Genomic DNA, 62,485 nt, shown 5'->3' with positions numbered 1-62,485 from the left:
GTGTGAGCTTCAGACAAACAAGGGCTCGTGTTTCAGTGCAGGAGGTGCTGTTCCCCCAGACTGGGATCCTAGCGGTGGTCCCGGGGCCTCTGACCGGGTCTCCCCACCCTGCCCGGCTCAGGCGGCTCCCCCGGCTCTGCCCAGGATACCGGGCAGCCAGGGCCCCGCCCTTTGGACCAGTGCTCCCCCACCCCCGCCCCCACCCTAGTCAAGGCCTCTTTCCTACCCCACTCCTGGCCGGGGCTCCGCCTCCCTGCCCCCCCTGTGTCTGGGCCCCCCTGTATCTGGGCCGCCCTGTGTCTGGGCCCCCTGTGTCTGGGCCCCCCTGTGTCTGAGTCCCCGTATCTGGGAGGTGCGGGTGGGGGTTCAGCAGGAGCCTTCGGGGTGGAATCCTGGGGCAGCCCCTTGCTGCCTGCCGGGGGGTGGTGGGCTCCCTACCTAACGCCCCCGAGGGTGTAACCCCTCCAGCATCTCCCCCGGAGGAGGTGAAGCTGAGCTGTGGGCAGCCCCTGAGGTCACGCCCCGGGGGTGAGGGCCCCTCCAAACCATGTCCGTTTCTCTCGGGGTGTCCCCTCACACCTCCAGCTCTTGCAGGTGAAGCGGGGGGTCCTCAGACCCCAGCCAGGCGCCTCCACGCGCCGCTCCCTCCCTGAACACTTCCCCACCTGCGCTGGCTCCACGGCCATCCGCCCCCCGGTTCCCCCAAACACACACCCCATCTGCTGGGACGCGCCCTGTCCCAGGCCTCGGACACACAGCTCCCCCGCCAGCGCCGAGCTGGGTCCCTGGGAGAGCGGGAGGCCCCGGTTCTGGACTCCAAGGTCCGGTCCCACTTGGGTTTTGCAGAGGGTCCCACTTAATTTAAACAGTGGCTTTCAACGGCAGGGGGTGTCATCTTTTCCAAATGTATGACCCCCCCCTCCGCGCCCCGTCCTCCATCCCACAGCCGGGTCCCCGCGGTGGCAGGAGGCCAGGGTCCCCAGCGCGGACCCGGAGCGGCGCTGGTCCTCCGAAGGGGTCTCTTAGCAGACGGGCGCAGCGGGGACCCCATCGGGCGGGAGGGGGGGACACCGAGAGGGAGCCGGCAAGTATCGCGAGAGACCCCCTCCCCCGCCGCACCCCGCTTCGCCTCCCACCCGGCGCCCCAGCTGGCGGCACGCGGGGCCCAGCCGGGCGGGGCGGACAGGGAAGGGGCGGCGAGGGTGACCTCAGCGGTTCCGCGCTCCGGGAAGTCGCCGCGGCCCGCCCCCTCCAGCCCCCGCCCGAGTTTCGCTCTCTCCGGGGCGGGGCGAGCGGCAGGCGGTGCCGGGCCGGCCAAGTTGGAGGGCGCCCCGCCCGCCCGGCGCCCTCCCCGCCGGGGCGCGCTGCCCCAGCTCCGCGCTCCGGGCCACCCCGGGGAGGGCGCGCGGCGCGGGCGCAGCGGAGGGGAGCTCCGGACAGCGAGGTGAGCGCGGGGGGCGGGCGCCGGCTCTGTCCGCCCCGCCCGCCGGCCCGCTCCCCCGGCCGCGCTGCCTTAAATGGGGCCCGCGGCGGCGGCGGCGGCGGCGGCATCTGGCGGCAGCTGGAGGCGCGGACCGGGGCGGCGACGGCGCGCAGACTCGGCGTCGGGGGAGCGGCGGGCGGCCGCCCCGGAGTGAAGTTCAGGGGCGCCCCGGGCGGGGACGCGTGCGGGTCCGCGCGGCTGTGCCCCCTCCGCCCGCGCCCGGACCCGCCCCCCCGGCGGAGCGGCTTGTGTTGACTTTCGGTCGAGTTTTTCCTGCCGGGCTCGGGGCAGGTGCCAGGGCGGCTCCGGGGGGAGGGCGCGCGCCCCTCTGCCCGCGGCCGGCCCGGGGAGGGAGGGCGCGGCGGGGGGGCGGGGCGGGGGGGCGGGGGGCGGCGGCCCGGCGCGCTCACGGCGTCCGTTTGTCCAGGCGATGCCGGCGGCGGCATGGAGTTCCCGGGCCACGGCGGGCGGCTGCTGGGCCGCCTGAGGCAGCAGCGCGAGCTCGGCTTCCTGTGCGACTGCACCGTCCTGGTGGGCGCCGCGCGCTTCCCCGCGCACCGCGCCGTGCTGGCCGCGTGCAGCGTCTACTTCCACCTCTTCTACCGGGAGCGGCCGGCGGGCGGGCGCCACGCGGTGCGGCTCAACGGCGGCGTCGTCACGGCGCCCGCGTTCGCGCGGCTGCTGGACTTCATGTACGAGGGCCGCCTGGACCTGCGCGGGCTCCCCGTCGAGGACGTGCTGGCCGCCGCCAGCTACCTGCGCATGGACGACGTCGTCGGCGTCTGCAAGGGCCGCCTCCGGGGGCCGGGCCGCGCGCCGCCGCTGGGGACCCCCGCCCCCGGCGCAGAGCCGGCGCGCCCGCCGCCCCGCCCCCTGCCCGCCGGGACCCCCGAGCTGCGCGCCGCTGCCCAGAGGACCAGGCTTCCTGCGACCGGGCTCAAGGCCGCCATCCCCGCAGGGGCGCGGGGGCCCCCTCCCTGGCAGGTCCCGGTGGAGTCGGACCGGGCTCTGGACCTGTCGCTGAAGCCCGGCCGGAGGCGGGAGCCGGGCCGCCCGCCCGCCGTCCTCCAGACCCCGCCCTGCGGTCCGAGGCAGCGAGGCGCCGCGCCTCCGGTGAGGGGCCAGCAGGACTCACCGTCGGGGCCGGACAGCGTGGGCCCCCTGCGCCCCCCCAGCCCCCTGCAGTCCCCCCGCGTCCCTGCAGCCCGGCGCCTGGCGGGGGGCCTGGAGCTGCTGCCCGTGGGGCCGGGCAGCGGGGAGCCGGAGCGGGACGCCGAGCGGGAGGCCGCGGGGGACACGCTGGCGCCCGGCGGCCGCCTCTGCACGTGTCCGCTGTGCAGCCAGCCCTTCCCCAGCGCCCACGCGCTGCAGCGGCACCTCAGCGCCCACTTCCGCGAGCGGGACGGTGCCCGCGCCCGGCTCTCGCCCGACGGCGCCGTGCCCACCTGCCCGCTCTGCGGGAAGACCTTCTCCTGCGCCTACACGCTGAAGCGCCACGAGCGCACCCACTCGGGCGAGAAGCCCTACGCGTGCGTGCAGTGCGGCAAGAGCTTCCAGTACTCGCACAACCTGAGCCGCCACGCCGTGGTGCACACGCGCGAGAAGCCCCACGCCTGCCGCTGGTGCGCGCGCCGCTTCACGCAGTCCGGGGACCTCTACCGCCACGTGCGCAAGTTCCACTGCGGCCTGCTGTGACTCTCGGCCGCCGTGGGGCCCGGGGGTGGCGCCGGGGTGCTGTGTGGAAGCCCCGAGGCTGCCCCTGCTCCCACCTGGTACCCTGTCTGTGACACTGTCTTCCCCTCCTTCCAGTTCTGGGGGTGTCGCAAGGGCCCCCGAACTGGCCCAGGCACCTCGCGTGGGGCAGCCCTTAGGGGACCCTTGTGCATCTGGCCCCACTTGGCGAAGGACGCACATCACAGAAGCTGTCAGCGAGGCCCCTGGGGGCGGGGGGCCATGGGCGCAGCTGGAAGCTGAGGGCTGTGGGGCTCCAGGCGGGGGTGCTGGGAGTGGGGGTGACGTGGCGCAGGCGCAGGAGGCTGGGATTTGGAAAGGGTTCTCTTTAGACGCAGGGCCTCCGAGGCTGCCAGCTGTCTGCCCGGGCCCTGGGCCGTGCCTCTTCCCGCCTGAGCACAGGGTCCAGGGCCTCAGCCTCCCCGGCAGCCGCTACTGGGCCACCTGCTCACCCCCCAGCGGCTGGTCACTTCCAGAGCACAGAGAGGGGGCGAGGCTGCGCCCCACCTGGGGCAGTGCCCGGAGGGGTACGGGCAGGGTGCCCGCCTGGGGCAGGGTCCCAGCCCCCACCCCTGGCCCGTGGACGTTGCTGTGTCTGCGGCTGCCTGAGCCACCCTCCCTGCCCGCCTGCTCGCTGAGCACCTGCTGCTGCTGGATCCCCAGGCTCGGGGTCCTGCGGGCGGTGCAGCCGCCTGGACTCCTGGTCCCCAGGCCGCAGGGCTGTGCTGCTGGGACTGGACGTGGCAGGAGCCGCAGCCCAGCAGCTTTAACTTATTCTCCCTCCTCCTGGCAACACTTGATGTCGTATTTATTGTCTTCCTGGTCTCCACCGAGCCCGGCCCCCTGCCGGCCCCCGGCGCCCGTGTGGCTCCCCGTGTGGCTGGCCTCTGCTGACCCCTAGCGCTGGGGGCCCTGGACCACGCGGGGACCAGGGACTGGGTGAAGGGGGTCCCTGCTTCCGACTGCCCTGCCCCCAGCCCCTCACCTGCGGAAAGGCCAGTGTCACTGCCCACTGGGCGTGAAGTGCTCCGTGACCCAGTTCCCGTGTGTGTGTGTGTGTGGGGGGGTGCGCACATATGGAGTGTACATGTGTGTGTGCGTGTGTGTGTGGTCATGCGAGCCCTGCCAGCAGCGAGGAGTGCTGGGGAGGGGGCGGGGCCTGGTCCCCCCGGGGTTTCCGTGGGAGAAATGTCCTTTCTGGGGCGGGAGGTGGCCCTGAGCGCTCACACTGGCCGCCTGGTCCCCTGCAGCCCTGACTGTGACGTTAACGCGAAGAGCGGTGGCCGTCTTCACCGCTCGCCGACAGTCCGACGAGATGTGTTTATATTTATATGTAAGATGCTAGGTGTGTGGGAGCACGCGGCAGAGGCGTGTGCAGGCGCGTTTGGGGAGGAACCTGCTGTGGGGTCACCCCGGGCCGGCCCGGCCTCCTGCCTCGCCGCTGCGCTGCCCCTGGAGCGGCCGGGCGCCCGCTGGCGGGAGGTTTTGTTGCACACACGCCCGTCTCCGCGTCCGTCCTTGTCTGTGGTGACCGTGTCAATAAAGCCCACCCCGTGGAGACCTCCGATGACCCCTGGGAAGGGGGGGTGTGCGTCTCCAAGTGTGTGGGGAGTGTGGGCACGCTGGGCTGGGCTGGGGGGTGGGGGGTGTACCCCTGGGGGCGTGGGCTCGGGCAGACTGCTGGCCCCTCACGCAGGCTGTCCCACCCACCCTGAGCCTGGGGGAGGGCGCCCCGGGAGCCGCTGGGTCCCGCCTGGAGGCCTGGCAGCTTCCTGTCCTGGGGGAGGGGGCCTGGCGGAGGGGCCACAGGCCCTGGGACCTGGACCTGAGCCCCCCTTCCAGAAGCCCCACACTCCTCCCCTCTGCGCCCCCCCCCCACCTCTGCCTCCCTCCCCCGCACCCTCTACACCTCATCTGTCTCCTGGCTGCCTCGGTGGATGGGTCCTCAGAGGCTTGGGTTTGGGCCCGAGGTGACCAAGGCTGGGAAGGGGGGTGCCTCCTGCCCCTACCCTCGCCCCGTGGGCTGCCCGGACCTGCAGGGCCCCGAGAGGGGCTGGGGGGCAGACCCCTCACGTATGTCCGAGCCCAGGCCTGGAACCAAGAGCAGGGATCCCCGAGGTCGCCAGGCCGAGCTGCGTGGGTCTGGAGGGGCCCTGATTCTTGGACCAGCCTCCGAGGCCTCCCGTCCTGACCCCAAAGGCGGTCCTTCCTCTGGGGGTGGTGCCGGCTCCTCCCTCCCGCGCCCTCCTGCTCCCTCGGAGCCACTGTCCTGCAGGGAGGCCCTGCCCGGTCCCAGTTGGTCCGAACTGGGAGGAGGCTGTTGTCATGCCAACCTGGCAGGAGCGGTGGGCAGGGAAGGGGCCCCTTGAGGGGAGGGGCTGACCCCAAGAGGGGCCTCCGGGGCCCCACCCCCCTGCCCAGCTCTGCCAGGCTGTGCCCACTCAGCTCAGGGCTGGGCCCCGCTCCTGGGCAGGGGAGCCTCTGAGCACCCTCCCTGGAGGACCCCTTGGTTGCCTGGTAAACTGAGGCAGGAAGGGGCTGCTGCCTGGCTGAGCGGGCACGGGCCCTGGCACTCACACCTGGCCCTCCCGGAGCTGGGGCCCTGCAGGGCAGCCAGAAAGAGCCCACAGGGAAAGCAGGGTCGGGCAGAAGGGGTCCCAAAGCCACCCCACCCAGGGGGGCTTGGGAGTGTCCAGGTGGGCACTGGGGTGGCTGCAGGAGCCGGGCAGCTGGCTGGAGGGCAGGGCAGCTGGGGCGGGGGGGGGGCTGGCTGCGGACAGAAGGCAGTGCAGAGGCCAGCCAGGCTGAGGGGGGGCACGCCCGCCCCCCACCTGGTCCCGCAGAGAGGGCGGGGGCGGGGGGCAGGGCTGGGAGGGATCCCCGACTCACCTCCCCGGTTGGACCCACAGGGTTTTCTTTTCTGCAACGTGAACAGAAGTTGGTTGAAGAGAACCCGCTCCCAGGCCTCCGGCAGGCACCCCGGCTGGTGATTCAGGCTCTGGGCCCAGCTCCACCAGGCGCGTGTGTGTGTGTGCGCGTGCAGGCGTGTGCGTGTGTGCGTGCAGGCGTGTGTGTGCGCAGGCATGTGTGTGTGCGCGCATGTGGAGGGGGCGTCCACACACCCAGCGAGCCATTCTGCACCAGCCCGGTGGCCTCCAACTCAGCTCCACTCGGACACGCGCCCAGGGACGGCGCCTGAGCCCACCGGCCGGGGCTCAGCCCGACAGGACCGCCCACCCGGCCCCACGCCAGCCGCACAGCCAGGCCGTCACCGGGCTTCTGACCAGGTGCCCGGCTGAGGGGGGGCGGCTCTGTGACCCCTTCCCGGGTTTGACTGATTTGCCGGAGCAGCTCACAGGACGCGGGGAAAGTCACCTTCCAGACCACAGGTTGGTATGAGAGGATGCGGCCTAGCTGGTTGGCTCAGTGGATAGAGCGTCGGCCTGCGGACCGAAGGGGCCCGGGCCCTGGTCAGGGTGCGTGCAGGAGGCAACCGATCGATCTGTTTCTCACATCGATGTCTCTCTCTGTCTTTCCCCCTCTCTCCCACTCTCTCTGAAAATCAATGGGAAAATGTCCTCGGGTGAGGGTTTAAAAGAGAGAGAAATAGAGAACTGGGAAAGCGGTCCCTTCGGGGGAGGGACGGGGTGCTCGGACCGAGTGGGGGAGTCCTGTTTTATTTTTTTTTTTTAATATATTTTATTGATTTTTTACAGAGAGGAAGAAAGAAGGATAGACAGTTAGAAACATCGATGAGAGAGAAACATCGATCAGCTGCCTCCTGCACACCCCCCCCGGGGATGTGCCCGCAACCAACGCACATGCCCCTGACCGGAATCGAACCTGGGACCCCTGAGTCCGCAGGCCGACGCTCCATCCACTGAGCCAAACCGGTCCCGGCGGGAGACCAGTTTTATTCGGGTCCCGTCACCAGTGGGCTAGCAATCCGGATGATTCCAGCGAATGGAAACCCCTTCCTTTGCCTCCTCACTTTCCCTGCTCCTCCCCGCACTGCTTCTGGTGGGACTGGTTAGTTCACGCACTTTTGCGAATAAATGTGTTTTTATTGATTTCAGAGAGGAAGGGAGAGAGAGGTAGGAACATCCATGATGAGAGAGAATCACTGATTGGCTCGCCCCCTGCTGGGGATCCAGCCCACAACCTGGGCGTGTGCCCTTGACCAGAATCGAACCTGGGACCCTTCAGTCCACAGGCCGGCGCTCTATCCACTGAGCCACACCGGCCAGGGCCCATGCGTGCACATTCTCTGTCTTCCCCCGAGCACTGCGTTTTCTCTTTATTCTTTCCCGTGAAAAGGTGCACGTGGAGCGCGCCCCCTGCCGCTGCGCCCGCCCAGCGCGCCCCTGCCTTCGGTCGCCCCGCTGTGCGTTGCGTGGGCATTTCCCAGCGTCTCCTGCTGTGGATGCAAGCAAACGCCTCCCCCACTACCACCCCTGAAAGGTGGCAGACCGCCCCAGCCGGTGTGGCTCAGTGGATGGAGCGGCCGCCTGTGGACTGCAGGGTCCGGGTTCGATTCCGGTCAAGGGCATGTACCTTGGTGGTAGGCTGGGTCCCCTGCCCTGGTCGGGGGGGGGGGGGCATGCGCAGGAGACAACTAATCAATGTGTCTCTCTCACATCGATCTTTCTCTCTCTCTCACTCTACCCCTCCTTCTATTCTCTCTAAAAAAAAAAAAAGACTGGATCCCGAAACTGGTTTGCCTCAGTGGATAGAGCGTCGGCCTGCGGACTGAAAGGTCCCAGGTTCGATTCCGGTCAAGGGCATGTGCCTTGGTTGCGGGCACATCCCCAGTAGGAGGTGTGCAGGAGGCAGCTGATGGATGTTTCTCTCTCATCGATGTTTCTAACTCTCTATCCCTCTCCCTTCCTCTCTGTAAAAAATCAATAAAATATATTTTAAAATAAAAATAAAAACAAATGACGGGAGAAAGATCCTCGGTGAGGACTAGCAACAAGAAAAGGGGGCATTCCATTCCGTGTGCGCGTTCCGCGGTCACTTTCTTTCACGTAAAAGGAGGTTGAGACCTTCCCGCCCGCACACAGACACCCCGTTCCCAGCCCCGAGGCAGCTGCGCATCTCAGCGCGGCCCCAGCATCGCCGTCTCCGTCTCCGGGGATGGATGGCGGTTCCTAGCTTCTGCCGCCGTCAGCAACGCGACAGCAAATGACCTTGATCCCGCGCCCTTCGGCACAGGGAGGGACGAGACAGACCCCGGGGGGAGCCTGTGTGCGGCGTCTCCGTGCCAAGTGCGGCTCCCCCGCACCTCCCTACACCCGTGCCCGCCGCAGTGCGCCCAGCAGTGGCAGGGAAGGACGCCCACAGGACAGCACTGCCCAGCCTCATTTTTGTTCTAAGCCGTTGCCTGGCGCTCCCAAGGGCACGGACTTGCAAGTATTCTTCAGGGAAAAAATACTTTTCAAGTATCTTTTTTTTAAAATATATTTTTATTGATTCAGAGAGGAAGGGAGGGGGAGAGAGAGATAGAAACATCCATGATGAGAGAGAATCCTGGATCGGCTGCCTCCTGCACGCCCCCCACTGGGGACTGAGCCCACAACCCAGGCCTGTGCCCTTGGCGGGAATGGAACCTGGGACCCTTCAGTCCGCAGGCGGCGGGCGCTCTGTCCACTGAGCCACACCAGCCAGGGCTCCAGTGTCATGTTACTGTGCGTTTCTCTTACTGCGAGGGAAGGTGAGTGGCTTTTCCTGTGCCCACGGGTCACTGGGGCTTTGTCTGGGTTGACTCTTGCTCGTGTCTTTTGCCAACGTTTTCCTGCTGGGCGTTTCCACTCCCAGGTTAAAGGCCGCCTTCCTTTCTAGCATTTTCTAGGGGTTCTGCTTCTCCCCATTTGCATCTCCGAGCTGCTCGCTTACTCTGCCTGTGGTCCCGCTGGGGGCCTAACCTGTTCCTCCTTCCGATGGGCAGCACCCATCTCCCCTCGCTGCTGGAGAGCGGCCCTCGGTCACAGTCCCGTCGTGTGTGGGGGTGACTTCTCCTCCGGGCTCTGTGCCCCCCTCCCTCGGGGCCAGGCCACACCGGCACCGCCTGGTCCCCGCAGGGCTCCCTCGCACCCCCCTCTGTTCGCTTCCTTGGCTGTTTGTGCTTCTCGCATTTTCCAGGTGAACGCGGGAGCCGCTCCTCCAGCTCCAGGGGGAGGGCTGCGCCCAGGCTGGCTCCGTGGCTGAGCCTCTAGGAACCAGGAGGTCACGGGTTCGATTCCCAGCCAGGGCACAGGCCGGGCTCCGGCTGGACCCCCCGTGTGGGGCGCAGGAGGCAGCAGATCCACGATTCTCTGGCATCGCGGATGTCTCTCTGTCCGCGTCCTCTCCGACGTCCATCTCCGCCACAGCTTCCCACCCAACTGCTCCGACGCCAGCCGCCCGCAGGCTGCCCGATCCAAGGGGCTCTCCCGTATTCACCCCCCATTTCTCAGCAGCGCTTTGCTGGGGAGACGACTGCTTCCAGCCAGTGCTCCCCTCCCGGCTTCTCTCCACCTGCACCCCCTCTGCAGGCGCTGCCCTCGGCGCGGGCTCCCCTTTCATGCCCGCCCCCCCCCCGCCCACTCCTGGGGCTCTGGAGCGGCGCCGCCCTCCCCGAGTTTGCACTGCAGCCCCGGGGGGGGGGGGGGGGGCGGCTGCTATGAAAAGTGCCCGCAAGTCCAGCGGCAGGTGAGGCTCAGCGCGCAGGTGAGCCTCGACCTATGAACCCGGAGGTCACAGTTCAATGGGGTGTGGGCTCGATCCCCAGTGGGGCGGGCAGGAGGCAGCCGATCCATGATTCGCTCTCATCATTGATGTTTCTATCTCTCCCTCTCTCCCTTCCTCTCTCAAATCAATGAAAACATTTTATTTATTTTTTTTAAGAAAGAAGGAATGAAAAAGAAAAAAGGGGAGTGCCGCAGGTCCGGCTGTGGGCAGAGGGCGCCCTCTGGCGGCGGGGAGGCCCGCCCTGCTCAGCCCGCAGCTCGCCCGGAAGTCGCCTGCCAGCGGCGCATGCTCACTGCCCCTCCGGCGCGCTCCTCGGTCACGTGGGGCGGAGGCGCGCGGGCCGCCGTGGGAAGTGCCCCCCGGGAACGCGAGCCGGGGCCTCGGGTTCCGCCTGGGTGCGGGGCGGGCGGTCCCCTGCGGAGGCCCCCGCGGCGCTGCTGTGCGGCCGCTGTCCGGTCCGGGGCTGCCCGCCCCGTCCTGCCCGCCCCGTGGGAGCAGCTGGGGGAGCCCAGGTCGCTCCTGACCCGCGGCGCTGACTCCCCCGCTGGGTCACCTGCCCGCCTCCCGCTGGGCGGTGGCGCCGGAGGGCGGGACCTGTCCGTGTCGGCGTGTCCGTCAGTGCCCGGCACGGTCTCTTCGTGTTGGAGGCGGGGACAAGGGGGCGTGGCCGATGAGTTATTTATTTTTAATTGATTTCAGAGGAAGGGGGAGCGAGAGAGACATCCACGCTGAGAGAGAACCCTGGGTCGCCGCCTCCTGCGCGCCCCGCACGGGATGGAGCCCGCGACCCGGCCTGTGCCCTGACCTCAGTGGAACCTGACCTCCTGGGTCATAGGTCGACGCTCAACCCGGAGCCACGCGGTGGGGCGGTGGGTGAGGTGCACTGCGCCACCCAGTGACGGCAGGACCGAGGCGGAGGGACCCCAGCCCTGCGGGAGGTGGGGTTCAGCCTGAAGCCCGCGCACTGACGGGTGTGCTGAGGCCTGGCTTCATGCCCCCCAGCCCTCCTGCTGCCCCGCCAGCCCCGCCCTGCCGGGCCCTGCTCGGACCCCACCCCCACCCCCACCACTGCCCGTGTCTGCACGGCCTGCTGACCGCTCAGGTCCAGGCCTCCGAACAGCCTTGCACGGGCCCAGCTGGGGAGACTCTCTTGGTTTGGTCCCGGCCGGGCGCACCCTGGGCCTGGGCAGGAAGGCAGTGCAGCAGGGCGGGCACGGAGGGGGGCTGGGAGGCAGGGGTGCAGGGCGAGTCTGACCCCTCCCCCCGCTGCCCGACCTCCATCCGCTCTGCCTCCTCCTGCTCCCCATCGGTCCTTCACAACAAGCACAGCCTGCTCCTGAACTTGCTGGAGCAGCTAAAGGCTTCGTTAGCTCTAGTTCGGGTGGACGGATGGACGGACGGATGGACGGATGGGTGGCTGGCTGGTGTATCCGTGAGAAGAACTTTGGCCTGGAGCAGCAGCCGTTCTGGCAGATGCAGTGGTGCGAGTTGATGGGATTTGTTTTTCTCCCCAGAAGGGAGCCTGGAGGCGCATGTCTGTAAGAGCAGCCAGGGTGTGGGGGTGTGGGGGGGGTCAGCACCTCTGCCAGCCACCGGCCACCGGAGGTTGCCACCCCTGCTCCAGGCTGGGGGAAGGGGGAAGGGGAAGGGGGAAGGGTAGTGACAGGTGTCTATTTCTTTAAAATATTTTAAATACATTTTTATTGCTTTCAGAGAGGAAGAAAGAGGGAGAGGAGAGAAACATCAATCATGAGACAGAATCCTGGATCGGCTGCCTCCTGCGCGCCCCTCACTGAGGATGGAGCCCACAACCCAGGCCTGTGCCCTGACGGGGAATCGAACCGTGACCTCCTGGCTCATAGGTCGAGGCTCAGCCACGGAGCCAGCAGGCGGGCCGTCTCTTTCCTCGTGGAGACAAACTTCCCAGAAGCTCCCAGTCGGCTGTGGCTACAGCTCACTGGCCAGAACCACCCCTGTGCCCCGGCAGCAGCGCACTGCGTCCCGGTGTTTGGGGGGGGGGTGGGGGGGGGAGAAGGGAGTGAACCTAAGGACGTGGCCGCCCAGCGTCTCGGCTCTCCTGTCTGCCTCCGATGGCGCCCACACGGGAATCCTGCGTCCCCGCTTGGAATTCAGAAGGGCGGCTTTGGCCTGCACCCCCTCGCCTAGCGCAGCCGTGTGACCTGCTGCGTGCTGGGGCGTGGGATCTGCGCCGCCCCCCTCTCCCCCTCCCCGCCCCGGGCAGCATCCCCCCGGGCAGCTTCCTGCTGCTGCAGAGACAGCTCCGGCTCGGCGGGGCAGCAGCCCGTCCGGCAGGGGGCCTGGCACTGTTCCCGGAAGCTCAGCCTGATCCGGGAGCCGTTCCCCGGCTCCGTGGGAGTCCATAGCTGCTTGAAGGGGCTGGAGGGGGTTCTGTGCTAGATTGCCCCCCCCCCAACCCCCACGCTGCTGCGCCGAGTCCCAGGCCTGGTCCGAGGACGGAGACCTGGTGGAGGTGGCCTCGGTCCGGTTCGCCCGGTGACCTCTGAGGAGCGGGAACCGGGACACACCCCCCTGGGAGGACGCCGTGGGACGCGGACAGAGATGCCGGTGCCGCAGCCGCGGCCCAGGACTGAGGGCGCCACCCGCGGCCGGAGGAGCAGGAAGGTCTCCGGAGCCAGAGGGAGCACCGCCCGGGGCACCTGGGCTTCTGACCTCAGAACGGGAGAGAGCCGGCCCGCGTGGCCCCGTGGGTGAGCCTCGACCTATGGACCAGGAGGTCAGGGTTCGATTCCCGGTCAGGGCACATGCCCAGGTTGGGGGCTAGATCCCCAGTGAGGGGCGTGCAGGAGGCAGCCGATCCATGATTCTCTCTCATCACTGATGTTTCTCTCTCTCTCTCTCCTCTCCCTTCCTCTGAAATCAGTAAAAATATTTTAAAAAAAGGATGGGTGAGAGCAAGCGGCCCACTGTGGTCCTTGCTGCAGACCCCCTCCCCCAGATTAGCCCAGCGGCCAAGGACCAGCCCACGGGGCAGCAGCGTCTGGGTGAGTGAGCGGCCGGCGGGCGGACAGTGACCGGAGGCCCTGGCGCCGGGACCCGCACGGTGAGGCTCCCACATCCTGAAGAGACACGGAACCCCCGGCCCAGACCCCTCCCTGCCCTGGCAGGAGGCATCAGAACTACCTAGCAACCAGGCCACAGTCCCCCCCGCCCCGCCCACCTGCCCACGTTGGGGGGCCTGGGGGGAAGACAGGCAGGGAGAGGCCTGGCCTTGCGGGGCGCAGCGTTGGTGGCCAGAGGACACGGTTTCCGCTCTGCGTCACCCCAGCAGGGAGGGCGCCCCAGAGCCCGTGGGACATGAGTCTGAAGTGCCCAGGGCACTGCGCCGGGCCCTCAGCCGCGCCCGGCCACCTCGGAGCTGTGCCCACTCCCCGGTGTTTCTGAAAGCGGCGGGGGCGGGGGGGGGCGGCTTAGAGTGGGGGGCTCTTAGAGTAGCGGCACCGAGGGGACAGGACAGGCGAGAGCCCAGGGCGGCAGAGAACAGAGGTCACCCTGCGCGGGCGGGCGTGTTTGCAGAGTGCGGGGGGTGTGTGTGTGTGTGTATGTGTGTGTGTGTGTGTGCGGGGCTGAGGATGGGCCTGGGACCCGGGAGGGGGCCGGGGCTCGGGGCTGGGGGCTGCACCGCCCACCTCGCCCTCCGTCCCAAGCCGGCCACGCGGTGCTGGGGCCCAGGGCTGGGGCAGCAAAGTGGCCTAAACGTGGCTCAGCAGAGACACGCCGGGCGGGGGCTCCATTGCCTGAGCGTCGCCCTGGGCGCCAGAAGGTCAGCGGTTTGATGCCCGGTCAGGGCACAGGCCAGGTTGTGGGTTTGGTCCCGGTTGGGGTATGTATGGGAGGCAACCGATTGATGTTTCTGTCTCTCTCTCTCCCCCTCCTCTCTCTAAAATCAATTTAAAAAAATAGAAAACTGAAACAATCCCACAAACTCTTTTGAGCTTCTGGGCCATCCTGATGCCTGCACATCGTGGGCCCTGCCTCGGCCCGAGCTGGGACTACAGGGTGAGGGGGACCCTGCAGAGAGCACAGTTCACACCCCAGAGCGGAGGGGCCTCCAGGGAACAGGCGCCGGTGGAGGCTGGGGGGCTAGAGGCTGCGGGGCTGGAGGCTGGGAGGGAGGGTGGGGGTGGAGGCTGGGGGGGAGGCTGGGGGGGTGGAGGATGGGATAAAGAGATGGGAGGGGGAGGATGGGGAGGTGGAGGGATGGGGGGTGGAGGATGGGGGGAGGGGGGGGTGGAGGTTGGGAGGGTGGAGGATGGGGGGGTGGAGGGATGGGGGGTGGAGGATGGGGGGGTGGAGGATGGGGGGAGGATGGGGGGTGGAGGTTGGGAGGGTGGAGGATGGGGGGTGGAGGTTGGGAGGGTGGAGGTTGGGAGGGGGGAGGATGGGGGGAGGATGGGAGGGTGGAGGGATGGGGGTGGAGGTTGGGAGGGTGGAGGGATGGGGGGTGGAGGGATGGGAGGGTGGAGGGATGGGGGGTGGAGGTTGGGAGGGTGGAGGTTGGGAGGGTGGAGGATGGGGGGGAGGATGGGAGGGTGGAGAGATGGGGGTGGAGGTTGGGAGGGTGGAGGGATGGGGGGTGGAGGTTGGGAGGGTGGAGGTTGGGAGGGTGGAGGATGGGGGGGAGGATGGGAGGGTGGAGAGATGGGGGTGGAGGTTGGGAGGGTGGAGGGATGGGGGGTGGAGGTTGGGAGGGTGGAGGTTGGGAGGGTGGAGGATGGGGGGGAGGATGGGAGGGTGGAGAGATGGGGGTGGAGGTTGGGAGGGTGGAGGGATGGGGGGTGGAGGTTGGGAGGGTGGAGGGATGGGGGGTGGAGGTTGGGAGGGTGGAGGTTGGGAGGGTGGAGGTTGGGAGGGTGGAGGATGGGGTGGAGGATGGGGGGTGGAGGATGGGGGGGTGGAGGCAGCAGCTGAGGTGGGGCCCACGTGGAGCACAGGCAGGGGCGGGGCGCAGGTGCACTGGGCATGCGTGGTCCGGGCCTGCTGCAGAAGCCCCGTGGGGACCCCAGGAGGTGCGAGCGGCCTCCAGGGCCCTCCCTGCTGAGGCCCACGAAGTCCCGGTCCAACCTGCAAACAGAGCGCCCGCTTGGGGTGCAGGTGCTGACGGGGCGGGGGCGTGGCCTGGGGACCTCTGGGCAGAGGCGGGACGATCCCGGCAGCCTCGGGTGTTGGGGCGCAGCGAGGCGGCTGGGGGATTGGCGGGGGGCACACGGCCTCGCAGCCGCCGGGTTTGATGTTCACTCCCAGGCGCCATGGAGGCCCGATTCCAGCCTCGGACCCTCACCCCGGCCCTGGCCGCAGTGTGGACAGCCGCAGGGGAGCTGGGGGCGGGCAGGGCCGGGTTCTGGGGTTCTGCGCTGGGCGGGGGCTGGGGGTGCCCCGACCCCAGGAGGGGGCCGTGGATCGCACCGCCCGGTTCTGCGGAAGAAACCCAGCGCTTTAACGCTCCAGCGGGGGTTCCCCGGGCAGCTGGGGGGGGGCGCCCCCGTCCCCCTGAGGCCCGAGCGCGGCCTGGAGCGGGGTCTGCCCCGGAGCCCCTTTCCCGGGCGCTGGGCGCCCCGCAGCCCCGCGCGCCCCCTGGCGGCTCCGCGCCGCAATAGCGCCCGCGCCCGGCGGCTCCGCGGCTCCTCCCGCCCCCGCCCCGCCCCGAACCTGCCGGTCCCTCCCGCATCGGTGCCCCCCCCGCCCTGAAGGTCAATGGGAGAACGGCCGGGTCAGGACTGACGTGGGGGGGGGGGGGCGCCTCCTCCTCCATCCTCCCGCCCGGCTTTGGCTGTGAATCTGCGGGCGGCCTTCCTGTTGGGGGGCGGGGCGGGGGGGGCTGGGCTCCCCACAGAGAGTGGGGGGTGGACTGATCCCCCTCCCTCCCCCTCCAATATGTGTGTGTCAGAGCGGGAGGGAGAGAGACACCGATGATGGGAGAGAATCATGGACCGGCCGCCTCCTGCACGCCCCCCTCTGGGGACCGAGCCCGCAACCCGGGCCTGGGCCCTGACCGGACCGGAACCGGGACCTCCTGGTTCCTGGGTCGATGCTCAGCCCGGAGCCCCGGAGCCACGTGGCCGGGCTGGAGCTGATCCCGTTACAATGTTGAGTCTTCCCGCCTGGCCCGGGGCCTGCACCCCCTCCTGGCTCACTCCTCCGGCCCCGGCCGTTTGTGGGGGGCCTCCGGCCACGGGCTGGCTTCACCCCGGAACAGCGCATCCTTTCGGGGCGGCTGTAGGTGGAAATGGCTTCCTGATTTCCTCTCTTCCCCGAGTTATTTTTTATCTCACTACTGACCACTGGCCAGCGTTCTGTCTTTATTATTATTATTATTATTATTATTATTGTGTTTTTGTTATCACTCGAGGATATTTTTCCCATTGATTTTAAGAGAGAGCGGGGGAGGCATCTGTAATACTTTCAACAATATATTTAAAAGTTAAAAAAAAAAGAGAGAGAGTGGAAGGGAGGGGAGGAGAGAGAGGAACATGGGTGTGAGCGAGGCACGTCGATGGGCTGCCTCCTGCGCGCCCACCATCGGGGCCGGGGATTGAACCTGCAACCCGGGCAGGTGCCCTTGACTGGAAACCGAACTCGTGACCCTTCGGTGCCTGGGCTGACGCTCTAGCCACTGAGCCACCCCGGCTGGGCGGAAACGGTTTCTTAACTTCCTTTTCTCTCCTGGATTATTTTGTTAAAATATATTTTTCTTGATTTCAGAGAGGAAGGAGGAAGGAGAGAGAGATGGGAAGATCAATGACGAGAGAGACGCGTAGATTGGTTGCCTCCTGCAGGCACCCGACCAGGGCCGGGGATGGAGCCGCGGCTCTGATAAGAGCTCTTGACGGGAATGGAGCCCAGGACCCTTCAGGCCGCGGCTGGCACTCCGCCCACCAGCCACGCGGCCGGGCTCCTGCGTTTCCGCTCTCAGTACTGCCCGGGCCAGCACTGGGGCATTCGGTGGCTGTTCCTGTCTCCTTAGCCTCAGTGCCGCTCCCACAAGGGCCCGGCGGGGATCTGCTGCCACAGGCCCGGGCCGTGGGGCAGCGCCGGCGCCCGGTGCGCGGAGCAGGTGCCCGTCGGCGCTCAGCGGCGGGTTTTCTGTGTCACCGGGAGGAGCGCAGCGCCGGGCCACGGCGCCCAGTCCCCGCCGGATTGATGTCCACGCGTCTCTTCATCGTGTTCACGGCGGACAGACTGCGTCCCAGGGCGCCGGGCCATTCTCCTTCCCGCCGTCAGCACGTGCGGTCCCTGGGCCCTGGCGCATCAGGGGTGCCTGCGGGGGGGGGGGGGGGCCGCCGGGGCGTCGCCTGGTCTGCCTTGGCTTTCGCCCTCTGTGAGCGGCTGGTGGGTACGTTGTGCGTCTGTCTGCTGGGTCTTGTCATTTCCAGGAGCCCTGTGTGTGGCAGACAGATGTCCAGCATTTGTCCGTGTTTTTCCAAATTCATCACGTTCGTGTTGTTTGTGTGTGGTGTCTTTTCCCACATACAATGTAATATTTCTATAGAATCACAGATATCTGCCTTTTAGAAAAGACAGCTTTAGGCCCGGCCGGCGTGGCTCAGGGGGTGAGCGTCGACCTGTGAACCTGGAGGTCCCGGTTCGATTCCCGGTCAGGGCACAGGCCCGGGTTGCGGGCTCCATCCCCAGTGGGGGGCGTGCAGGAGGCAGCCGATCCATGGTTCTCTCTCATCACTGATGTTTCTCTCTCTCTCTCCCTCTCCCTTCCTCTCTGACATCAATAAGAATAAATTTAAAAGTAGATACAGCTTTAGGACTCCCCAGAGTTCAGACGTCCTTCTCCGCCCTGTCACGCGGGCCGACCCCGTCTTTCCGGTTCCCTGGCTTCCACGTTAGTCACCTAGCACGTCTGGCCTGGACACGGCCCTCCGGCAGCACCCAGCGGGCTCCCGGCCGAGGGCCCCCCCTCCTGCTGCGCCATCCCCGCACAGGGCGGCTGATCCTAGAACTTCTGCTCGGCCGTGACCTGCAGGCTCCACGCCTGGAGAACTGGGTGAAATAAATTAAGAAAAACCGCAGGACGGCCTCCCCTCGGCGTGCGGAGAGCCCTGCCCACGGCACGAGCGTCTTCCCGCACGTGCTGGAGGAGCGTGGTTCCTCCATCGCCTCCAGAGACACATCCACGGAAGATGGGCGCTGCGGGCTCCTCCCGCCCCACGGAGGCGGGTCCACCAGCACCGGGCACCGTGATGCGTGTGCAACTTGCCGCCCAGATGCGGCGCCGCCTGGACGGGCAGAGCAGACCCAGCGGGTGTGGACGGAGAGCGACCGGGCCTGGCCGGTGTGCCGGGGGGACTCGGTGGTTTCTGCAGCCCTGGCCGGCGTGGCTCAGGGGACAGGACGTCAGCCTGCGGACTGAAGGGTCCCGGGTTCAATTCCTGGTCAGGGCACATGCCCTCGATCCCCAGAAGGGGGCGTGCAGGAGGCAGCTGGCCAATGATTCTCATCGTTGATGTTTCTATCTTTCTCCTTCTCCTTTCCTCTCTGAAGTCAATAAAAATATTTTTTTAAAAAGATGGTTTCAGCATAACAATATCTATAAATGCAGCTGTAACATATTTAAAACATCAACCGGTGAGCCAGGAGGTCACGGTTCAGCTCCTGGTCAGGGCGCATGCCCGGGCTGCAGGCTCGATCCCCAATGTGGGGCATGCAGGAGGCAGCCGATCCATGATTCTCTCTCATTGATGTTTCTCTCCCCCCCACTCCCTTCTTCTCTGAAATTAATCCTATATAATAAGACCCTAATATGCAAGTCGACCTAACGGCAGAAAGACCGGTCGCTATGACTCGCAATGACCACCAGGGGCAGACGCTCAACGCAGGAGCTGCCGCTGGTGGTCAGTGGGAGCGCTGCTCAGCCAGAAGCCGGGCTCACGGCTGGCGAGCGCATCAGCGGTGGTGGGAGCCTCTCCTGCCGGGCGGTAAGGAGCGAGGGGTCCTGGACTGCGAGAGGGATGTCTGACTGCCAGCCTAGGCCCGATCCCCGGCAGGTGGACATCCCCCGAGGGGTCCCGGACTGTGAGAGGGCACAGGCAGGGCTGAGAGTCCCCCCACCCCCCAGTGCATGAATGTCGTGCACCGGGCCTCTAGTAAAAATATATTAAAAGATAAAGATAAAGCTCTGGCCACAGCCGAGCCCTGAGAGCTGGGCGCCTTTGCTGCCACGGGCGGAGGGCCCCGTGCTGGCCGCTGAGGCGGAGGTGACAGCAGAGCCCAGAGAAGGCCTGGGGTCAGCCAGGCCCAGAGGCCGTGCCGCCCCGCCCGGGGTCTGCCCGCCCGGCACGCCCTGGAGGTGAGCCCGGGCCGGCTGCAGCCAGGAGGCCAAGGACTCCGAGCTCAGGAACCCCGTGGAGGAAGGCTGGGTCCTGGCAGCTGAAAGTTGCAAAGAAAGAAAACAGCTTTTTTGGAGGGCCATTTTCCACGTGTGGACAGGGGCTGGAGAGCCAGCAGGCGCGGAACGGCCTGGGTGGGGGCTGTCCAGGGCCTCAGGGAGAGATCAGGCCATCCCCCAGCCAGGGGAGAGCTGGGGGACCCCCCACCCCCCACTTCTGAGCTGGAGGCCAAACTCACCCGGAAGCCAGTGGGAGTGGAGGGTGGGGCTCGGGGTCCCTGATGTTACCCTGAGGTCTGGGGGCAAACTAGGAATACCCAGCCCGACCCCCTGCCGTCTCCTGGCCTCTGGCTGGACACCTGACCGCTCCCCTGCCCCCCACCAGCGCTCCCCCCCACACCCTCCCCGCCCGGAGCTCTCCGGAACCCTGCTCCCTGCAGGCCTCAGCGGGGTCACACTCCTTCCCCGAGTCCTTGGAATGGGGTCCAAACTGCTCGATCACCTGGTACAGGTCCCTGCCCTGCCCTCCCTCCGCCCCCCCCTCCCCACCCCCCTCCCCAGCAGTCCGGGCACCGCCCACTGCGCTCTCCCCCCGCAGGTGGGGCTCCACACCCAGGTGCCCCCCAGGGCAGGGCAGGGCAGGCCGGAGGGCAATGAGGAGCGTGGCCGGGAGGGGGCGGCAGTGGCCCGAGCGCGGGGCGGGGTGGAGCGCCGCGGCCGGGAGCGCTCAGCGCCTCACCTGCCCGGTGTCCCTGGCGCAGCGCCCTCCGCCGCCTCCCGGCACCGCCCTCCACCTGCGGGGCTCACCGCCCGCAGCGCGGTCCCGGGCCGGCGCCTCCCACGCCGTCCACACCCCAGGGTGAACCCCCTCCCGGCCCCGCGGCCCCGGACACCCGCGTCGTAGCGCCCATCGCGGGGCAGAGCCCCCCGGGCCCCAGCCCCCCGGCCCGGCTCGTCTGGCCCAGGGTCGGCGCGAAGGTAGGCGGGTGGCGCCCCCCACGGCCCAGCAACCCGTCCCGCCCGGGACGCCGGGGGCGCGGGGCGGGGGCGCGGGGCGGGGGCGCCGGAGGAAGGGTCCCGGCGGGCGGGCCTCGCCGCACCTCGCCTTCCCCTGCACCCTGCACCCTGCACCCTGCACCCTGCACCCCGCACCCCGCACCCCGCACCCCGCACCCCGCACCCCGCACCGGGCGCCGGGCGGCCCAAAGGTTAGGGGCAGGGCCGCGGCCCCCTGGGCGCGGTTAAGCGTTAACCCGCGGGCCCGGGGCCAGGACGCGGGCAGCCGGACGCCGGGCTCCCTCCGCGGGGCCGGGGCGGGCGGAGCCTGGAAGAGGCGGGCCTGCGGGCTGGGGGGAGGGCGGGGCGGGGGGACGCGGGGGCGGGGGACGCGCTCACCTGGAGCCCGGCCCGACCCAACCAGAACGCCTGGGGGCGGGGCAAGGGCGAGGCGGGCCCTGGGGGCGGGGGGGGCGGGGCCTGGGGCGGGGCGGGGCCTGGGCGAGGGCGGGGCGGGCGGGGCGGGCACCCGCAGACGTCAGGGACCCGCCGCGGGAGGCCGCGGCCGCCGCTCAGCCCGGGCTGCGCCGGGGCTCCGCGCGCTTGCGGGCCGCGCCGGGCAGGTCCTAGGTGGCGGCCCCGGGCACGGCGCTCGCCGGCCGGACGGGAGGCGGGGGCCGAGCTGCAGGTAAGACGCGCCGCCTGCGCCCGCGGCGGCCCGAGCCTCTGCCGCCCGCACCTGTGCGCCTGGGGCCACGCGGGCAGGGGCAGGGCCGGGGCCGGGGCCGGGGCCGGGGCATCGGCAGGGGCAGGGCCGGGGCCGGGCAGCGATCGGAGTCCCCGCCGGGCCGGACAAAGGCGCGGGGCGGGGGCCGCGGGCGCACCTGGCCAGGCCGGTCCCTGCGCTGCGGAGACGGCCCAGGTCTGCGCCAGGCTGGGCGGGGCCGCCGGGCGCGTCTCCGCGGCCTGGGAAGGGGCGCGGGCCCGGCACCAGCTCGCCATGGCGCCCGGGAGCGCTGATTCAGGAGCCGGCGCCCTCCTCCCTCCCCCTCCGGCCCGCGCTCCCGCCGCGCCTCCCGGCCTGGTCTCTGCGCCCGCGGTCCCTCCCCGTGTCCTCCTCCTCCTCCTCCTCCTCCTCCTCCTCCTCCTCCTCCTCCTCCTCCTCCTCCTGATTTCCCTTCGCCGCCGTCTCTCCGCCGTCCCTGCCTCCTCTCCCAGCCCGGCCCGGCCTCCGTTCCGCCTGCTCCTCCAGCCGCCCGCCCGGCCCCTCCCGGCCCCTGTCCCTCGCCTTGCCCAGTCCCAGAACCTGTACCTCCACTTCTCCGCCCCCACCTCCTGGCTGGGGGGCCAGGGGACACGTTGGGGTGTTTATTATTTTCCCTCCTAGCAACGCGGGCTGCCCAGCCTGGAAGCGGGGGCAGGCTGCTGGGGAGCATCCGTGGCCCCTGGGCCTGGGCCTTTTGGGGACGGGCTGGGTGGCAGAGCACCCTGGCTCCCAGGCAGCGTGGCTGGGCCCGGGGTGGGGTGGGGGGGCTCCCTTTGCCTCACGCAGAGGCTGTGACCTCCTCTGGGTGGGGTCTCCATGCCTGCTGCCCATCCATAGCAGGTGGTGGCAGGTGTGGGACCCGGCAGGGGTAGGGGCTGAGGGCTGGATGGAGGCTGGAAAGCAATGATGCGCTGGGGGCTCCCCCACAGCCGGAGGGGGGTTTCTGAGGAGGTTGGGCTGTGGAGGCCTCCAGGGACTGAAGGGGCATGGGTGGTGCCCGCCCTTGGTCTCCAGTGTCAGCTCCCCCCCTCCCCCCAACGTGGGCCCTGGGGAATGCAGGGGACCCAGGGTGAAGGGCTCTGACCGATGGAGCTGCCTTCTCCTGGGGCGGGGTTTCCACATCCTCAGGTCTGCCTGCCCAGGCGGCAGGAGGGCATGGGGCTACTCCCTCCCTCGGCCTTCACAGCTGGTGGGGCCTGGCGTTGGCCTGACCCACTGCCTGCCTGGGAGGTAGCAGAGGCCTCTGGGTGCAGGCCTGAGGGACGGGGACGGGGCTGGGACCTCCACGGTGTGGGCCTGCAGGGACGGGGACGGGGCTGGGACCTCCACGGTGCGGGCCTGAGGGACGGGGACGGGGCTGGGACCTCCACGGTGTGGGCCTGCAGGGACGGGGACGGGGCTGGGACCTCCACGGTGTGGGCCTGCAGGGACGGGGACAGACGGGGCTGGGACCTCCACGGTGTGGGCCTGCAGGGACGGGGACATACAGGCCTGGACCTCCACGGTGTGGGCCTGCAGGGACAGGGACAGACGGGGCTGGGACCTCCACGGTGCGGGCACCAGCAGCTCCCGGTCACTGACTCAGCTCCTAGCGAGTCCTCGCCTGTTCTGCACACGGGTCAGGCCGTGGACGTGGGACCCCTTGTGCCGGGCCCTGCACTCAGGCTGGGCCTCCAGGCTCCCCTTCGGCTCCAGGACCAGCCACCCGACTCCCGGAGCTGGAGGCCCAGGCCCTCGCCCTGGCTGTTCCCTCTGCCTGGAACGCACCCCCCACCATGTACCCGCCTCCACCTGCCCCTGTGCCGCTCAGGTGGCCGGTGTGGCCCCTCCAGCAGCCTCCCCTCCCCCCTCTTCACAGACCCTCCTGTCACTCACAGCTTCTCCTTTTGAAGGAAGCCCCAGGATGCATTTGATCCGGTATGCATGCTTGTGTGCAGTGTACATGTATGTGTAGTGTGTGAGCACGTGTGTGTAGTGTGTTCTGTGTGAGTGTGCATGTGTGTGCAGTGCGTGCACATATAGTGTGTTGAACATGTACGTGTAGCGTGTGCACTGTGGGTATGCACGTGCGTATCATGCAAGTGTGCAGTGCCGGTACAGGTGTATCATGTGAGTGTGTGAGTGTACTGTGGAATGTGCCATGCAAGCGTGCATGTGTGTGCCATGTGAGTGTGTGCAGGGGAGCGTGGCCAGGGCACTTGTGGGCGTGTGGGTGGTGCCCCAGGCCACGTGCACATGGGTGTGGCGGGTGTGCCCCCCCCCCCCCCCCGGAGCCCGTGCCCCGTGCGGTGCAGGGACAGCTCTGGGCGAGCGTGCACAGTGACTGCCCCGGCCGGGCTGCTCCGGGCCTGGTCTCGGGTGACGGCAGCCCTTGTCATTGCTCAGGGTGCCCCTCTGCCCCTCACGCCACCATGCAGTGCCCTGCTGTCCCGACCACATCAGCCCTCCGACCCTCCTTCGCTGATGCCCCCGGACCCGGGCACCCTTCCCTCCTGGGCATCGGCGAGGCTGCCTGACGCCCCAGCCGCTGCTCCTGGCCTGGCCTGGCGGGGCCTGCGGGCGGTCACGGTGGCCACCGAGGGGCGTGGTCTCCTCAGCGGAGGGAGCTTGGTGGGTCGGTCCTGCCTCCAGCTGCCCCCCAGCCCGTGCCCAGGGCTGGCCCCAGAATGTCCCGCTGGGGGAAGCGGAGCCTCTGGCTGAGAATGTGTGTCCTGGGAGGGTGGGGTGCCGTGGGCCTGGCATTGTGGGGACCCTGACGGTGGGGAGCGGCCCCTGCTCAGGTCACGGGGACATCTGTGGGCCCACAGACTCACCCCTCCTGCATCCGTGGGAGAGGCGGCTGTGCCGGGCCTGGAGCGTGAGGGGGGACCGGCCACCGGAGCTGGGAGGCTCACGGGAAGGGCCGGCGCCTGGGGCGGGGGAGCCGGCGTTTCTGGGAGGTGCTGTGGTCGGGGTGCGGGGAGGCGCTTGGGCCTTGGGGGGCAGGGTCTGCGCTGGGCTCGGGGCTCGGGCCTGGGCCGGCAGGGAGCCGCTCTGACTAGCCCTCCCCCCGCAGGGCCGACGGGCCTCTCGGCGCCAAGATGAGCGTCACCTCCTGGTTCCTGGTGAGCAGCAGCGGCACCCGCCACCGGCTCCCCCGGGAGCTCATCTTCGTGGGGCGTGACGAGTGCGAGCTCATGCTGCAGGTGAGGGGCACCTCCGGGCGGGGCGGGGGGGGGGGGGCGCTGCACGGCCGCCTGGGCCTGGACGCCGGGGGCTCCGGCCGGGTGGGCGGCTGCAGGCCTGCGCTCCGGGTGCGGGCTGCCCACAGGGCTCAGCTGCTGAGCCTCCGGCCCAGGCCACCTCGGGGCGGTGCTGGGAAGCGGTCCGTCCAGCTCCTTTCTGGGCCCCGCGTGGGCCGAGTCCGGGGGAGCCGCACGGCCAGCTCCGACCCTCAGGCCTGTCCACGCGGCCGGTGCCCCTGAAGGTGCCTGGGAGAGGGCGGCCTGAGGCAGGAGAGGCTGGCAGGGGCACCGCCAGCCGGGCACCGGGTCTCGGCAGTCAGGACTCTGGCCCGGTGTGGGGTCCGGGTTCGGCTTCTGTGGGGAGCAGGATGGGGCGGGGAGGGGCTGGCCCCGGGGGGCCCACGCGGCGGGCATGCCCTCTGCTCCGCGCCTCCTGTTGGGGTGCGGTGCGGGGCCTGAGGGTGCGAGGGGCCTTGGGTGCCCCAGGCTGGAGTCCTCCCGCCTTCTCCCACGGGCTGAGAGGGGCTGGGGGTCGTGCTTGGGAGGAGTTCGGGGCCCCCTCCTAGTTTCTGGCTGGTCATTGGGGGCCCTGAGCAGGGTGGGCCGGGCCCTGGCCTGGGCCTGCCGGGGTGTCTGCCCCTGGCTGTCCATCACGTGGGGAAACTGAGGCTCGGGAGGTCTGCAGGTGTGCAGTGCCTGTGGGGTGCCGCCGCCTCCACCCTGTCCTCGCCTCCCGCAGCCGATGGCCCGGCCGGGGCTGAGGAGACCCTCGTTCTCCGTCCCTCCACCAGGGCCGCGCCAGCGTGGACGTCCTGCCTGCCGTCTGGGGCAAACCCTGCCCTTCCCACACCCTTCCCCATGCCTGGGGGTCCCTGTATGCCACGTCCACCCTCCTGCGGGCACCCCTCCTCCGGCCTGCGCTGGGCCCCAGCCTCTCCCGCACCTCCCTAAGAAGGTGGCGCTGGGCATGGGACGGCGTGTGGACGTGGTGGGGGAGGGGCCTCTGATCAGAGCGAGGGGCGGGCAGAGTGGAGAGGGGTGGAAGCGGAGCCTCTGGCTGAGAGGCCAGGGCGCCGGGCCGGCCTGCAGGCTTGTGCCCGGTCTGGGCAGGAGGGGTCATGGCCTGGACTCGGGCAGAGGGGGAGACACGGCCCAGGACCACCTGGCGCCCGAGCTCTGTGCAGGGTGTGTACGTCCACACGGACGTGTATGCACACGCGTGAGTGCACAGGCACACGCACGCTTGTGCACACATGTATATATGTGTGTGAACACACGTGGTTGCACGTGTGCGCCCACACTGGTGCATTGTGGGGCTGGTCCCGTGGGGACCTGTGGCAGCTGGGGTTTGTCTGCGCGCATCCTGACCCGGAAACGGGCCGTGGGCAGCTCACTCCGCAGGCCGGGCAGGCGCTGGGCGGTGCTGGGTGAGCTGGCAGCAGGGCGGCCGGGCCTGGGTTTGGCTGCTGCCCGTGAGCGGGGCCCTGGGCGGGGCTTCCCGCCGGAGGCGGCCGGCGTGGATTTTGGAAGCACGTCTCTGCTCCGTGTTAAAGTGAGAACAGACGACCCTTTCCCAGACGCCCGGTGTGTTTGGAGCGTCGGCGTCGCACCTGGGTCGGGGTGGGGATGGGGCGGTGGGGGGCCCCCCTCCCCTCCCTGCTCTGAGGAACCCTGGTGCGACCCCAGGTCCGGGAGGGGGCTCGCCGGGAGCTGTGCCTGGTGACAAGCCCTGGCCAGGAGTGGACGGGGCAGCCTTGACCTTGGGTGCAAAGTGGGGGTGGGCTGTGCCAAGTGCAAGGAGCCCGAAGGTGGGCAGGGCATCTTGCTGGGAGAGGGATGGTGGGCGCAGGGCCGGTGGTGGTCCCAGGTAGAGGACCCAGGCCCAGCTGGGGGCACGGGGCCTCCAGAGCCCGCAGAGGCAGGGGGTGGCTGGGCCGGGGTGGCAGGGAGGTTTGGAGAGGCCTCGGGGCCTGTGGCTCGGGGGCAGGGCCGGGTGGGGGCTGGGAGGACAGGCCGGGGTGGCCGCAGGGACGGAGGCAGGTGGACAGGTGAGGGTGCTGAGGACAGTGGGCGCTGGAGCAGGTGTGAGGGGGGTGCGGCTGGGAGGCCGGGGGCGGTCAGGGAGGTGAGGCGGGATCGGGCCGGCTGGGTCGGCTAGAGCTGCCTGGGGGTGGCCAGGAGTGGGGGGCCTTGCTCTTGGGGAGGGAGGAGAGCGCTCAGGCCGCAGGGTCAGTTGTCAGAGGTGGCGTCTGGAGAGAGGGACAGGGTGCTCGCGCTGCCGCCCCCCTGGTCGCCGTGGGTGGCAGGGCCGGGCCAGCCCCTCCCCGAGTCCTGGGCCAGAGCCACGCGCCGCCCAAGACCAGGGCCCTCTCGGTGCCCCTTCTCGGCGAAGCCCCCGAGGGTGATGCCGGCCACAAGCAGCAGGCCCGGCCCCGCCGCAGGGTTCGCTCTCCTGAGATAGCGGGTCCCTTTGCCCAGTGGCCGCTGGCCTGGTCCCGGGTCCTGGGCCGTGACGGGGGCGCGGGGAGCACAGAGGGAGGGGAGCCGATCCTCCTGCCACCAGGCTGGGCTCTAAGGAGCCTGGGCTGCCCAGAGGGCAGTGACCGGGCCTGAGGGGGGACGGCCGAGAGGTGCTGATTTTTGTGGGGTCCCAGGGATGCTCCTCCAATGCCCAGCAGTGTGTGGGGGCTGACCCCACGTGGGCGGCGCAGTGGCCCTGGGCGCCAGGCTGGGGAGGCCCTGGCCAAGGCCACAGGCAGGGTCACCGGGGCCGGCTTCCGGGGGAGGCGAGCTCCCGGCAGACCTGCGTGGGGGCAGAGCGAGGAGCCACGAGGAGGCGGTGCGGTGTCCAGGGTGGCCGGGCGCTGGCTGGCCCTGTGCCAGCGTCACTGAGGCCCTCAGGACAGGGAGAGGCGAGGCCCGGAGGGAGGGAGTGGGTCTCAAGGTCAGACCCCCCTTGCCAGGGACCCGCACGTTGCTCCAGGAGTGCCACCCAGGTCATCTCGGGGGGCTCCCCGGGGAGGGCACCTGGGGCAGGGCCACCCTGCTCCTCCTGGGCTCAGGGGGCGGGACGGGGGCAGGAGGCTCAGGGTGCCCTGCAGACTGTGCTCTGCCCTCTGTCACCCCTGCACCGCTGCAGGAGGCTGTGTGGGCCCTGCCCCCCACCTCTCTCCCTCCTCACGGCACCCCCAGGCCCCCAGGCCCCCCACTGTGGTGTCATCATTGTGGGTCAAGTCGCTATCTCGGGGCCTCAGAATCCAAACAGGTTGCAGTGACCTTGGCTGGGGACGGGGCGGGGCTGGGTGGGGTGGGGCCGGAGCTCACGTGCACCCCCACCTCCCCTGCCCTGGGCTGGGTCTCTGGTGAGGAATGAGGCCTCACCTGGGGCTCCCCAGATGGTGGGACATTTCTGGGGCCCGAGGCCTGGGCCAGAGGGAGGCGGGAGATGAGAAACCTGGGCTCTGAAGTAGTGGCCCGCAGCCAGGCGAGGCAGGGTCTGGGCACACACCTGTGAGCTGAGGCCTGCAGGTGTGGGGACGCAGGGACTCAGGTCCTGGGCCTCCTTCCCGGCGGGGGGGGGGGGGGGGGGCGTCCTGTCCCCAGCGGCGGGGAGCTGCTGTGGAGGCGGGCCTGGGAGTCTTGGGGGCACTGCCTGGCAGCCCCCAGGGTCACATGCTGCCACCAGGGCTGGGGACAGCACCCGGGGCTGGCCGGTTGTGCGGGCGTCTCCCGGGGCTGGGCCTGGACCTGTGGCTCCTCAGGCGCCGGGGCCTCCAGCCGTGTGGCCCGGGCCTGGGCCGGGTGGGCAGCTCGTGCCGAGACCCCGGCCTCTCGGCTGGTGAGGCAGCCGTGCCAGTGCCTAAGCGAGTGGACGGCGGCCGGCCCTGCCCCTGCAGGTCCCCAAGCCCTGGAGGCGGAGGGGGAGGCGGGGCCGGGCCCTCCAGCGGGCAGTGAGGGAGCTGGCTGCTGTCCCCGGGGAGGGGGTGGTCGGGAAGCATTGGCAGTGTCAGGGCGGAAGTACCCGTGTGCGCGGGGGCGGGTGTGCCAGGGTGCGTGCGAGTCCTGTGCGTGAACGCAGAGCCCGCAGGGTCCGGGAGGTGTCACCCACGTCGGGGTGCACGTGTCCGTCGCTTGGAGAGGTTGGGAGCCCCGTGGGGGAGGCTTCCCCCTCCCCCGTCCTCCCTCTGGCTCTGCCCGCCCTGGAGGGAACATCACGTCCCAGCAAGCAGAGGGTTCCCGCTCCCCCGGCAGAGCCAGGAGAGGCCCTGGGCGGAGGGCACTGGCCTAGGGCGCCGCGGAGGGCGGGCCACGAAGGGAGGGCCCGGGTGGCGCCAGTGCGGGGGAGGACCCAGCCGGCATCGGGCCAACCTCTGGCCCTGCAGGTGTGAGGTGTGGGTGGGGCCTCGTGGGCTCCGAGGCCCGTGAGGCTGGTGGTGGGGCCGTGGGGGCCCCTGCGTGGGGGCCTCTGCCTCCTGGGACTTGCCCAGCGGGACGGCCCCCTGACATCGCCCGTGCCCGCAGTCCCGCAGCGTGGACAAGCAGCACGCCGTCATCAACTACGACCGGGACCGCGATGAGCACTGGGTGAAGGACCTGGGCAGCTTGAATGGGGTGAGTGCTGGCCCCGCCCCTCCATGGCCCCTCCCTCTGCGCTGGCCCCGCCCCTCTCCATGGCCCCTCCCCTCCATGGCCCCTCCCTCTGCGCTGTCCCCGCCCCTCTCCATGACCACGCCCCTCCATGGCCCCTCCCTCTGCGCTGGCCCCGCCCCTCCCCATGGCCCCTCACTCTGCACTGCTCCCGCCCCTCCCCATGGCCCCGCCCCTCCATGGCCACGCCCCCTCCATGGCCCCTCACTCTGCGCTGTCCCCGCCCCCTCCCTCTACGCTGGCCCCGCCCCTCTCCATGGCCCCGCCCCTCCATGGCCCCTCCCTCTGCGCTGTCCCCGCCCCTCCATGGCCACGCCCCCTCCATGGCCACGCCCCTCTGCACTGGCTCCACCCTCTCCATGGCCCCCTCCCTCTGCTGGCCTCACCCCAGCTCTGTCCCTCTGGGGCCCCACCCGCTCCGGACCACACCTCTCCGCTGAGGTGCACCTGCCCCTCCAGGACCTCTCAGTGGGGAGGCGGCCTCCTCAGCAGGGCTCCCCTGTGGGGAGCGGAGTCAGACAGCCTGGCCCAGCCTGACCAGCCTCGCCGTGGGCCACCCTGGCGTGTGCCTCGGCTGCTCCTGAGGGCACCGTGGGCTCTGGCTGGGGCCGGGGCCAGCACGTCTGAGTGGACGGGAGAAAGTCCGTTTCGCAGAGATGGCCGGGGTTTCAGCTTGAGGGGCTGCATCCGCGTCCGGCACCGGGCACTTCGACCCCCTCAGCTTCGGCGGCGTCTGTCCCTGCCGGTGGGCTCGAGGCTGGGTGACCGTGTGCCAGAGGGCCAGAGCCGCCCAGAGCCGGAGGGAAGGGGCTCCAGAGTCAGCCGGCCCGGCTCCCCCTCAGCCGGCCCGGCGCCCCCTCAGCCGGCCCGGCACCCCCTCAGCCGGCCTGTCACCCCTCAGCCGGCCCGGCGCCCCCTCAGCCGGCCCGGCTCCCCCTCACCCGGCTCCCCCTCAGCCGGCCCGGCTCCCCTTCAGCCGGCCCGGCTCCCCCTCACCCGGCTCCCCCCTCAGCTGGCCCGGCTCCCCCTCAGCCGTCCGGCGCCCCCTCAGCCGGCCCGGCGCCCCCTCAGCCGGCTCCCCCTCACCCGGCCTGTCACCCCTCAGCCAGCCCGGCGCCCCCTCAGCCGACCCGGCTCCCCCTCAGCCGCCCGGCTCCCCCTCACCCGGCCCGGCGCCCCCTCACCCGGCTCCCCCTCAGCCGGCCCGGCTCCCCCTCACCCGGCTCCCCCTCAGCCGGCCCGGCTCCCCTTCAGCCGGCCCGGCTCCCCCTCACCCGGCTCCCCCTCAGCTGGCCCGGCTCCCCCTCAGCCGCCCGGCGCCCCCTCAGCCGGCCCGGCACCCCCTCACCCAGCGCCCCCTCAGCCGTCCGGCGCCCCCTCAGCCGGCCCGGCGCCCCCTCAGCCGGCCCGGCACCCCCTCACCCAGCGCCCCCTCAGCCGGCCCGGCTCCCCCTCAGCCGCCCGTCTCCCGCAGACGTTCGTGAACGAGGTGCGCATCCCGGACCAGAAGTACATCACGCTGAAGCTCAACGACGTCATCCGCTTCGGCTACGATATCCTTTCCCCGCGCTCCCTCCTGGCCCCCCCCCCCCCCAGGCCACCCTCGCCCTTGTCCTGGGAGCAGGTGGGGCCTCCGCGGACACAGCGGGGTGAGAGGGTGGCAAGGATGAACCCCACGCCAGCCCCTGCCGCCCGCCCGCTGGCCTGCGCTCACCCAGGGCCCGAGGGACAGGTGAGCCCTCCCTGGGACCCAGAGCCGTGTGACCTGGGGCTGCGGCCTGGCGCTCGGTGCCCAGAACACGGGCCAGTGGGGCCGTGCCTCCGCCCGGGCAGCTGGGCCCGTACACACGACAGGAGAGCGTGCTGTTCAGCCCGCATTCGGGGTGGCTCCGGGGCTGTGGCCCTGGCTGCCGGCCGAGGCCCTGCCACCCCGGGAACCTTGGGTGGTCCGGGATGGCTGGGGGGGGGTGCCCTCGGGGGCTCCTGCCTGCCATGCCCCGGGGTGAGTGGGGGTGCACGGTGTGCCCTGAGCCCTTGGGCATGCATGTGCTGTGGCCTGGAGTGGCCTCTGCCCTCCACCCGCTCCAGTGGGGCCAGCACAGGGCTGTGCCCGTGGTGTGGACACGTGCCCGGTGCACACTCGGGGGAGGGGCAGCATGGTGCGGCCTTCCTCCCTGAACCCGCCCGGTGGGAGCGTCCTTTGACCTCCGGGGCTGAGCTGCGTCCCTCCCGTTCTCCTTAACGCCCGCCACATGCCAACATGTACGTGCTGGAGCGCGTGCAGCACCGCGTCCCCGAGGAGGCGCTCAGGGTCAGTGCCAGCGCTCGGCCGGGCCCCGCCTGTCCCCGTGTCTCCCCAGCCCTCCGCTCCCACCGCCCAGCCTCCCTGGCCAGCACCCCCAGCCGGCCCGGCCTGCTCTGCAGGGTCACCCAGTCCGGCAGGTGGGAAGACAGCCATTCCGCGCCAGGCTGCGGCGGCCACCGCGGTGGGCGTGGCCGGTGGGTGTAGCGAGGGCCCTCGAGGCCCTGCCCAGCAACCTGTGTCCTGGGAGGACCCGATCCGGCCACCGTGGGGCCAGCAGCAGCAGGAGGAGGGGGTTGAGGCTGGCAGCCGGCTCGAGGGGCCTGGGTCTCGGCTCACTTTCCCAAGGAGCCTGGGCTGTGCACGCACCCTGGGAGGCCAGCCAAGGTCACAGGACCCGTGCGGGGTCAGCCAGGTGGCCCTGGCATGCACAGACACCTATACCCACACATGCACACACACGTACATGTGCAGACACCACACACACACATGTACAGTGCAGACACACACATGCACAGATACCCACACGTGCACACATGCAAAGGCATGCTAAAACGTGTACATTTTCAGACATACTCGTGCACATACATGTGTAGATATGCTCATGTGCACACATGCACAGGAGCAGACGTACATTGTGAGAGCACACATTCACACAGGCACATGGGCAGACACATTGTGAGAGCACACATTCACACAGGCACACCCAGACACGTGCATGCACGCATATGCACACACATGTGCATGTGAACATATGCTCTCACTATCTGCTCGGACAGGCCACTGCTCCCCCACACAGCCCGAGTGGCTGACCCGTGCCTGGGGCCCGCCCGCCCCTCTGGTGGGGCTGGGTTGCAGTCTCCCCTCTGGCATTGCTGCCCACCCCCTCCTCCACCTAAGCAAGCTGCTCCCCCGGGAAGCTTTGTGGTTCTGAGGGTCCCCCCGGCTGGGGCGGGAGCAGGCAGGGCTCAGGCTGCCACCTGGGGTGTCCTCCCGAGGCGTGGCGGCCCCTCACGCCCTCCTCCCACAGCACGAGAAGTACACCAGCCAGCTGCAGGTGAGCGTCAAGGGGCCAGCACCCAGGAGGGCCGAGGCGCTGCCGGAGCACACGCCTTACTGCGAGTCCTCGAGCTCCCGGCCGGAGCGGGACCGGAGGCCCGGAACAGGTATGACGGGGGGCTTTGCAGCGGGCCGGATGCACCGGGCCTGCCCTCCCGCAGCTCCCCACAAGCTCCCCTCGATTCACCTCTCGGGCAGCAGCCTCTCACGCACCATGACCCCTCGCTCCGCCTCAGCCTCCTGGGCTCCCACCCCCAGCAGCCATGGCACAGCCCGCTCACATATGAGCTCACATATGAGCTCAGGTGCCCATGTACAGGCCCTGCACACACACCTAACCATGCACCCCTGCCCCCTGCAGACACACCCACCCACACACACCTGCCCCCTGCAGACACACCCACCCACACACACCTGCCCCCTGCACACACACACACCCACGCACACCTGCCCCTGCACACACACCCATCCACACACACCTGTCCCCTGCAGACACACCCACCCACACACACCTGCCCCCTGCAGACACACCCACCCACACACCCCTGCCCCCTGCACACACACCCACCCATACACCCCTGCCCCCTGCACACACACCCACCCAGTGTGCCCACATTCCTACACCCGTGTACACGCACTCACCTGTGCACGCCCCAGCCCTCCAGCTGTACAGACACACCCACTGTGTGTGCCCGCGTTCCTGCGTCCTGCAGACACAGACCCTTGCACCCCGCATCCCTGCATCCCATGTGGTCGAGTCAGACGGGTGGCACGCAGCCTCCAGGGTCACCGCTGGCGGAGCCTTGGCAAGAGGCAGGCTCTGGAGGCAGAGGCCCAGGGCAGGGCTAACGGGATTGCCCGCCCCAGGATGGGTGCTGAGGACAGTGCCCCCTGGTGACCAGCCCGCCCCACAGCTCCCCCTGGCGGTCAGGCCCCGCGGGGCTGGGGGAGGAGCATGGCCCTGGGCTCATGGCAGTGAGCTGTCGTCCTCATCGACGTGGAAGGACTCGGAGCTGTTGGCCGCTGGCTGGTCCTGGGCAGCTGCAGGCCGGAGCTGGGGGGCGATGCCAGCCCTCCCTCCCCCCCAGTCTCCCCGCTTGGGGTCTGCCCTGTGGTTGGGGCCACAGGGACCCCGAGTCCACACTCCCTCTGCAGAAGCAGCAGCCTACCGCACACCCCTGTACGGGCAGCCCTCCTGGTGGGGGGAGGACGATGCGGGCGCCCCATCGGAGGACAGGCCGCCGGAGGGGCCGTACCCAGGTAGGTCCCGGGCCAGACAGGGCCCACGTGAGCCCCGGACTCCCGAGGCGCCGTCTCTGAGGGGATGGAGCTGCCGGTCCAGGGGAGGCGGTGGGTGAGGGTGCCGCCTCGGTCCCACCTGAGAAGGTGTCCCCCCCGACCCCCAGAGCGGCCCAAGGAGCTGGCTCAGCAGGACGGGGACGCGGCTGGCACGCCGCCCGGCCTCCGGGCCGCCACGGAGCCCCAGGGCTACTCCTTCCGCCGGGAGCCCAGCTACTTCGAGATCCCCACGAAGGAGGCCTCGCGGCCGCCCGGGCCCCCCGCGGCGCCGGCGCACGAGGCGCCCACCAAGGACGTGGCGCCGGGCGGGGGGCCCGTGGTGCAGAGCCACGCCTCCTTCACCATCGAGTTTGACGACTGCAGCCCGGGCAAGGTGAAGATCAGGGACCACGTCACCAAGTTCTCCCTGCGCCCGCGGCGGCCGCCGGGCAAGGCCGCGCCCGGGGAGGTGGTCTCCGCGGAGACCAAGGTGGCCGACTGGCTGGTGCAGAACGACCCCAGCCTGCTGCGCCAGGCGGGCCCCGGCGACGACCGCCACGGCGCCAAGAGCGACCTGCCCGCCCACACCCGCACCCTGAAGGGTGAGTCCGCTGCGTGGCCGAGGGTCCCTCCCAGCGCGGGGCCCGGCTCCGCGTGGTCAGCGCCCACTTTTCTTGTTCTTTTTAAAAACACGTTTTTACTGACCTCAGAGGGGGAGGGGGAGGGGGAGGGAGAAGCATCCGTGAAGGTGGAATCACGGATCGGCGGCCGCCGGCAGGCCCCTCCGGGGGTGACGGGCAGGGTCCTGGCGCTCAGCTGGGTCGCGTGTGCAGGGTTCCGTGTGGAGTGGGGCGCTGTGCCCCCAGCCGCAGGCGACAGCTGTGGTTGGGCGTGTCGGCCCCCCTGGGCCTCATGAGTTGGGGTCCCCGCCCCCAGGCCACAAACACGAGGACGGCACGCAGAGCGACTCGGAGGACCCCGCGGCCAAGGCGGCGGCGGCGGCCGGGGTCCCCGCGGAGAACGGGGAGCAGGCGCGGCTGCAGAGGCAGATCAAGAGGGACCCCCAGGAGCTGCTGCACAACCAGCAGGCCTTCGTCATCGAGTTCTTCGACGAAGACACGCCCCGCAAGAAGCGCTCCCAGTCCTTCACGCACGCCCCGCCCGGGGACCCCAAGCCCGACAAGCGCCGAGGCCCTGGCCCCGCCGACAGGGACCGCGCGGGCGCCCCGGCCCCGCCCCGGGGCGCGGGCAGCAGCTCGGGGCCGCAGCGGGCCAGCTCGCTCAAGCGGGAGAAGACGGAGGAGCGGCCGGGCGGCCCCCCCGCCCCCGCCCGGGCCTCCGCGCGCCCCTTCGGCTCCGTGGGGCGCCGCTCCCGCCTGGCCCAGGACTTCATGGCCCAGTGCCTGCGGGACGGCTCTCCGGCCGCCCGGCCCGGCCCCGGCCCCGGCCCCGAGAAGGTGCCCACGGCACTGCCCACCCCTCTGACGCCCCGTGGGGCCAGTCCCGTGGCCCCCTCGCCCCCGCCGCCCCCCACGGACCCCCAGCTCGCCAAGGCGCGCAGGCAGGAGGAGGAGGACAGCCTCAGCGACGCGGGGACCTACACCATCGAGACGGAGGCGCAGGACCGGGAGGTGGAGGAGGCCCGCAAGATGATCGACCAGGTGACCTGCCCGCTCGGTCCCGGTCCCGGCCGGTCGGCCAGTCAGGGCCCCTGCTCCCCGGAGGTGGGCGGGGCGTGCCTGGGCGGAGCGGGGCGGGTGCCCTGACCTGCTGTCCCTGCCGCAGGTGTTCGGGGTACTGGAGACCCCTGAGCTCTCCAGGGCGTCCTCGGCCATCTTCCGCCCCGTCATCCGCGGGGACGGAGACGAAGCCGACAACGGGATGGTCCAGCCGGTGTCGCTGCTGCAGGAGCTCACCGCCCGGCCGGTGGGCGTGGCCCCCCAGGGGGAGCTCCAGGTACTGGGCCACGCACCGGCCACGCACGGACAGCGCCTGGGCCCCCGCTGGGCCGCCATCGGGCCCTGGTGCCCTCACTCAGGCTCCAGTTCTGCCCGGAGCTGGACTCCAGGCCCCAGACGAGGCTGGGCCCGACCCGTTCCCGAGGGGCGGGCTCACCCGGCGGGTGGCTGGGCCAGGTGCGGAGGGCTCGGCGGCCCTGAGGCCCGAGTCCCGTGGGGCACCTGGGTGCGTGCCGCCGCAGGCAGGGCTGGGCTGGGCCGTGGCTGCTGCTCTCGGCCTCGGTGCTGGGCCCAGGTCCAGGTGGTGTGTTGGGGTCCCACAGCCCAGGGGGCGTCTGGCTGTTTGTGCAGGGGGCCTCATGGTGGATGTGGCGATGGTGTTGTGAGCCAGGTGTTGGGATGGCTGCCTCGGGCATGCCTTGTGCCCGCGCCCCTCCCCTCCCCGTGGGGCTCTCACCTCTATAGACACAGCCCTGCCTTCTCCCTGCAGGACCCGCCAGTTCCAGGCTCCCCTGGAGGCCCAAAGTGGGTGTCCCGCTGGGCCAGCCTGGCTGACAGCTACTCGGACCCGGGTCTGGCGGGTACGTGGCTCCAGGGGGCAGGGGGGTGAGCTCGTGCCGGCCGTGCCTGCGACAGGGTCGGGCACCGTGTGCCCAGAGGCCTGCAGCCCTCTGACCGCTGCCCTTGTCTTCGCAGAGGACGGCCCGGGGCGCAGAGCTGGGGAGCTCGAGGGGGCCGTGCCCGCGCGCCCGCGGCGGCTGCTCCCCCAGCTCCCCAGCGACAGGGCGGGCAGCCCCGCCGGGCCTGAGGCCGCCGGGAAGAGTGGGCCTGGGCCCCCGGAGCCAGGCAGCGAGCCGGCCGGCCGCCTGCTGGGCCAGGAGGACGTGGAGCCGGACAGCCTCAGCGATGCTAGCGGGTCGGACGGGGGGCGGGGCCCCGAGCCCGGCGGGGGCCCCCAGGAGGGGCTGGTGTGGCTGAGGGGCCGGTGCTCACCGAGGACCGCGGGGGAGCCGGCCCCCGGCGCTTTCTTCATCGGAGACCAGAACGGGGAGGCGGCCCTTCCCCGGAAAACGCCTGCGGCTCCAGGGGAGGCGGAGGGCCCGGGGCGGGCGGCCCAGCCCAGCGCCCCCGCGAGGGACGGCGTCTACGTCAGTGTCAGCGGCAGGATGGCCCTCAGGCTGCAGACGGGCCGGTCGCCGGAGCCCGAGAGCCCCGCCCCGGCCAGGGAGGCCACAGCCTTCGTCCGGCAGGAGAGCTTCACCAAGGATCCGGCCCGAGGCCCCCCGGCGCCCGGCCAGCTCCCCAACATCTCCAGCCACCCCCTCCTGCAGGACCTGGCCGCAGCCCGGGCCTCGCGCATGGACGTCCACTCCCAGGACACCCAGCTGATCCTGAAGGAGACCGAGACGGCCCTGGCGGCCCTGGAGGCCCGGCTGCTCTCCAAGTCTACGGGCGAGGGCGAGGGCGAGGGCGAGGCGGGCAGCGCCCCGGGGCCGCCCGAGGACTCCCTGTCCGGGGACTCCGACGTGGACACGGCCAGCACCGTCAGCCTGCTCAGTGGCAAGAACGGGCCCAGCCCCACGAGTCCCCAGCTGCTGGGGCTGCAGAGGGAGAAGCCGCCGTCCCCCCCAGCAGCGCAGGACCTGGGGGGCGTCCCCCCGAGCAGCGCCCGGGACTGGCTCTCGGAGAAGCCTCGTCGCCCGGCGGGCCCGACGGACACGGGCCGCGGGGAGCCCGTGAGGCGCCTGGCCGTGCGGCGCGGCCAGGGGTCCCTGGACTGGCCCGATGAGGAGCGAGGCTCTGGCCTCGCCCGGGATGGCTCAGACACGGCCGCCTCCGACCACGAGACCCCCGCGATCACCAGGGCAGGGCGGCCAGGGTCTCGGCGGAAACCCGCCGCCCCGCCGCCGTCCCCGGCCGCCCGGGAGGAGCAGAGCCGCGTGTCGGCCAGCGCCCAGAAGGTGCAGCAGGCGCTGACCCGCTCCAACAGCCTGTCCACCCCGCGGCCCACACGCGCCTCCCGGCTGCGGCGGGCCCGGCTGGGGGACGCCTCGGACACGGAGGCCGCGGACGGCGAGCGGGGGCCCCCGTCCAACCACGAGCCGGCGGGGCGCCCGGCCGCCGAGCAGGCCAAGAAGCTCTCGCGCCTGGACATCCTGGCCATGCCCCGCAAGAGGGCGGGCTCCTTCACGGGGCACAGCGAGTCCGAGGCGGCCCCGGCCCGCGCCGGCTTCTCCGGCCGCAGCGCGGAGCTGTCCTGCACGGGCCGCAAGCCCACCAGGGCCGAGGCCCAGACCGCCGCCCGGAAGACCGCCAACGCCGCCCCGGCCGCCCGCCAGCCCTTCAGCAGGGCCCGCCCGGGCAGTGCCCGCTACTCCTCACCCAGTGAGTGCCCTGCGGGCGGGCGGAGGGGCGGCAGCTTCCTGAGTCGGCCCCGGCCCCACGGGAGCCCCTGTTCCGTGGGCGGGCGTGTCACCGAGGACTGTGGGCAGGTGCACAGGCCGTGGCCTCCCAGGCCCCGGTGTCCCGCTGGCCTGGTGTGAGGACAGGAGACCCTGACCGTGTCCAGGTGTCCGTGATGGAGGGGCCCCTCGCCTCCTGGGTGGGACCTGGGCGTGTCCCTGTCCCCAGGAGTTGGGACCTCAGCTGGGACCCTGTGGCGTGTGAGGCCCGCGTGCAGGCTGGGCCGTCCCTGTGGGCTGGGGCCAGGGGAGGGTACACTGCCCGCTGCTGTGGGGGGTGGTGCCCCCAGGTGCCCTGTCAGCCTGGGCCCTGTGGCCAAGGGACGGCTGTGTCCCTCTCCCCACCCTACACGCGTCACCTGCAGCCCAGGTGTGCAGCGAGGAGGGGCCGGGCCGCTGTGGCCACCGGAGCTGGCCTCCTGCCCAGGGCGGCTGGACACCCATGCCTACCCAGCGGGCTGACCCGCAGCTCCGAGTGAATTGGTTTAAGGTGTAGACGCTGCTGTTGCTGCTGCCACCCCGACACCCCCTCCCCCATCTGGACACCCCTCCCCCACCCAGACACCCCCTATCCCCACCCAGATATGCTTCCCCCACCCAGACACCCCCTCCCCCATCTGGACACCCCTCCCCCACCCAGACAACCCTATCCCCACCCAGATATCCCTTCCCCACCTGGACATACCCCCCCACCTGGGCACCCCTCCCCCTCCCCATGCTGGCTCAGCCTGAGAGCTAGTTCCAAAGCGGGTGCTGAGCTGTGGGGTGCTTTGGAGGAAGGGGTGGCTTGCTGTGAATGCTGCCCGCGCCCCCCCCCCTCTTATTTATTGTGCACGTCGTGGCCACCGTGGAGCTCAGAGCAGGGCTGTGCAGGGTCAGGTGAAGGGTCAGGCTGGTGCAGGGAGGTCGTGAGGGGTGAGGTCAGGCTCTGCCCCCAGGCCAGGCCGTGCCCAGCCACCCAGGGCTGGGGCCATCCCGCTGCGGAGGTTTACCCATCTGGTGTGTGGGCACCACTTCCCTGCCACCAGGACAGCTCCCACCCGACGCACAGCCTGGCCCGTGGAGACGCCAGGCTGCCCAGCCCTGCACGTGCCTCGGCCGGTGGTGGCCTCGCAGACCCTGGCGCTTAGCTGCTGGCGGCACTTCGGCTGAGTGCCAGGGTGCAGGGTGCCAGCTGCAGGGGTGCAGGGTGCAGCCCCAGGCCTGCTGGGGGGCCTGGCTGCCACGGGAGCTGAGCGCGGCCTGTTCTGTTCTTGCTTCTGGAACCAATTCCCTCGCCAGGCGCGCGTCGCCGGCAGCAGGGCTCCGACTGCACGTCCACCTCGGAGGAGGAGTACGGCTCCCGCCACGGCTCCCCCAAACACACGCGCTCCCGTGCCTCAACAGCCACGCAGACCCCACGGGCCAGCTCCGCCCGGGCCCGGCCCCGGGCCCCCGGCCTCCGGGACACCGACGACGAGGAGGAGCCCGACCCCTACGGGTTCATCGTGCAGACGGCGGAGATCGCGGAGATCGCCAGGTGGGCGCCGTGGGCCAGGGGGCCTCCCCTGGGGGCCAGGAGCACCCCACGGGCAGGGCTGGGCCTGGGCTTTCTTCCCAGATGGGCTTCACAAATGCTCTTTGGATGGGAGGAGGGATGGATGGTCAGGTGGATAGATGGGTGGATGGATGGATGGATGGATGGATGGATGGATGGATGGATAGGTAATTGGATGGATGGGTGGGTGGATGGATGGATGGATGGATGGATGGGTAATTGGATGGATGGGTGGATGGATGGGTAGGTAATTGGATGGATGGATGGATGGATGGATGGATGGATGGATGGATGGATGGATGGATGGGTAATTGGATGGATGGGTGGATGGATGGATGAATGGATGGGTAGTTGGATGAATGGGTGGTTGGATGGATGGGTGATGAATGGGTGGTTGGATAGGTGGGGGTGAGGGATGGATGTCAGATAGAGAGATGGGAGGCTGGGTGGATGCAGATGTTCCTGGGAGGTGGGGGCCTCTGGCACGCAGAAGGCCCTCCTCCAGGCCAGGGGTGCAGAGAGGTGGCGGGGAGAGCGGTCGTTCTCTCAGCAATGATGGGGCCCTGCAGGGCCTGTGGAGGGGCAGGAGAGTCCTGGCTGGGTGGTCTGGGAGCCTCGGGGGAGCTGTGGAGAGGCAGACAGGGCCGGCTGGGGCTGGGGCTCAGCTCCCTGGGCCGCCCTACGTGGTGGGGAGGTCCTGGCTTCTCTGTTTTCCTGCCTTTTCCTCTGCCCCATTCTGACCCTTGTCTGAGACCCCGCCCCCTCTCCTGCCTCAGTTTCCCTCCCTGCAGAGCAGGGCTTGTGTGGCCTCTGTGTTCTGTGGCAGCCCTGGTGTTTAGCCCCTGTCACTGGAGGAGGAGGAGGAGTGCCTGCCTGGGAGCTCGTGGGGGCTCTGCCCAACCTCCCTGCTCTGGCCCTGCCCCAGCACCCCCCTCCCCATGCCCGCCTCCTTCCCCGGACCTCCGGGACCTGTGCCTCCCGGTGGGAACCTTTGCCAGGGGCTGGTTGGGCGAAGTTTGGGCCAGGCTGGAGGCTGCATGCCCCACTCAGCGGCTGCCCCTGGAGGGACTCGTCCTTGGGAGGGTGTGGGCCGGGCATCGAGTCCTGCTCCCGCCCTCCCGCCGGGCAGGCTGGGAAGGCCCCACAGACCCGCCGCTTTCCCGCCGCCGCAGACTGAGCCAGACGCTGGTGAAGGACGTGGCCATCCTCGCCCGGGAGATCCACGACGTGGCGGGGGACGGCGACACGCTGGGCCCCCCGGGACCCACCCGCAGCTCCTCCCTCGGCAACATGCCCAGTACCCCCGCCTCGACCATCTCTGCCCGCGAGGAGGTGAGCGGGCCGGGCAGAGGGCAGAGGGAGCCGGGGGCACGGGATCCAGGACCTGCCTCCATCAGGGGTGGGGCGTGCGGGGTCCCTGAGCCCCAGGCTCGGGGTCGTAGCAGGGGAGGTGCCGTCTCCCGGGCTGACCCACCCCCGCCCCGCCCCAGCTGGTGCAGCGCATCCCCGAGGCCAGCCTCAACTTCCAGAAGGTGCCGCCGGGCGCCCTGCACTCCCGGGACCTGGACCAGAACATGAACGACCGCCGTGAGGACGCCCTGGCCAACAAGACGCGGCCGCGGAACCGCGAGGAGGCAGGCGCCCCCTCCCCGACCTGGTCGTGCCCGGGGGGTCCCTCAGGGCCAGGTGGGGGGGACAGGGCTTTCAGGGGGGCCCTGCGTGCTGTGCTGACGCCTGGTCCCCGCAGGTGATCTTTGATAACCTCATGCTGAACCCCGTGTCCCAGCTGTCCCAGGCCATCCGCGAGAACACGGAGCACCTCGCCGAGAAGATGAAGTGAGTCCCCCCCCGCCCCCCCCGCCATGCTCCGCTGGCTGTGGGAGCCCTGCTGGGAAGGGGAGGGGCCGGGGTGCCCAGCGGGACCCCTCAGACCCACAGGGACATGTGCACGGGTGGGACTGAGGTCCTCCAGGGCACCCGATCCCCAGGGCACACGTGTGCACACGCACACGCACACGCCCACCGCTCCCGGACACCGACCCTGCGCCTGGGGCAGCCAGAGCCCCCAGGACGACCCACACCCCCTCCCTCGCTCCCTCTCCCAGGCCTTCCCCGCCCTGACCCGGGCCAGGCAGAGACGGACTCTGTACCAGCCAGCCCAGGGCCTGCTCTGGGCCTCAGTTTCCCCTGGGGCACAGGAGGGGGGTCTGGGCAGGTACTCAGGCCCCAGGTCACCATCCTGTCTGCCCCTCCGCCCCCCGGCTGGGCAGGATCCTCTTCCAGAACTCGGGGCGCGCGTGGGAGGACCTGGAGGCCCGGATCAACGCCGAGAACGAGGTGCCCATCCTGAAGACGTCCAACAAGGTGAGCTGGGCAGCCATGCGGGCACGGGCAGGCCCCGACCCCAGTCCCGAACCCACAGGCAGGCCCCGACCCCCGTCCCGAACCCACAGGCAGGCCCCGACCCCAGTCCCGAACCCACAGGCAGGCCCCGACCCCCATCCCCAGCCCACAGGCAGGCCCCGACCCCCATCCCCAGCCCACAGGCAGGCCCCGACCCCCATCCCCAACCCACAGGCAGGCCCCGACCCCCATCCCCAGCCCACAGGCAGGCCCCGACCCCCATCCCCAGCCCACAGGCAGGCCCCGACCCCCATCCCCAGCCCACAGGCAGGCCCCGACCCCAGTCCCGAACCCACAGGCAGGCCCCGACCCCAGTCCCGAACCCACAGGCAGGCCCCGACCCCATCCCCAGCCCACAGGCAGGCCCCGACCCCATCCCCAGCCCACAGGCAGGCCCCGACCCCAGTCCCGAACCCACAGGCAGGCCCCGACCCCAGTCCCGAACCCACAGGCAGGCCCCGACCCCATCCCCAGCCCACAGGCAGGCCCCGACCCCAGTCCCGAACCCACAGGCAGGCCCCGAACCCATCCCCAGCCCACAGGCAGGCCCCGACCCCCATCCCCAGCCCACAGTCAGGCCCCGAACCCAGTCCCGAACCCACAGGCAGGCCCCGACCCCCATCCCCAGCCCACAGGCAGGCCCCGACCCCAGTCCCGAACCCACAGGCAGGCCCCGACCCCCATCCCCAGCCCACAGTCAGGCCCCGACCCCCATCCCCCAGCCCACAGTCAGGCCCCGACCCCCACCCCCCAACCCACAGGCAGGCCCCGACCCCCATCCCCAGCCCACAGTCAGGCCCCGACCCCCATCCCCAGCCCACAGGCAGGCCCCGACCCCATTCCCGAACCCACAGGAAGGCCCCGACCCCCATCCCCAGCCCACAGTCAGGCCCCGACCCTCATCCCCAACCCACAGGCAGGCCCCGACCCCCCACCCCCCAACCCACAGACAGGGCCCCGACCCCCATCCCCAGCCCACAGGCAGGTCCCTGACCCCCATCCCCAGCCCACAGGCAGGCCCTGACCCCCATCCCCAGCCCACAGGCAGGCCCCGACCCCCATCCCCAGCCCACAGGCAGGCCCCGACCCCCATCCCCAGCCCACAGGCAGGCCCCGACCCCCATCCCCAGCCCACAGGCAGGCTCCGACCCCCATCCCCAGCCCACAAGCAGGCCCCGACCCCAGTCCCGAACCCACAGGCAGGGCCCCGACCCCAGTCCCGAACCCACAGGCAGGCCCCGACCCCCAGTCCCGAACCCACAGGCAGGCCCCGACCCCAGTCCCGAACCCACAGGCAGGCCCCGACCCCAGTCCCGAACCCACAGGCAGGCCCCGACCCCCATCCCCCAACCCACAGGCAGGCCCCGACCCCCATCCCCAACCCACAGTCAGGCCCCGACCCCCATCCCCAGCCCACAGGCAGGCCCCGACCCCAGTCCCGAACCCACAGGCAGGCCCCGACCCCAGTCCCGAACCCACAGGCAGGCCCCGACCCCAGTCCCGAACCCACAGGCAGGCCCCGACCCCAGTCCCGAACCCACAGGCAGGCCCCGACCCCAGTCCCGAACCCACAGGCAGGCCCCGACCCCCATCCCCATCCCACAGGCAGGCCCCGACCCCCATCCCCAGCCCACAGGCAGGCCCCGACCCCAGTCCCGAACCCACAGGCAGGCCCCGACCCCACCCCCCCCAACCCACAGTCAGGCCCCGAACCCAGTCCCGAACCCACAGGCAGGCCCCGACCCCCATCCCCAGCCCACAGTCAGGCCCCGACCCCCACCCCCCAACCCACAGGCAGGCCCCGACCCCCATCCCCAGCCCACAGGCAGGTCCCTGACCCCCATCCCCCAGCCCACAGTCAGGCCCCGACCCCAGTCCCGAACCCACAGGCAGGCCCCGACCCCCATCCCCAGCCCACAGGCAGGCCCCGACCCCCATCCCCAGCCCACAGTCAGGCCCCGACCCCCCCCCCCCAACCCACAGACAGGGCCCCGACCCCCATCCCCAACCCACAGGCAGGCCCCGACCCCCATCCCCAGCCCACAGGCAGGTCCCTGACCCCCATCCCCAGCCCACAGGCAGGTCCCTGACCCCCATCCCCAGCCCACAGGCAGGTCCCTGACCCCCATCCCCAGCCCACAGGCAGGCCCCGACCCCCATCCCCAGCCCACAGGCAGGCCCCGACCCCCATCCCCAACCCACAGGCAGGCCCCGACCCCCATCCCCATCCCACAGGCAGGTCCCGACCCCCATCCCCAGCCCACAGGCAGGCCCCGACCCCCATCCCCAGCCCTGGCTGCAGAGAGCCCGTGGCGCTGGCCCAGGCTCTGCCCATCAGCCCCCTCCCACCCCTCCAGGAGATCAGCTCCATCCTGAAGGAGCTGAGGCGCGTGCAGAAGCAGCTGGAAGGTGGGTGTGGCCCCGGCTGGGGTGGAGGCGAGGACCTGGGCGGAGACGCAGGGTGGGTGTGGGGGGCAGGACCCTCCCCTGACGCGGCCCCCCCCTCCCCCCCCCGCAGTCATCAATGCCATCGTGGACCCCAGCGGGAACCTGGACCTGCTCACGGCCAACAGGGGCTGCGCAGGCTCCGGCCCCCTCGGGAAGGGCCGGCCGCCCACCCAGAGCCCGGCCTCGCCGCCCTCGGCCCTGACCCTGAGGAGCTTCCCGCAGAGACCCCCCTGCGGGTCCCCCGGCCTCCCGGACCCTGCCTTCCTCCCCGACTTCCTCCCGGACTCAGAGAGGTTCCTGATCTAGTGGCCGGGCCTCGGCCCCCGCGTGCCCGTGTCCCTGCCTCCCGCTCACCACGCCCCGCCTCGGCCCCTCCCGGCTGTGGCCGGCTCACCGTGAAGACCCCCACACGTGCCATAACCCCACGGGCGGGGCCCCACCCAGGCCCCCTCAGCTCCCAGCCAGCACCCCGCCCCCACCCGCCGGCCTCCTGGCCCAGCTCCCGCTGCGGCCGCTGCCAAGGGCCGGTGTCCGGGCTGCCCGTGCCCACTGCGTCGTCTCTCCTTTTGTCTTTCGTTTTGGAGGAAGTAGTTTGTCCATTTCAGCGGCCTCCCCGCCTGCAGGGCCCGCGCCTCCTGGGCTGGAGCGCGTGCTGGCCTGGCGGGTCCCTGGGCGCTGGCCGGGCCGGGCCGGGGAGGGGCCTCCGTGGGTCATTCAGTGCCAAACAGGGGCCGGAGGGGCTGGGCGCCCTGGAACCGAGGGTGCAGGCCGGTCAGGGACGGGGCGGAGAGCCGCTTGGGGCAGGAGCCCCAGCCCTTCCCGCCTCCGGTGCCAACACAGCTTCCGACCCAGCGTGCCGGCCGCCTGGAGGGACACGCGTCGCCCACACCCGCTCCCCAGCAGCCCGGCACGTCTGCGTGTGCAGGGCCTGCCCAGCGGGGGTGCCGGGCCTGCCCTTGGTTCCTGGGCCTCTGGGCTGGGGGGGAGGCGGTGCCAGGCCAGAGTGGCTGCAGCCGGGCTCCCAGGAGCTCCCGCGGCAGCACGCCGCCCGTCCCGGACGCCGGGCATGAACGGGGCAGCTGCACTCGGCTCGGGCCCACAGGCCCCGGTCCTGGGGGCGGCGCGGGGACAGGTTGGTTTTCTCAGGATCCTGTTGGCGGGAACAGGCCAGGCGGCCCCTCCCGGGGCCTGTGTTTCTGGAGCCTCTAAGCCAAAGAGCCCGTTTGGGGGGCGGGGGCCCCCTCGACCAGAGTGGCGTGGGTGTGCCGGGCAGCCCCTGGCGTCTGCATGCGTGTCGGTTGCTGGGGGACCCACGGTGGGGGGGGCACTGCAGCTGGACGGAGGCCACGGGGGTCGTGGCTGTTTACACTGGGCGCCTGGGCGTGGCCTGCGCCCACCGATGTTTACGTGTGTGAGTGGCAGTGGGGTCCCTGCCTGGCGCCCCCCACCCCCCGAGAGCCTGCGGAGTCCCTCAGAGGAGGTGCGAGTCCCGGTCCCACCCCGCATGCCCCACGCCTCGCCCGCAGCCGCCCGGACACACGCGGTGGCCACGGATCCCGCCACGAGGCCCTCCCCACGCGCACCCACCCGGGATCGCCGTGCACTTTTTTATCCGTAGACGCGCTCCCTCCGGCCCGGCCTGGGCTCCGATACGTACGTGTCCGGCTCCGGAGGCTCCCGGGTTTGTCCTCAGGTGGTCTGTGGGTGTCTTTTAGGAAACGGTTATTTTATATGATTTGTCATGGAATTTGTTCTAATAAATCATTCTATCACGTGGCAGCCTCCGGCGGGGGCACCGTGGCCTTGTTTCTTGGTGGCGGCGTGTGGCTGGGCAGGGAGTGCAGGGCCCATGGTCTCCCCGCCCCCCGCCCCCCATGAAAACTCCCATTTGACCCCCAAGCCCGGGGACACGGCAGTGCAGAGCTATCGCCACCAGGTGGCAGCCTCGGCCAGAGGCAGAGAGGAAATTCCCAGAGGTCTGCTCCTCCCAGAGAAGAGCTGTTTGATTCCAGCGGGTCCGGAAGGCAGCGCCCAGAGCAGTTCTCCAGAGCCAGCTGTGTGTGTGTGTGTGTGGGTGGGGGGGGGGGGGGGGCCGAGCACCCCTGTGCTGCCCCACCCGGTGCCCGCAGCCTGCGCCGCACAACCCGGGCCTCCACCTCCCACCTCCACCGCGGGGACCCTGAGGCCCCAGGGACGGTCGGTCCCCCATGCACCAAAAGGTTGTGGGTTCGATTCAGATCAGGGCACATGCCTAGGGGCGTGTTGATGTTTCTCTTTCTCTCCCTTCCTCTCTCTAAAAATCTGGAAAAAAACATGTCCTTGGGTGAGGATTTAAAATTTGTTTAAGTAAAAAATTATTTAAAAATAGAGGGACACGTTGGGCTGGAGCCAGTGCCCAGCAGGCGGGGACCCCCAAGGCCAGTCCCTCGGCCAGAAGCCCAGGAGGCACGCGGGCCGCAGCATTCCCCACGCCCTCTGCTCCCCACGCCCTCTGCTCCCCGTGTCAGCTCTGCTCCCCACGCCCTCTGCTCCCCGTGTCAGCTCTGCTCCCCACGCCCTCTGCTCCCCGTGTCAGCTCTGCTCCCCACGCCCTCTGCTCCCCACGCCCTCTGCTCCCCGTGTCAGCTCTGTTCCCCACGCCCTCTGCTCCCCACGCCCTCTGCTCCCCACGCCCTCTGCTCCCCACGCCAGTCTCAGCAGCTGGCCCTCCGACCCCCGTGGAGACCTGCAGGAGATGAGCTGCTCCCTGCTGGGCCTCACTCTCCTGGCCCCATGGCGGCCCCACAGGCACTCGGTTCCTCAGACACACCTTTCAGTGGAAAGGAAAGATGTTACTGTTCTTAGATCCAGTAACTGATTTGTATGTGACGTAAGGACAGCTCTACAAGCCAGACCAAGAGGGACGGCCCGATAAAACACGGGCAAGGGCTCGAGCGAGCAGCTGACCGGGGGTATCCGCGAGGTCAGCCACTGCGCGGTCCCTGCCCAGAGCCACGCACGGTTACCCCACGAGGCCAGCAGGACAGCTCCCGCCGGGCGCTCGCCCAGGCCGAGTGAGCAGTGTGCACTGGCACTGCCCGAGTGCCTGCCCCGACCCAGGAGAGCTGCGTGCGCACGGCCCCGGGAAGACACGTGTGAGGGCTCCCGGCAGCCCTGTTCACACACACCCCCCCAGGGACCCCCCTGGCCGCCAAGAGAAGGCACGTCCCCTCTGCTGTGCCCCTGCCTCTCACCTGACAGAGCGTCTACGAGGACGTTGGCCAGTGTTCCAGCGTGAATCGTAACATTCCATTGTCTTCCGGCTTCCATTGTTCACGTGGAGAAGTCACGCTCCTGCTGCCTCTGAGACGGTGGATTTTCCTGTTACTGGATTTCCAGTGGTTTAGTTTACTACCATTTGCATAAGAGTATCTGTTTTTATCGGTATTGAAACCCGCAGCCCGGCGTGGGCCGGTGGCGCGGCGTGTCTCCCGCCGGTTCTGAAAAAGCCCGTTCATGTCTTTTTTTAAAAAAATATATTTTATTGATTTTCTTACAGAGTGGAAGGGAGAGGGATAGAGAGTTAGAAACATCGATGAGAGGGAAACATCGATCAACTGCCTCCTGCACCCCCCCCCCCCCCCCCACTGGGGATGTGCCCTGCAACCAAGGTACATGCCCTTGACCGGAATCCAACCTGGGACCTTCCAGTCCGCAGACAGATGCTCTATCTACTGAGCCAAGCCAGTTTTGGCCCGTTCATGTCTTTTTCCGACACTGTCCTGCTCTCCCCTCCCCCCCCCTTCCCTTCCGGGACCCCGCGTGCTCCGTGCCCTGCGTGTCTGCTAGGCTCTCCTCTCTGTTTCCCTTCAGAGTGGCTCCAGGTGGGGAGGGGTCCCTGTTCCCGCGGAAGGGAATGCACATCCTCTCTAGAGAGAGGCCTCCCGGGCCCAGGACCCTCCGCAAACCCTGGGTGAGGCCGGGCAGGGGGGAGCTCACGCCCAGAAGTCACAGCACACGCCGAGGGACACCGCGCAGCGTCACAAGGAAAACGGGGTAGAAAGTGGGGTTAACGAACAGGGAGAGGAAGGAACGCATCGCTGCGTCGGGTTGGAAAAGCGTCACGTTAAAAGCTGTAATGGCTGGAAATAAAGCTTTTTAAAACCTTAATAGGAGACTTAGCCCATGAGCCACAGCGAATCCAAGAATCGGCCAATGAGAGGAGGTTACCCAGAGTGCGAAGCGTGGGAACACGGAGACAATATGGGAAGCAGAGGTTCCTGGGCGCAGAGGGTCCTGTGACAAAGCACAACATACGTGTGCACGGAGTTCCTGGGGAGGGGGCGGGGGGAGGAAACGCTCAGGATTGGGAGAGACGTGCCATGGGCTGGGTTAGGTCACCCCCCTCCCCAAACGCCCAGTTCCTGCGGCTGCGGCCTTTACTTGGGAATGAGGTCCTCGCAGACGATCCAGGTAAGACGAGGTCGTCAGGTTCGACCCTAACCCACCGTGAGGGGTGTCCTTGTCGGACCCCGAGACAGAGTGCACAGTGGGGCTATGATGAGTGGACACAGGGAGAATGCCATCAGCAAGGAGGGGGCGCCTGAGGACACCAGGAGTCAGGAGGGGAGCTGGGAGCGGACCCCCCGACAGCCTTCGGACGGAACCAGCCTGCCGGCACCCTGACTTGGGTCCTCCGGCCTCCAGACCTGGGACAATGAAGTTCTGTGTGGAAGTCACCCAGGCCGTGTGCTTTGTGACAACAGCCCCAGCAAACTAGTACATGTATCCACGGCACAGGAAGCTTCAGGGGCAATAAAAAAATCCAAGCAGGATTTTTATTAAATGTACTAGGGGCCCGGTGCATGAAAATTCATGGACTGGAGGGGGTCCCTCAGCCCGGCCTGCCCCCTCTCACAGTCCGGGAGCCCTCAGGGGCGGGAGGCAACCCGGCGAGCAGGGGAAGGAGACGCCCCCATCACACCTCTGCTGCTGCCACTGCCGGCAGCGCAAGCCTCAGCCGGCCCTGGTTACCTGAGCCTCGGGCTGGGCCCTGGGTGGCTGGGGGGCTGAGGGGACTGGGTGCTGCCATCTTGTGGCTGTGGGCACCGCCATCTTTGAGGGTATGGCAGTCAATTAGCATATTCCCTCCTTATTGGCTGTGGGTGCTGCCATCTTTAGGATGGTGTGAGGGTCAATTAGCATATTCCCTCCTTATTAGATAGGATTTTTTATTGATTTCAGAGAGAAAGGGAGAGGGAGAGATAGAAACATCAGTGATGAGAGAAACATGAATCGGCTGCCTCCTGCACATACCCCCCCCCCCCACTGGGGATGGAGCCCACAACCCAGGCATGTGTCCTGACCAGGAATCCCACCGTGACCTCCTGGTTCCTAGGTCGATGCTCAACCACTGAGTCATGCTGCTGGGCCAAACAGGATTGTTAAAAGGAAACATTAGTTTCCTCATTGTCACACGGAAGGACCCCGGAGACCAAGAGAACGTGTTAGAGACCACCACAGCGGGAGGACAGAGTCCCCGCTCAGCAAGGACGGCCGATTCCCCGACAACAACCATGGAACCCGAAGGCCGGTTCTGGGGGAGACGCTGCCCGTCTGGAACTCTGTCTGTAGAAAACGCCCCTCAGCGATGAGGGAGGCTAGAGGCATGTCCACGTTCCTGAACACGGGGCACGTGTCCCCACGCAAGGCACGGCCGTGGGCAACCAAGACTTTATATCCAGCGGAATTCTCTCCAGGGAGGAGGAGCTGGGCACAGAGGGAGCGTCTCAAACAAACACACCAGGAATGGGAGTGGGTAATTCTAACCCTCCCTGGCCGAGGAAGAATTGTATAACTAACGGGGCTTAAAATCGTCATAACAGCCTTGCAAGGATTTGATAAAATGAAGGGATTGGGACTTGGCCAGGGGTGGTCGTTGTGCTATGATTTTGTAGAACGTTTATTTATTTAGAAATGTGAACTAAAGTCGTTAGGAGTGAAATGTCATTGCGCCCTCCTTTGCTTTAAGATTCCTTAGCCATGCCCTAGCTGGCTTGGCTCAATGGATAGAGCATCGGACTGTGGACTGAAGGGTCCCGGGTTCGATTCTGGTCAAGGGTGCATGACCAGGTTGTGGGCTCAATCCCCAGTGTGTGTGGGGGGTACAGGAGGCAGTCGATCAATGATTCTGTCTCATGGATGTTTCTCTCTCTCTCTCCCTCTCCCTTCCTCCCTGAAATCAATAAATATACATACCTATATATAAAGATTCCTTAGAAAAATATCGGTGTAGCAGGAGTGACAGTGTCTGCAGTGGTGGGTTCTAAGTGGTGAGCTTGTGGGAGTCATCGCACCATCTTTGCCACTTTCCACGTGTCTGAGAACTTTAAAAAAAGGGGGGTGGGAAGAGGAAGTAAATTAAGAGAGGGTATTGCTACCCTTAAAAGGGACAACTCGGAGCGGTAAGTGAATCCTCTACAGGCAGTCGTCCGCTTTAAGAAAAAGTAAACAACTCAACTTAAAAATGGGCCCGAGACAGAACCAGGGTCTCCGAGGAGCGGAGGCCCGCAGGGCTGGCAAACCCGGAACACACTCAGCTTCCTTCGCCTTCGGCCTCACGTGGGCACCGCTTTTACTTTATTTTTAAAAAATATTTTTACTGATGCCAGAGAGGAAGGGGGAGTGACAGAGAGATAGAAACATCAATGATGAGAGAGAATACCGATCGACTGCCCCACACTTGGGATCGTGCCCACAACCCGGGTATGTGCCCGGACCGGGAACTGAACTGTGACCTCCTGGTTCCTAGGTTGACGCTCAGCCACTGAGCCACACCGGCCGGGCCGGCCTGCCTTTTCAGATGGCCAAGGAGCCACCCTACTTGCCCTCTCCGGGTTCTGGCTGCCTCCATTTCCCAGCCTCCCTTGCAGCTAGATGCCCCAGCCTCCCTTGCAGCTAGATGCAGTCATGTGACTAAGTTCTAGATCAGGAAAGCCACGTGGAAGTGCCCGGTGGGACTTCAGGAAGTCGTTGGGATGTCCTTTTAGCTCTGCTGGGACACGGAGGGGGTGGCGGAGCTCATGCAGCCATTTGGGGCCACGAGGCTGCTGGTCACCCCTCGGGACAAGCTGAGAACTGGGGGGCCCGGCTCCCAAGGCCGTGGAGCCAGTGCCCCTTCTCGCCCACCAGCCCGGAGCCTGCTTAGAGTCAGAGGGAATGAGCCGTCCTACGCGGGCTGGTTCCTGGGTCCCTGTGGCTGACAGGAAGCCTCGCTGACCCGCAGGCCGGGCCGGGGCGCCTCCACCTCGGGAGGCGGAGGGAGAGTGACCTTTCTCTGGAGGTGAAAGTCCTCGGCCTCCCCCTCGAGCTGGCGCATCTGCTCCAGGTGTCAGCTGCCGCGTGCAGAGCCGACGCTCAGGACGAAGAGGAAGTGACCGAGGGGAAGCTGCAGGCGAGTGGAGAGGAGGCCGGGGGCGGGGCGGAGGCCGGGGGCGGGGCGGAGGCCGGGGGCCCACCCTGAGGGCTGAGGGCTGAGGGCTGCAGTCTGCAGCTGGAGCCGAGATGGGTGCCAAGGCAGGGCCCCCAGAGGTAAGTGCCCCGGAGCCCGGGCAGGGGGGCCAGGCCAGAGGCTGTGGTCCTTCTGGCCCCCTGCTGCCAGCACCCCCAGCCCAGAGGGTCACGGAGCCAGCGGCTGGGCCTGCAACCACCCGCTCCTCCCAGCTTCTGCCACAGAGCCACCGGGCCAGGGTCCCGTGATCTGACAGCCGGCCCTCTGTGCCAGTCTGGCCCTCTGTGCCCATCTGGCCCTCTGTGCCCATCTGGCCCTCTGTGCCAATCTGGCCCTCTGTGCCAGTCCGTGCCAATCTGGGCCACAGCAGCTCCACGTCCTACAGGCCAGGAGTCCTGCGCCTTCAGCCAAGACCTCCGCTGCCTGCAGGGCCCGCGCCACCTGCACGGGCTGAGGGCTCAGCTGCCCCGGGGGGTCGTTCTCTCCCAGCAGCCGCCTCCCCGCCCCCAGGGACGCCCGGGTCCCCAGGGTTGCAGCGAGTGACTAGCATCCTGGCGGCCAGCGCCCCCCCCCACCCCTCGGTTCCTGTAGCTCCCAGTGGCCGAGAGGTGGGATGGCGTGCTCAGGGGATCAGGGGATCGGGGGCCGGGGTGAGGCCTTGGTGGCCTGTGTTCAGATGGGGTGACCCGCCCCTGCCCGCAGGCCGTGGGGAGGCCCCTCACACATGGTGTGGGCTCAGGGAGCCTGCCCAAGGACGCCCCTGCGCACCCCTCCCCCGCCCTACCCCAGACGGCGCCGATGACCTCCCTCGAGAGCTAGTGAAGGCCCAATGCTGGGCCCCCATCCGCTGGGAGGGGCGGCAGGGAGCACCCTGAGGCCCTGAGCTCCCCGCGGGGAGAGGCAGCCTGGCTCCCCCATAGGGACTTCCTGGCGGGGAGGGACCAGCCCGGGGACCCCGGCAGAGCCCCCTCTCATCTGTGTTCCAGGGTCCCCACTGCCTGAACGCTCGGCCCAGGGCAGACAGACCCGGTGCAGCGCCCGTGGCTGCTCCTCCCCCGCTCAGGCCGGGGTGGCCGAGAGCACAGCCCAGGGCTGACCTCAGAGGCCTCAGGGCGGAGTAGGCTGCCATGTGCTGGGTGCTGGGTTCTGGGTGCTGAGTGCTGGGTCCTGGGTGCTGTGAGCCGGGTGCTGGGTGCTGGGTGCTGAGTGCTGGGTCCTGGGTGCTGTGAGCCGGGTGCTGGATGCTGGGTGCTGTGAGCCGGGTGCTGTGAGCCGGGTGCTGTGAGCCGGGTGCTGTGAGCCGGGTGCTGGGTGCTGTGAGCCGGGTGCTGGGTGCTGTGAGCCGGGTGCTGTGAGCCGGGTGCTGGGTGCTGGGTGCTGTGAGCCGGGTGCTGGGTGCTGTGAGCCGGGTCCTGGGTGCTGTGAGCCGGGTGCTGGGTGCTGGGTGCTGGGTGCTGGGTGCTGGGTCCTGGGTGCTGTGAGCCGGGTGCTGGGTGCTGGGTGCTGGGTGCTGTGAGCCGGGTGCTGGGTGCTGTGAGCCGGGTGCTGTGAGCTGGGTGCTGGGTGCTGGGTGCTGTGAGCCGGGTGCTGTGAGCCGGGTGCTGGGTGCTGTGAGCCGGGTGCTGGGCAGCAGAGCCCCTCCCCCACCACATCTGGGAGGGAGGGAGGGAGGCTGTGCCCCATGAAGGTGTCAGAGTCTGGAGGTCCAGGGTGACCCGGCATCACACACACGGGCCCGTGACTCCCCCCGGGGGGCACCGACCGGGGGCGTCCTGTGAGGGTGGCCTTGGAGGCCGCTGTGGGGAAGGGCCCGGCTCCAGCACCCAGCACTCGGCTGGCCTGGCCTCGGCTCCCTGGGGAAGCGTCCACCCTGAGGACACGTCTGTTCCCAGATGCTGCCGAGGGACAGCCCAGTCAGTCCCAGCCCCCACAGCGCCTCGAGGTCCCCGACTCGGCCCCCAGCCCCTGGACAGCATGTGGGGTTCCTACTCAGCCCTCTCTGCCTCTCCACGTGGCATCTCCCCAGCAGGACCCGGACCTGCAGCTCTGGGGTGGGGGTGGGGTGGGGATGGGGGTGGGGTGGGGATGGGGGTGGGGGTGGGGGTGGGGGTGGGGCGGAGGGGGCCCAGCCAGGCTGGAAGCAGCTATTTATAGGCCTGTGAGGAGGCTGGGCTAGGAAGCAGAACCGGCTCTCACTCAGTGCGGTTGTGGCTGAAACAGGAACCGAAATTCTGACACCCAGACCCCCACCGAGAGGGATGCGCGCATGCAAACACACACACACACACACACACACACATCACACACACACACACAGAGCGGGTCACACACACACACACACACACACACACAGCGGATCTCACACACACACACACACACACACACACACAGAGTGGATCTCACACACACACACACACAGCAGATCTCACACACACACAGAGCGGATCACACACACACACACACACAGAGCGGATCACACACACACACACACAGAGCGGGTCACACACACACACAGCAGATCTCACACACACACACACACACACACACAGAGCGGATCTCACACACACACACACACACACAGAGCGGATCACACACACACACACACACACACACACACAGAGTGGATCTCACACACACACACACACACACACACACAGAGCGGATCACACACACACACACACAGCAGATCTCACACACACACACACAGAGCGGATCACACACACACACACAGCGGATCACACACACACACACAGAGTGGATCTCACACACACACACACACACAGTGGATCACACACACACACACACACACACAGAACGGATCACACACACACACACACAGAGTGGATCACACACACACACACACAGAGCGGATCACACACACACACAGCAGATCACACACACACACAGAGTGGATCACACACACACACAGAGTGGATCACACACACAGAGCGGATCACACACACACACACACACACAGAGCGGATCACACACACACACACACACACACACAGCGGATCACACACACACACAGCGGATCTCTCTCACACACACACACACACACACACACACACACAGAGCGGATCTCACACACACACACACACACACACACACACACACACACACAGTGGAGCTGCTCCTCCTGCAGGCAGACTGCCCAGGTGGGCAGGAGCGGAGCCTCACACTCAGGGGCCCCAGGCAGGTGGGGAGGCTCAGGGGTGAGCAGGTGTCTGCAGCGTCCCCACGGTGGGGGGTCCCCAGTGCCCAGTGGCCGGGCATGTGGCCAGGCTGGGGTGGCCCAGGCTGCCCTGCAGGGGCTGGGATGCAGAGAGCGCCGGGGCCAGGCAGGTGCCCACAGCCACGCGGGACGGGGCCTGGGGAGGGGGTCCAGCCGCCTCACAGGCCTGTGGGCAGAGGGGTGAGGACAGAGCCAACCACGGGGAGCCTCGGGACACCCCAACCCGAGGGCAGCTGGGCACCTGCCCAAACCCCCTGGGGTCTCACACACACACACACACACACACACACACACAGAACGGATCTCACACTCACACACACACACACACACACACAGAGCGGATCTCACACACACACACACACACAGAACGGATCTCACACTCACACACACACACACACACACACAGAGCGGATCTCACACACACACACACACACACACACACACAGAGTCATCACACACACACACACACAGAACGGATCACACACACACACACACACACACAGAGCGGATCTCTCTCTCTCACACACACACACACAGAGTGGATCACACACACACACACACACACACACACACACACACACACACACCTGGGGGGCCTGGAAGGACCGCCAGTGACCACGCGGCCGCCTGATCCCCCAACACTGGGGTTGGCCCCGCCCAGCACCCTGCTCCCCCTCTCCCCGCAGCTGCAGGCCGGGCCTCCTGGCCTGGGCCCCTCAGGGACGCCTTCTCCGTTGCAGGTGCTGGGAGCGCTGGCTGTGCTGGGGCTCGGGGCCGCTCTCCTCTGCCTCCTGTGGGAAGCGCCCTGGCTGCCCCCCTGGGGCCAGCGGCACCCCGAGGAAGGGCCGGCCAGGCCCCCGGGTTGCGGCTCCAGCCCAGCCTGGGAGCCCCTGGGAGGGGAGGCCCAGTGGCTGTGGCAAAACTCCTGCCGGTGAGTGAGCCGCGGGGCCCAGGGGCTGGGCATTGCCCCTGCCATCTCCTCCTGGGTCCTGAGGGGGGGGGGGGGGGGGGGCAGGTGAGGGGCGGGGGAGGGCCCGGCTGGATGGCCTGGGTGCTCTTTGCAGCAAGGGGCCACCTGGGCTCTGACCAGCCAGGTCTCCCCTGGGCTGAGGTGTGGCATCTCGTGGCCCCGCCTGGGAGTGGTGTCTGCTCCGTGGCCCAGCCCTTCCCCGTGGCCCGGCCCTTCCCCGTGGGTCAGCCCTTCCCCGTGGCCCAGCCCTTCCCCGGGGGTCGGCCCTTCCCCGTGGCCCGGCCCTTCCCCGTGGGTCAGCCCTTCCCCGTGGGTCCGCCCTTCCCTGTGGGTCGGCCCTTCCCCGTGGCCCGGCCCTTCCCCGTGGGTCGGCCCTTCCCGTGGCCCTGCCCTGGCCGCCTCCCTGGCAGGCTCCTGGGGTCACCACTCCCTCAGGCAGCAGCCCCTAGGCTGGCGGGCAGGGCTGAGGCAGGGATGGGAGGCGGCGGGGGCTCCTGAGCTCACAATCCTCCGGCCGCCCGCCCCCAGGCTGGAGCTCGTGGAGAGCCGCCCCCAGGACCTGCCCTTCGCAGCCGGCAGCCCGTCCGCCCAGCCCCTGGCGCAGGCCTGGCTGCAGCTGCTGGACGCGGCGCGGGAGAGCGTGCACATCGCCTCCTACTACTGGTCGCTCACGGGCGCGGACATCGGGGTCAACGACTCCTCCTCCCAGCTGGTGCGCCCTCCCCCTGCTCCCTGCCCCCGCACCCCCCTCCCCCGCAGCGAGCCGGGCGCCCAGCAGTGTGACTCTGTGCTGTGGGGGTCAGGACGGCCCCCGGGGAAGGTCTGGGTCCTCCCTCGTGGGGGGCAGAGGGCCAGCTGGGTGACCGCTCCGCCGCCCGGTCGCAGGGAGAGGCCCTCCTGCAGAAGCTGCAGCAGGTGCTGAGCAGGAACGTGTCCCTGGCCGTGGCCACCAGCCACCCGACGCTGGCCAAGAGCTCCACCGACCTGAAGGTCCTGGAAGCCCGAGGTAGGGCCTGCCCGCACCTTCTGCCGGGGGCGGGGGGGCGGGGCGGGGCTGACTGGCTGGGCCGTGGACGGGGACAGGGCCGCGGAGCTGCTGGGGGGAGGGGGCCGGGAGGACACCCAGAGCTTCCCCAGGCGCCGGGAGGCGGGAGCGCAGAGCTTCAGGGGACCGGCTGTGACGGAGCCCGAGGGTGGTTGCCACGGGGCTCAGCCGGGCGGCCTGGGTCCTGGGTCCTGCTGAGCCCAGCTGCTCTGACCTGGGCGGGGGGGGGGGGGGGGGGGCTCAGCCGGGCGGCAGGAGGCGGGCGGCATCATTGGTGCCAGGAGGCTCGGGAGCCAGGCTGCCCTGCGGAGGTCCCGGGCCAGTCAGTGCCTGCTTCCCGCCTGTGAAATGGGGGTGACAGCGGCGTTGACCCGGCGGGACTGTTGGGAGGTTCAGGCGTGGAGCCCGCTGCCAGGCGGCTCACCTGTCGCGGGCCCGGCCAGGTGCCCAGGTGCGCCACGTGCCCTTGGGGCAGCTCACCGGGGGCGTTCTGCACTCCAAGTTCTGGGTCGTGGACGGGCGGCACGTGTACGTGGGCAGTGCCAACATGGACTGGCGCTCCCTGACGCAGGTGAGTCCGGCGGGGCCCCTCCCCGCCCTCCGGGGCTTAGCCTGGTGTCCCCTGCCGCTCGTCACCGGAGGAACTGGGTGAGGGCCCCGCCATGACCTCACCCCGTGGGGCCACTGAGGCTGATCCCGAAGGTTACAGAATTCCCGCGGCGCCCAGCTCATGCTGCACAGCCTCCTTTTGGAGTGTGTGTGTGTGTGTGTGGGGGGTGGGGTGGGGGGGTGGTTAATCCTCACCATTGCTTTTCAGAGAGAGTGGAAGGGACGGGGGAGAGGGAGAGAGAGAAACACTGATGTGAGAGAAACACACCCATCGGTTGCCTCCTGCACACGCCCCACCCGGGGGCAGGAAGCGAGCCGGCAGCCGAGGTACGAGCCCTTGACGGGAATCGAACCCGTGGCCCTCGGGCGCGCAGGTCCACGCTCCACACTGAGCCCCGCGGCCAGGCCTGTGGCGTCTCCTGGAACTGGTGCCTCCGTCCAGGCACACACAGACGGCAAAGCCGGGCGGCGTAGGAAAAGCGATGCGCTGAAGCCGCCAGACGCCGGTGGGACGTCACCGGTCACCGTGCTCGGCCTTGACCGTGAGGAGGAGGACGCTCTCCCCTCGGCCTCATGCATCTTCCGGGCGTTCCGGAGTGACCCTGTATTGCTTCCATCCTCGGAAGCAACGTTCAGGACACACAGGGACCCGCTGGGCACCCCGCTCCACGCTCCCGGCACCCCGTCCGTTAGGGATTCCTCCTGGCGGTGCGGCCGTGGCCCGGCTGCTGGTGGGGGCCGCACCCCGGCCCTGGGGGCCCCCTCCCTCAGCCGCTGTGCCCGCAGGTGAAGGAGCTGGGCGCGGTGGTGCACAACTGCAGCCGCCTGGCCCGGGACCTGGAGAAGACCTTCCAGACCTACTGGCTGCTGGGGGCGCCCCGGGCTGTGCTCCCCAAACACTGGCCTCACAACCTCTCGTCCCACATCAACCACGCCCAGCCCCTCCGGGCCCGCTTTGACGGGGTGCCCACCACGGCCTACTTCTCGGTAAGAGGGCCGCCCAGACCCACAGGGACTGCCCGTCCTGGGCCCCCCGCGGTCCCCACGTGCCTGCTGGGTCCTGGGGGGCAGAGTGGGGGTGCCGGTGGCTGTGTCCCGGGGGAGGGGCGGGCCAGGGGATGCAGCTATCAGCACCCACAGGAGACAGGCGGCCTGAGGGGTGTCTGGGGGGGGGTCTCCAAACAGGGGGAGGGGGGAAGGGGCTCCAGCTCGCCCGGGAGGTTCAGGCTCCAGCTCTTCCCCGTGTCCTTACTCTGCGGACAGAAGGAAGCCGGGCGGCCGGCCATGCCCCGGGAGATGCCCTCAGCCCCGTGGCTGGTCCACAGCAGAGACCTGGCGTCAGGGGGGACGTGACCCTGGACAAGGGGTCACCGTGGGCGGGTGGGAAGCCTTGCCTGGCACAGGGCCCGTCAGCCCCCCCAGGCAGCGCCCGGTCTTCCTCCTGGACCCCAAATCCTGGAGGGTGGGTGCAGGGAGGGCTCCCTGGTCCAGGAACCGCGTGGTTCCGAGCAGGGGCGGCGCCCTCAGGGACCTCTCCCCCCCCCCGCCCCCCAACAGGCCTCGCCGCCTGCGCTCTGCCCCCGCGGCCGCACGCGGGACCTGGACGCGCTGCTGGCGGTGATGCGGGCGGCCCGGCAGTTCCTCTACGTCTCGGTGATGGACTACTTCCCCACCACGCGCTTCAGCCACCCGGCCAGGTTGTGGGGGGGCAGCCGGTGGCCCCGGAGGGGAGGCCCCTCCGCTCACGCAGCTCCTGGCACGTCCCCCTCCGGCCAGGACCTTCCGGGCGGGGCCCATCGGCCCGAGGACCTGACCTTCTGCTCCGCCAGGTACTGGCCGGTGCTGGACACCGCGCTGCGGGAGGCGGCCTTCAGCAGGCGGGTGCCCGTGCGCCTGCTGGTCAGCTGCTCGCTGCACACGGACCCCAGGATGTTCCCCTTCCTGCGCTCCCTGCAGGCCTTCAGCGACCCCGCCGCCAACGTGTCCCTGGACGTGGTGAGGACCCAGTCCCCCTCCTCTTCCTCCCCTCCTCCTCCTCCTCCCCTCCCCTCCCCCTCCTCCCCTCCCACTCCTCCTCCCCTCCCCCTCTTCCTCCCTCTCCCCCCTCCTCCTCCTCCTCCTCCCCTCCTCCTCCTCCTCCTCCTCCCTGACACGCTCCCTCTCTGTCCCCAAAGAAAGTCTTCATCATGCCGGTGGGGAATCACTCCAACATCCCGTTCAGCAGAATGAGCCACAGCAAGTTCATGGTCACGGAGAAGGCGGCCTACATAGGTGAGCCCCGGGGCAGGGCTGTGGGCAGGGCCAGGCCGGGCCCTCAGACCCTGAGTCTGTGAGGGGCGCCTGTGAGTGGGGGGACACACAGAGGCCACAGACCCGCGGAGGGGGCGTGCCGGGCCGTGGCCAGGCCTCGAGCTGGCGGGGCGTGGCTCTCAGACCAGAGGGTCTCCGTGCAGCTCCGTGATCACCGTCCCCACAGACTGGGCCAGGCAGGGGGACCCCACGGGAGGCCAGGCACCCAGCATCTTTCCTGCACCCCCAGGCACCTCCAACTGGTCGGAAGATTACTTCAGCAGCACGTCGGGCGTGGGCCTGGTGGTCAGCCAGCGGGCCTCCGGGCCCCGGCCCCGGCTGAGCTCCGTGCAGGAGCAGCTGCGGCAGCTGTTCGAGCGAGACTGGAGCTCCCGCTACGCCGTGGGCCTGGACGGACAGGCCCAGGGCCAGGACTGCGTGTGGCAGGGCTGAGGCCCCGCCCTGGCTGGCTCCCGGCCGGCACAGCTTCTGGTGGACACTGCCCCCCCCACCCCTGCCAGGCCTCCCGGTCTGTCCCCCCATCTGGGCTCCAAGCCGCTCCTTTCCTACAAGCCCTGATCAGGGTGGAGACTGCCCAACGCCCAGTGTTGCGAACTGTTTGCTCTCCTGTTGTCCAAATACAGGCCCCCTAACCCCCACCTCCTCCCGGGAGCCCTCCAGGATGCCTCTTAATTCCCACAGAACTGCAATCCCGGCCCAGGAGTGCGGCCTTTGGAGAATGTGCGTCTCCTGGTCTGTGTGGGTCTAGCCCGTGGCCGGAGTTCAAATCCCGACCCTGTGAGGAGCCCGTGTCCCCCTGGCAGCCGGGCCGTGTGGGTGGCGTGTCTGCCATGGAGCCACTGACTCTCCTCAGTGCCCAGCCCCCAGGAACCCCCGGGGCGTTGGTATTTGCCAGGGCCCTTGGCTGGGGGTGGGGGAGCAGGAGCAGATGGACTGGCCCCCCTGACTACCAGGCGTGTCCTGGGCAGTTCCTGGTGTAGCAGTGGGACCCAGACCTGTGGGCGGGGCTGGAGGGGGAGGTGGCCCAGGACTGCGGGGGGGGGGGGGGGTGGCGTAGAGTGAGGAGGACCTGGGCTGAGCTGGGGGAGGGTGGCCCCCAGCTGGGATGGCCTGGAGCGCACCCCACCCCGAACCGCCTGCACCTGCGTGCCGAGGCAGGGCCTGCATTCGGTTCCAGCCCTTCGGATCGGACGCCTGTCCCACCTGCTGGCTTCTGACCCGGGCTGCGACCCGCCCGCCCGGAGGCCCCCAGGTCACCTGAGGCTGGAGGGAGCTTGGGGCTGGCTCCGGGGTCCCGGTCCCGCACACCCTGGGTTGCCCCTTGCTGCCCCCTCCCCAGCCCTCGCTGCCCCTGGCAGAGCTGGGGGGTCGGTGGGACGCCTCAGACACCAGCACCCTGTCGGAGAGGAACTTCTCCCAGAGCCGACCTGACTCCCCACCCCTTGCAGGGACCTGAGGGGTGCCGGGCCCCACACGGCAGGGCAGCGGGCGGCAGGGGCTGGTCCGTGTGTGAGCCGCACTGACCAGGCGGGGCCGGGAGCAGACACCACCCCGCACCCTCCTGCTGCCCAGGCCTGGCCACCCCGGTCCCGGATGGCTCTGAGCTCCAGGCCACAGCTGATGCCCGGTGGCCCTCAGCCATGCCAGGCCTTGCCCCGGGGTCTGGTGGCCACACCTCAGTGGCCGCCTGGATGGCCTGCTCCAAAGCAGAGCCCCCTCCCCGGAGCCCAGATGGATGAGGACTGAGAGATGCGGGGGGCGGGGGCTCCCTAATGTGGCCCCTCTGGGGCGTGGCACCTCCTGGTACCCGTCCTCAGAGCCCTGCCCTTGTAACCAATACAGTGCACACGGTGGGGGGGGGGGGGGCTGAGGTGGGGCAGCCAGGAGGGCCCCCCTGCTGAGGGGCAGGAACCAGGCCGTGTGCCGCGGGGCGAGGACCCAGCGCTCGGAGGAGCCACTGGCCAGTTCACAAGCAGCTTCCTCCCCGTCCGGCCCGGAGCGGCCTGCAGCCCCTCGGAACCTGGGTCCCAGCCCGCGGGACCTGCAGAGGGGGGTGGGCTGGCCTGCTCCCCGCGACACTCGGAGCCATAAACGTGTGCTGCTGAACCCGCTGTTTGTGGTGGTTCCTCACTCAGCGCACAGGACACGCACGCGGGAGGGTGGCCACGCTGTCAGCATCGCAGCTGTGACCCCGGGTCCGGGGTGGGGTGCAGGGGGGTGAATCCCTGAGCCAGGCAGCCCCACTGTGTTCCCAGAGGCCTGCACTGGCCGGGCGGGGGGCAGGGGGGGGCCTGCGGGGGGGGGGGGGGGCTGAGGGGCGCGGCCTCGCTTGGCTGCAGGGGGAAGGCCCACTGAGCTCTCCCTGCCGCCCCACTCAGGGACCTGCTGTGGGCTCACCTCCAGGGCTCCCAGCCCCCTAACCTGGGTG

At 69.3% G+C, this 62,485-nt stretch overlaps 3 protein-coding genes across 3 annotated transcripts; all 3 read left to right on the top strand.

Moving 5' to 3' along the window:
• Positions 1-1,313: 1,313 nt before the first annotated feature.
• On the top strand, positions 1,314-4,772 carry ZBTB42 (zinc finger and BTB domain containing 42). The gene is made up of 2 exons (XM_054715692.1): positions 1,314-1,444; positions 1,911-4,772. The coding sequence occupies exon 2, from the start codon at positions 1,928-1,930 to the stop codon at positions 3,176-3,178; it is 1,251 nt and encodes a 416-aa protein (XP_054571667.1). The 5' UTR covers positions 1,314-1,444; positions 1,911-1,927; the 3' UTR covers positions 3,179-4,772.
• A 16,088-nt stretch (positions 4,773-20,860) lies between these two features.
• CEP170B (centrosomal protein 170B) lies at positions 20,861-46,178 on the top strand. The gene is made up of 19 exons (XM_054715691.1): positions 20,861-21,003; positions 24,137-24,266; positions 28,827-28,916; positions 30,427-30,507; positions 31,207-31,263; positions 32,285-32,420; positions 33,469-33,573; positions 33,720-34,193; positions 34,528-35,252; positions 35,377-35,547; positions 36,040-36,130; positions 36,246-37,934; positions 39,293-39,530; positions 40,721-40,880; positions 41,039-41,182; positions 41,296-41,384; positions 41,819-41,912; positions 44,309-44,360; positions 44,470-46,178. Exons 2-19 carry the CDS (start codon positions 24,162-24,164, stop codon positions 44,703-44,705), a joined length of 4,737 nt encoding a protein of 1,578 aa, XP_054571666.1. The 5' UTR covers positions 20,861-21,003; positions 24,137-24,161; the 3' UTR covers positions 44,706-46,178.
• A 5,727-nt stretch (positions 46,179-51,905) lies between these two features.
• PLD4 (phospholipase D family member 4) lies at positions 51,906-60,695 on the top strand. Its single transcript, XM_054715423.1, has 10 exons — positions 51,906-51,968; positions 55,864-56,054; positions 56,622-56,805; positions 56,979-57,099; positions 57,582-57,709; positions 58,534-58,734; positions 59,305-59,444; positions 59,577-59,742; positions 59,922-60,018; positions 60,287-60,695. Exons 1-10 carry the CDS (start codon positions 51,942-51,944, stop codon positions 60,487-60,489), a joined length of 1,458 nt encoding a protein of 485 aa, XP_054571398.1. The 5' UTR covers positions 51,906-51,941; the 3' UTR covers positions 60,490-60,695.
• Positions 60,696-62,485: the final 1,790 nt, after the last annotated feature.

Source organism: Eptesicus fuscus, chromosome 5 (assembly GCF_027574615.1).
Source record: "Eptesicus fuscus isolate TK198812 chromosome 5, DD_ASM_mEF_20220401, whole genome shotgun sequence".
Lineage (NCBI taxonomy): Eukaryota > Metazoa > Chordata > Mammalia > Chiroptera > Vespertilionidae > Eptesicus > Eptesicus fuscus.
Note: the sequence above shows the minus strand (reverse complement) of the source record. Positions and strands in the feature narration are given on the sequence as shown.

Coding starts and splice junctions, on each gene's coding strand:
- ZBTB42 (XM_054715692.1), top strand. CDS start 1,928: ATGGAGTTCCCGGGCCACGGCGGGCGGCTGCTGGGCCGCCTGAGGCAG.
- CEP170B (XM_054715691.1), top strand. CDS start 24,162: ATGAGCGTCACCTCCTGGTTCCTGGTGAGCAGCAGCGGCACCCGCCAC. Junction 32,421..33,468: donor GGACCGGAGGCCCGGAACAG/GTATGACGGGGG, acceptor CTCCCTCTGCAG/AAGCAGCAGCCTACCGCACA. Junction 33,574..33,719: donor GCCGGAGGGGCCGTACCCAG/GTAGGTCCCGGG, acceptor CCCGACCCCCAG/AGCGGCCCAAGGAGCTGGCT.
- PLD4 (XM_054715423.1), top strand. CDS start 51,942: ATGGGTGCCAAGGCAGGGCCCCCAGAG. Junction 56,055..56,621: donor CTGTGGCAAAACTCCTGCCG/GTGAGTGAGCCG, acceptor GCCCGCCCCCAG/GCTGGAGCTCGTGGAGAGCC. Junction 56,806..56,978: donor ACGACTCCTCCTCCCAGCTG/GTGCGCCCTCCC, acceptor GCCCGGTCGCAG/GGAGAGGCCCTCCTGCAGAA.